The sequence below is a fragment of the Melanerpes formicivorus genome, unplaced genomic scaffold (genome assembly GCF_026170545.1).
Source record: "Melanerpes formicivorus ecotype bairdi unplaced genomic scaffold, bMelFor1.0.p_v2 SCAF_41, whole genome shotgun sequence".
Classification (NCBI taxonomy): domain Eukaryota; kingdom Metazoa; phylum Chordata; class Aves; order Piciformes; family Picidae; genus Melanerpes; species Melanerpes formicivorus.
Genome location: NW_027142393.1, coordinates 1,321,824 through 1,393,912, shown reverse-complemented (window position 1 = coordinate 1,393,912; position 72,089 = coordinate 1,321,824).

The following is a 72,089-nucleotide window of genomic DNA, read 5'->3' as shown; positions in this document are numbered from 1 at the left end:
CCTCATACAGAGGCAAAACAGCAGCAGAGGTGAGCAAGCCAAGGACTAACCCAAGAGTAGTGAAAGATTTCATGGAAATTCAGAGGGTTTATTATTACAGGTGTACTGGGACATCTTCACTGCAATGTCACCATCTGGCATGGCCCAATTCAAGTGTGAGTAGCTGCCTCCATAGACCCAGCTGCTCAGATCCCAGGGGTGCAGAGCAGGCAGGGTGCCCCAGGATCACAGAATGGTTTTGGTTGGAAGGGACCTTTAAAAGTCATTTAATCCACCTGCCCTGCAAAGAGCAGGCACATGTTTAGAACCTAGAGCACTGTGGCTCCTCACCTTCTAGGAGCCTCCCTTTATGCTTCCCCAGGGATAAAAACATCTATGAAACTCATCTAGATGAGTTTGCTCCTGCTGGTCAGAGTAAATTTATATATGATTAAAAACATCAAGAATCACAACTCCTCAGCTGCTACAATAAACCAGCACAGCTACAAATGCTTTAGCACCACCAGATCAGCTTACAGCATGGCTTTGTCTAGTGCCTGTAAGGCTCCTGACACTGGGAAAGTCACAGCTCAGCAATTAGCTGAAGGTTTATTTGGACACAGTTGTTGTTGGAATGGGTTCATGCTTACTGAAGCTGTTGTTAGCACTGCTTCCTACACATACAAAATGAGGGCTATCAGATAAACACAGAGTTGAGATAAAATCCAATTATAAGGTTATTTACTGTCTCCAGTGGTTACAGTGGTTTTACCACTGAGAGAAGTCTGTTGACATCTGTGGACCAGGGTTGGTGTGATGTCAGAAACACATGCCCTCGTGGAGCATGAATTCAAGAGTCACAGAACATTTTGGTTTGGAAGGCACCTTTAAAGCTCATCCAGCCCAAAATCCCTGCAGTGAGCAGGGACATCTCCAACTAAAGCAGGTTGCTCAAGCCTCAAATAACCTGACCTGCAATGGTTTCAGGGATGGGACATCTACCACCTCTCTGGGAAACTTGGGCCAAGGTCTCACCACCCTCAGTGTCAAAAATTTCTTCCTTCTTAGTTTAAATCTCCCTCTTTTTGTTAAATCCATCACCCCTTGTCCTGTCACAACAGGCCCTGCTCAAAAGTCTGTGTCCAGTTTTCCAGCAGCTCAACATCTTTCCTGAACTGAGGAGCCCAGAACTGGACTCAGCACTCAAGGTGTGGCCTAACCAGTGCTGAGCACAGGGCAGAATGACCTCCCTGCTCCTGCTGGCCACACTGTTCCTGATGCAGGCCAGGATGCCATTGGCCTTCTTGGCCACCAGGGAAACTCTTCAGACCATTGCTTTGGAAAAGAAACTTATCCATATGGATTCAGCAGCAGAACCGGACACCCAGCCATAGCAGCTTAATTTCCAAAAGAAAGACTTTAAAGAGTAATCAAAGAGTAATCAAATCAAGAGTAATAGTCTGTAGTAAAACTGTGCTTATAGCAGCAAGCTGCATTGCAACCAGCATAAGCTGGTGCTTTTAACAATAGCAATTGCAGATCAAATTAATCAATGTTATTGCTCCAGAGAAGGGACAAGTTGAAGAAAGGGACTGAACTGGGCAGCTCCTGGAGCATCATGGATAAGATCACCTCTATCTTCCTCAAAAGAGAAAGATTCCTTCTCTTTCCTTCTCTTACAAGGCATTAGTGAGCAGTGCAAGGTCCACATATGATGGTGTGTCCTGTGGCAGCACCAGAGAGGAAAGGTCAGAGAATCACAGAATAATGGAGGTTGGAAGGGAACTTTGAGGAACATCTAGTGCAACCCCCCCTGCTAAAGCAGGGCCATACACAGCATCTTGCCCACAATTGACTGTTCAGGTGGGTTTGGAGTCTCTCTAGACAAGGAGACTCCACAACCTTTCTGGGCATCCTGCTCCAGAGCTCCAGCACCCTCACACCAAGGAAAATTCTCCTCATCTTCAGGTGGAACCTCCTGGGTTCTAGCTTGTGCTTGCTGCCCCTTGTCCATAGAATAGAATAGAGTAGAGTAGAGTAGAGTAGAGTAGAGCAGAATAGAATAGAATAGAATAGAATAGAATAGAATAGAATAGAATAGAATAGAATAGAATAGACCAGACCAGACCAGACCAGACCAGACCAGGTTGGAAGAGACCTTCAAGATCATTGCATCCAACCCATCAACACCACCTAATCAACTAAACCATACAACCAAGCATCCTATCCAGTCTCCTCCTAAACACCTCCAGTGATGGTGACTCCACCACCTCCCTGGGCAGCACATTCCAATGGGCAATCACTCTCTCTATGAAGAATTTCTTCCTAACATCCACTCTGAACCTCCCCTGGTGCAGCATGAGACTGTGTTCTCTTGTTCTGGTCCTGTCTCTGGACACCACTGAAATGAGCCTGGTGTCAGATAGGTTGGACTTGATGATCTCTGAGGTCTTTTCCAACCTGGTTAATTCTATTCTATTCTATTCTATTCTATTCTATTCTATTCTATTCTATTCTATTCTATTCTATTCTATTCTATTCTATTCTATTCTATTCTATTCCATTCCATTCCATTCCATTCCATTCCATTCCATCCTATCCTATCCTATCCTATCCTATCCTATCCTATCCTCTTGCCCCTGCCTGCTTTAGCTCTTGCTGAGCATTGCTCAGATCCCCTCTGGGGCTGCTCTTCTCCAGGCTCAACAGCCCCAGGGCTCTCAGCCTTTCCTCCTCACAGAGATGTTCCAGCCCCCTCAGCATCACTGTTGCCTCTGCTGCTTTCTCTCTGACAGTTTATTTTCCTTCACCTCTCTCTCCTATCTGCCCTTCACCTACTGCTCTTTTTACCTTCCACCTAACTGATACCTTCTTTAATGAGTTAGGAGCTTTTCTCCCCCAAGCACACAAAAACCATCTCACTGTTGCCACCTCATTCTCCACTCCACCTTTCTGCTGCCTCATCCCCACAAACCACACGTTTTTGCGTGATGGGGAGCATTTAATACTCTGTGTTTGCACAGCCCCCTGCTCACAGGGACCTCCTCTGAGTAACCTGCAAGTTACTCTAATAAAATGGGCACTAAGAAATGATGAGAGCATTAGGACTCAGCTGAGTGCTCACTGACTTCATTTTGTTTAGGGTTAGGTCATCCCATTATCTGCAGAGAGCAATCACGTAAGATCCTTGCAACAAAACTGTGCCAGCAGAAAAATTGAGGAAAACATATCAAATAGGGAGAGGAGGAGGGAGTCCATCCTATCCAGTCTCCCTGTACTCTGCACTGGTTAGGCCACACCTTGAGTACTGTGTCCAGTTCTGGGCCCCTCAGTTTAAGAAGGACATCGAGAGACTTGAATGTGTCCAGAGAAGGGCAACAAGGCTGGGGAGAGGCCTTGAGCACAGCCCTGTGAGGAGAGGCTGAGGGAGCTGGGGTTGCTTAGCCTGGAGAAGAGGAGGCTCAGGGGTGACCTCATTGCCCTCTACAACTACCTGAAAGGAGGTTGTAGCCAGGAAGGGGTTGGTCTCTTCTCCCAGGCAACCAGCACCAGAACAAGAGGACACAGTCTCAAGCTGTGCCAGGGGAAGTTTAGGCTGGAGGTGAGGAGAAAGTTCTTCCCAGAGAGAGTTGTTAGCCATTGGAATGTGCTGCCCAGGGAGGTGGTGGAGTCACCATCCCTGGAGGTGTTCAAGAGGGGACTGGACGTGGTACTTGGTGCCATGGTCTAGTCATGAGGTTTGTGGTGACAGGTTGGACTTGATGATCTTTGAGGTCTCTTCCAGCCTTAGTGATGCTGTGTGATACTGTGTGTGATACTATTTGGTTTACTTACAAACAATAATCATGTTTTTTGTGTTTCCCTCACCATCTCACCTCATGAAGGATTTCCCAAAGCATTTGGTGAGCCTTCTGGAGATCCCTCAGCCACAAAACCCCTTATGGAATGGAAAATGGAATTCCTTCAATGCATCACAAATGAGGATTTGGGTGTTGGTTTTTTCTTGTCCTGGGCTATTTAGACTTTCTCTTTCCTTCCTTTCCCTTTTTCTATTCCCCAGAAATGCTGACTGCCATGAACATTATATCACATTCTCCAAACCCAGCTATTTATTGTGTCTGTTTGCCCCTTCTTACAAGGGGGGGAAAAGAAAAAAGAGCAGAAAGCTTGTATTTTCCTTTTTGCTGGCTAAAGACACTTCCTCAGTAATCTAAGAAGCTACTTTCATGTTTGTTCAATAAGTATTTCAAGATGCTGCTATTTTGATGATGTGCTGACTGATCCATAATTCACAGCAACGTGAAGTTTAATAATATCCTCAACCTCAGACAGATGAGCTCTCAATTCTGATGGGCTAAATCGAGCTCTGAAGCCCTACTGCTCCTCACTTGTTTTGTAAATTGATACTGGATGGTTGTTCCTCAACCTAGCTCGGGGGTTTCTAACACCAAAGCCTTCAAACAATAAATCACCTGGTCCCTGCACTCATGTACAAACATACTGCCTAGGAAGTGGAGCACATAGAATACAGAATAAACCAGGTTGGAAGAGACCACTGAGATCATCGAGTCCAACCTATCACCCAGCACCATCTCATCAACTCAACCATGGCACCAAGTGCCTCAGCCAGGCTCTTCCTAAACACCTCCAGGGATGGTGACTCCACCACCTCCCTGGGCAGCACATTCCAATGGCCAATCTCTCTTGCTGGGAAGAATTTCTTCCTAACATCCAGCCTAAACCTCCCCTGGCACAGCTTGAGACTGTGTCCTCTCCTTCTGTCACAAATTGCCTGGGAGAAGTGACCAACCTCCCTTCAGGTAGTTGCAGATGGCAATAAGGTCTCCCCTGAGCCTCCTCTTCTCCAGGCTTAACAACCCCAGCTCCCTCAGCCCCTCCTTATAGAAAGGAGCAGAACACAGAAGCACTGAGGGCCAGCACACAGGAGAACAGAAGGAGCAGAACACAGGAGCACTGGGGACCAGCACACAGGAGCACTGAGGATCAGCACACAGGAGCACTGAGGATCAGCACACAGGAGCACTGGGGACCAGCACACAGGAGCACTGAGGATCAGCACACAGGAGCACTGAGGACCAGCACACAGGAGAACAGAAGGAGCAGAACACAGGAGCACTGAGGACCAGCACACAGGAGCACTGAGGACCAGCACACAGGAGCACTGAGGACCAGCACACAGGAGCACTGAGGATCAGCACACAGGAGCACTGAGGATCAGCACACAGGAGCACTGAGGGCCAGCACACAGGAGCACAGAAGGAACAGCACACAGGAGCACTGGGGACCAGCACACAGAAGCACAGAAGGAACAGCACACAGGAGCACAGAAGGAACAGCACACAGGAGCACTGAGGACCAGCACACAGGAGCACTGAGGACCAGCACACAGGAGCACTGGGGACCAGCACACAGGAGCACTGAGGATCAGCACACAGGAGCACTGAGGACCAGCACACAGGAGCACTGAGGACCAGCACACAGGAGCACTGGGGACCAGCACACAGGAGCACTGGGGACCAGCACACAGGAGCACTGAGGACCAGCACACAGGAGCACTGGGGACCAGCACACAGGAGAACAGAAGGAACAGCACACAGGAGCACTGAGAACCAGCACACAGGAGCACTGAGGACCAGCACACAGGAGCACTGGGGACCAGCACACAGGAGCACTGAGGACCAGCACACAGGAGCACAGAAGGACCAGCACACAGGAGCACTGAGGACCAGCACACAGGAGCACTGGGGACAAGCACACAGGAGCACTGAGGACCAGCACACAGGAGCACTGGGGACAAGCACACAGGAGCACTGAGGACCAGCACACAGGAGCACTGAGGACCAGCACACAGGAGCACAGAAGGACCAGCACACAGGAGCACTGAGGACCAGCACACAGGAGCACAGAAGGAACAGCACACAGGAGCACAGAAGGACCAGCACACAGGAGCACAGAAGGAACAGCACACAGGAGCACTGGGGACCAGCACACAGGAGCACTGAGGACCAGCACACAGGAGCACTGAGGACCAGCACACAGGAGCACTGAGGACCAGCACACAGGAGCACAGAAGGACCAGCACACAGGAGCACTGAGGACCAGCACACAGGAGCACTGGGGACCAGCACACAGGAGCACTGAGGACCAGCACACAGGAGCACTGGGGACCAGCACACAGGAGCACTGAGGACCAGCACACAGGAGAACAGAAGGAGCAGAACACAGGAGCACTGAGGATCAGCACACAGGAGCACTGAGGATCAGCACACAGGAGCACTGGGGACCAGCACACAGGAGCACTGGGGACCAGCAGCAGGCATTACTTCCTGGTTTTCCTGACTTGGCTTTGCCCTGACACAGGTTAATTGAGCTGGGAGGGATCTGGGAGAGATGAGATGTTCTAGGTTTGGCAATGTCCCCGCTTGTGGCTTTTGCCTCCCTGCTCAAGTCATAAAACCCATCTGTGCCTCAGATTCCCCATCTGCCAGGTGGAGATGATTCCTCCCTGCCTCATGCAGCTCTGGGTGATGATTACTTCAGAAGCACTCTCAGAGCCATGGGAGAGACACTGCAAAAGGCATTGCTAAAGCACTGAAAAGGGGCTGGGGGATTTCCTCTTGGGAGACTTATTCTACAACATGCATTTGTAAAGAACATATTCACTTAGAAGGTGAAGGTGGGGCAGAAATAGCACAGCAAAACCAGGTTCTTGCTGCTTTTCCTTGCTTTTGTCCAAAATTCATCTTGTACTGCTTTCAAGGGTCTTGGCTGTCCTGCCATCCACCCTCAGATTAAGTGTTTTCATTTGTGGGCAGATGAATAAATGAGAATTGGGTTTACCTAACTGCTCCTCCTTACCCTGCTTACCTCCTCTCCAATCCTCTTACTGGTGGTTGCCCAGGGATGTGTTTGAGGCCCTATCCCTGGAAACATTCAAGATTAGATTTGATATGGCCCCAGCCTTGATCTAGTTGGGTATGCCCTGCTGACTGCAGGGGGGGTGGAGTTGATGACCCTTGAGGGCCTCTCCTAACCCAATGCAATTTGTGACTCTATGAAATGCTTTTTGCCAATCTCGCTGTCAAAAATCTTATGTAAAACCAGAACCTGATAGCAGAGATCACTTCCTCCACCTGACTTGGACTAACCTGGCTGTTATGGGACTACAAAGCTCAGTGCAAGGCACTGGCTTTCCAGCCAGCACAAAATGGAAGTGCAGCAATTTCCCCCAGCAAAAAGGCTGCTCCATCAACTACAAAATGTTTCACATCCTCAGGTCAGGGCATGCAAAGCACCTTCTTGACCACTCCTCATTGCTCTGTCCTATCCCAAACACTGCAGCCTCTGGTAGCCTACAAGCACCCAGGAGCCTTCAGAAGCTGTTTGTATGGTGTCAGTCCCTGCCTGGCTTTGCATTCTGAATGAGCAGGATGGAACAAATTATAGAGTGTTTTAAGGAAATTCAAATGCCAAACATATTTTACCTCTAAATAACACTAAACAAAACTCTGAGTCTTCTGCCTCTCTGCATGCATCACTGCCAGCAATTACAACCTGATCTGTAACACCCAAAAGTTACAAACAGGAGAAAGAAGAGGAAAAACACCAACCCTGCCTTGAATGAGACCCACTCCCAGGCTGCTTCGACATGAATGAGAGCATTACAAATGTAAATAGGACTAGCAGAAGGACAGGGTGGTGTGGAAAGCAAATGGTGATACAGGCTTCCATCATCTGTATGAGGAATACTTCAGAGTGTCAGAAGTAAATGACCATCTACATTTCCACCCATCCCAGGAACCACAGGATTCATTGGGTGGGAAGGGACATTTAAAGGTCATCTAATCCAACCCTGCTGCAGTGAGCAGAGACATCCCCACCGAGATCAGGTTGCTCAGGGCCCCGTCAAGCCTGACCTTAGGTGACCTAATTGCGGAGGTGACCTAATTGTGGCCTTCCAGGATCTGAAGGGGGCCTACAGGAAGGCTGGGGAAGGACTGCTCAGGATCTCAGGGAGTGATAGGACTAGGGGGAATGGAATGAAGCTGGAGGTGGGGAGATTCAGGCTGGAGGTGAGGAGGAAGTTCTTCCCCATGAGAGTGGTGAAGCCCTGGAATGGGTTGTCCAGGGAGGTGGTTGGGGCCCCAGCCCTGGAGGTGTTTAAGCCCAGGCTGGATGAGGCTCTGGGCAGCCTGATCTAGTGTGGGGTGTCCCTGCCCATGGCAGGGGGGTTGGAACTAGATGATCCTTGTGGTCCCTTCCAACCCTGACTGATACTATGATACTATGATACTTTGAATGTCCACAGGGATGGGGCCTCCAACACCTCCCTGGGCAACTTGTTCCAGTGTTCCACCACCATCATAGCAAAAAACTTCATCCTCACAACCAATCTGAACCTACCCTTCTCTAGTTTAAAACCATTGCCCCTTGTCCTAGCCCTACAAGCCCTTGTCTCCCCAGCTCTCCTGTGCCTTCAGGTACTGGAAGGCTGCTCTAAGGTCTCCTCATAGCCTCCTCTGCTCCAGGATGAACAGCCCCAACTCTCAGCCTTTCTTTGTAGGAGACGTGCTGCAGCACATCATCTACACTAAACAAACCTCCATACTTTATACCTAAAGCAACAGAGAATGGCCTAATTCTCCCATTATAGAGAGGAGAACCTATCTATAGCACGGAAGGAACAGGCAAGCCCTCTGTGCCCTTACCAGACTGTGCTTCCTTGGCAGCCTTGTGTGGGATAAATCTCTCCTCCTCAGCTATCTCCTTACTTCCTGTGCTGATCTTATGCAATAAACACTAAATTAAGAGAAGTTGCTTGCCCTTTCCCAGCTGTCTCTTCACAATGATGCTGAACTATTGGGTAATAGCTTCAAAATCTCATGAAAAGCATTATATATATATATATATATATATATATATATATATAAATGGTTTTTTACCCCAGTGTCAGGCTCTACTCACTTAGATTGAGGCTTGTGCACCTGGAGTCACTAGACTTGCACTGGTGCAGCTCACCTGGCTGTACAGACTCCATCTGTCTGTGTAGATTGATGGTATCAGAGATGTATGTGCTTTGCTATAGCACAGGAATCAACAACCCAGTCAGGAGGATTTTCAGACACAGGAAGGACCCAAAGCTTTCATTGGACACAGGAGTTCCTACACCTTACATGGTTTAGCATCACAGAATGATAGAATGGTTTGGTTTGCAAGGGGCTTTTAAAGGTGTAACCTCCCTGCACTCAGCAGGGACATCTCCAACTAGAGCAGGTTGCTCAAAGCCTCAACCAACCTGGCCTGGAATAGTTCCAGGGATGGGACATCTCCCACCTCTCTGGGCAACCTGGGACAGGCTCTCATCAACATCAGTGTCAAAAATGTCTTCCTTGCTTCTACTCTGAATCTCCCTCCTTTAATTCAAGCCATCACTCCTTGTCCTGTCACAAGAGACCCTGCTCAGAAGTCTGTCCCCAGCTTTCTAATTAGCCCTTTAAGCACTGAAAGGCCACCAGAAGGTCTCCCTGGAGCCTTCTCTTCTCCAGGTTGAACAAGCCCAACTCTCTCAGCCTGGCCTCACAGCAGAGGGCTTCCAGCCCTGCCAGCACTGCTGTGGCCTTCTCTGGCCCTGCTCCAACAGGTCCCTGTCTGTGCTGAGGACTCCAGAGCTGGCCCCAGCACGGCAGGTGGGGTCTCAGCAGCGTGCAGCAGAGGGACAGAATCCCCTTCCTTTGCTGCCTATGCTGCTGGGGATCAGCCCAGGACAGACCTAGCTGGATCTGGGCAGAAGTCATTTTTCACATTCAACTTCTCATCCACCTGCTTGCATAAAGCTACACCTGAAATCTACAACAGCAGGAAGAGAATCAAATTGATGAGACTCCTTGGCCAGCAACCCTTTATCTTGTGCAATTTGCATGTTGATGTTCATTTATCTACTGACAGTCAGATGTGATCTGTATACACATGACCACTGTGCTTCCTTACTGTGTTCTGGGGAACAGGTAGAACCTTCCAGAGAAAGAGGAGGGCTTTGCCAGCTCTTGGCCACCACCACAGCCACGGCAGCTGAAGCCCAGTGCAGGCAGCTACATGCCCAGCAATTAGAAGAAGAGCCAGATTCAGAAAGGTGTGGACATCTTAGCTGAGCCAGCCATTCTTCATACTCCTGCACAGGTCTTCCAGACTCATCCCTGCCTCCCAGAGGAGTCACTTCTTCACTTGCCCCTTTGTCAGATACATTAAGTCAGCCTGGAACTCAATGGTAAGGAAAAGAAAGGAAACTATTTATAGAATCATAGAATTGTCAGGGTTGGAAGGGACCTCAAGGCTCAGCCAGTTCCAACCCCCCTGCCATGGGCAGGGACACCTCACACTACAGCAGGTTGCTCACAGCCACATCCAGCCTGGCCTTCAAAACCTCCAGGGAAGAGGCTTCCACCACCTCCCTAGTCAGGGTTAGTCAGCCCTTGCAATCCACCCAAATGGTGTTGTGATTCAAGATTACAAATGTTTGTTTATGTTTAGGTTTGTTTTCCCTCTCTTTAGGTCTCTCTGCAGCTTCTGCTGCCAAAATAAAGCCCAGATGCTTCTTGCCTTTGTTACTAGAGATGAATTTGCATTTCCAAATGCAAAATCCTGTAGAAGGAGCTTTGGCAGTTTCATTTCTTGAAACAAAATGAAAACTTCTTGAAGGAGGGAGAAAACCTTGGGTGACACATCTGGCAATGCTGAATTTCAGAGATGAAGTGAGCTCCTAGAAAGATTCTGACCTCTATCAGGTGTCCTGTTGCTCTGCACCACCAGCACAGCCCAGAGCTTTCATCAGCCTATTCCAGAAGATCCTTGGGAGCCCTCTGCTTGCTGCAGAACTGACTGTCCTGCTCAGACAGGTGCTTATGTCTAAATATATTCCCTGAAGACCTTTTGTTCTGGTGGAGAGAAGACTTGGTAGTGTTGGCTTCATGATTGGACTCAATGAGCCTAAAAGACTTTTTCAGCCTAAATGATTCTAAGTTCCCCAGGAGCCAGCAACAGTTTCCTGTTCCCAAGAAGGTGAGTGGTCTCCTGGGGTGCATTTCAGGAAGTGTGGCCAGCAGGTTGAAGGAGGTTCTCTTCCCCTTTTACTCCACCCTAGTGAGGCCACATCTGCAATACTGTGTCCACTTCTGGACTCCCCAGTTCAAGAGAGACAGGAAATTACTGGATAGAATCCAGCAGAGGCTATAAAGATGCTGAGGAGCCTGGAGCATCTCTGTGAGGAGTAAAGGCTGAGAGCCCTGGGGCTGCTGATCCTGGAGAAGAGCAGCCTGAAAGGGAGTATTCTCAATGCTCAGCAAGAGTTAAAGGGTGGGGGGCAGGAGCATGGGGTCAGACTTTCAGTGGTGCCCAGTGACAGAACAAGGGGCAACAGGCACAAACTTGAACCCAGGAGGTTCCACCTGAAGGATGAAGAGAAATGTCTTTGGTGTGAGGGGGCTGGAGCTGTGGAGCAGGCTGCCCAGAGAGCTTGTGGAGTCTCTTTCTCTGGAGAGCTCCCAGACCCAGCTGGACATTGTGATCCTAGGCACGCTGCTGTGGGTGACTCTGCTTTGGCAGGGAGGTTGAACTGAATGATCCTCAGAGGTCTTTTCTAACCTCTACCACCCTGTGTGCCTCTGACATTCTAAAAGCAGCCCGCTGACAAAGCCATACTCTTCCCAAACCAAGCACATGAGGAAGCACACAGCACTCCATTGGCTTCTGTTCTCTTTGCCTTTGACAAAGCAAAACGCCCTTCCAGACTCCACAGCACCACATACTTCGGATTACCCAGAGGAAGAGGCTTCAGATGCGCTCTTCACAGCATTCAATAACATCAGGGTGAATGATTCGGGGCTAACTGAGGAAGAAAGCACTTTCAGAGCCCAGCAACATAAAGCAGATCCACGGCAGATATAGCTGGGCACTTCCAGAAGGAGCAAACAGCAACTTTCAGCAGAAAGCTGAACACTGTTGGTGCAAACTAACGATGATGTATGCTCAGGAGGGCAGCTGGCACACATCTAAGTGCCTCATTCATAAAGCCTCTCTTTATTTTGAAGCTAGAACCACACACTTAGCAATCTGCCAATGATAAACAGGACTCATTATGTGTTTTGGTTGTGTGGAGCAATTGCTCTGTGTTAATGCTGCATCGTGGTGCTCAGCACTAGCCTCAACAATTAGGTTCTCTAGAGCCCCTCATAAATCCCATCCACACTGCTGAATGCTCCTAAATGGCACATTATGCACAGGTCAAAGCTGGAGCTGAAGCTTTAGGGTGCACAGTGAATCAGAATCAAAACATGCTCCCTAGAGACCCGTGAATGCTTCAAGGAAGATGAGGGGGAGGAGAAGACATTTGATTTTAAGGGGGGGGAAATAAAGGAATCACTTTGTGTAGTGAATTTTCTGTCTTGTTTCCCTTTCCCATTTTTATTACTTAGTAAGCATTCAGGAAAACTGGATCTTTGCATTGGGGATGCTCTGCACCTGCTGTCTAGCCTATAAAAATGCTGTTTTCAATTCAAAGCAATAAAACACTGCAATTAATCTAAATCACATCATTACTCTCGGAGCCTAGACTCACAGAATTGCCTCCCTCTACCTCGCTGTGTACCTCTTGTCTTACCTTCCCATATATTTTCTAGCTGGATTTTGTTCCTCTTACCTCTTTGAGCGCAATGCTACTGCCCTTTGATGCCTGCTTGAGAACTCCCAAGCTCTATTTCAGAGGAGGTGCATGCTAAGCACAACACAAAGATCCCTGCACAGATCCCTCCTTTGCATGGTCATCATAGAAAGGCTTAGGTTGGAAGGGGCCTTAGAGATCATCTAGTTCCAATCCCCAAGCCATGAGCAGAGACACCTTCCACTAGACCAGGTTGTTCAAGGCCTTGTGCAGCCTGACTTTGAACACCCCCACAGAGGGGGCATCTATCAGCCAGCAAGAACACTAACGTCTAAAAGAAATACCTTGTGCACCCCATTCATAGAATCACAGAATCCACCTCAGAGATCATCAAGTCCAGCCTATTACCTAATACCTAACACCTCATGACAACTAAACCATGGCTTCAAGTGCCACATCCAAGCCTTCTTTGAACACCTCCAGGGATGGAGACTCCACCACCTCCCTGGGAAGCACATTCTAATGGCAAATTACTCTTTCTGGGAAGAGCTTTCTCCTCACATCCAGCCTAAACCTCCCCTGGCACAGCTTGAGCCTGTGTCCTCTTGTTCTGGTGCTGGTTGCCTGGGAGAAGAGACCAACCCCCCCTGGCTACAGGTTCCCTTCAGGTAGTTGTAGATGGCAATAAGGTCTCCCCTGAGCCTCCTCTTCTCCAGGCTAAGCAACCCCAGCTCCCTCAGCCTCTCCTCACAGGGCTGTGCTCCAGAGCCCTCCCCAGCTTTGTTGCCCTTCTCTGGACACCTTCCAGCATCTCAGCATCTTTCCTGAACTGAGGGGCCCAGAACTGGACACAGGACTCAAGGTGTGGCCTAACCAGTGCTGAGCACAGGGCAGAATGACCTCCCTGCTCCTGCTGGCCACACTGTTCCTGATGCAGGCCAGGATGCCATTGGCCTTCTTTGCCACTTGGGCACACTGCTGGCTCATGTTCAGCCTACCATCGACCAGCACCCCCAGGTCCCTTTCTGCCTGGCTGCTCTCCAGCCACTCCAACCCCAGCCTGTAGCACTGCCTGGGGTTGTTGTGACCAAAGTGCAGAACCCAGCACTTGGACTTGTTAAATGACATCCTGATGGACTCTGCCCATCTGTCCAGCCTGGCAAGGTCCCTCTGAAGAGCCCTCTAACAGATCCACACCTGCCCCCAACTTGGAGTCATCTGCAAACTTACTGATGATGGACTCAGTAATTCCTACAAGGCTGGGATGGTCAAAGTAACTCATAACAGGGATTTCCAGACACACACAGGCTACCCACACTGCTGAACATCACATGTCAACTGCTCCAGAGCTGAGCACTGTACCATGCCACAGCAAACCTCTGCAGCAGTGGAAAGGCAACAGCCACCACTGGCAGGGGAGAGTGCAGGAGCAGGCTGAACATGGCTGGCTGAAAAGACAAAGAGTCTTTCCACTGCCATGCCTGAGCAGCCATGGATCCTCTCAACACATGAGTTATGTGCTGCAAACCCAAAATACAAGCAGCTGCATCCAAATAGTTGATCCCAGTGTGGTATTCAGCAAGACCATTACATGATATTCTATTAAACAGTACAGATGCCAAAGAAAATGTCCTTGTTAGCCACTCCCATTTGGCAATTCCATACACAAGTCAAAGCAGAGGTAGCTGTCACTGGGATAAGCTAACTCTGGAATTCCACAGATAATAGAATCATAGAGTGGTTTGGGTTGGAAGGGAACTCCAAAGGTCATCTAGTCCAATGCCCCTGCAGTGAGCAGGGACATCTTCCACAAGATCAGGTTGCTCTTAGTCTTGTTGAGCCTGACCTTGAATATCTCCATGTATGAGGGCTCAACTACCTCCCTGGGCAACCTGTTCCAGTGTTCCACCACCCTCATGGTAAAGAACTGCTTCTTAACATCCAATCTAGAGGACACAGTGTCAAGCTGTGCCAGGGGAGGTTTAGGCTGGATGTTAGGAAGAAGTTCTATACAGAGAGAGTGATTGCCCATTGGAATGGGCTGCCCAGGGAAGTGATGGAGTCACCATCACTGGAGGTGTTCAGGAGGAGACTTGCTGGGGTGCTTGGTGCCATGGGTTAGTTGTTTAGGTGGGTTGGATTGGTTGATGGGTTGGACACGATGATGTGGAAAGTCTCTTCCAACCTGGTCTGGTCTAGTCTAGTCTAGTCTAAATCTACTCTTCTCTAATTTAAAGTAATAATAGCTTTGCTTCTTTTTAATAAATCAATTTATTAACTTCCCTGTTCTCCATTTCTCCACTCATGCAAACTCAGGTTCCTGCTGTTAGGAAGACACAAGCATGGACCAGCATCAACATGTGGTTCCACAATCTGCAAGAAGAGAAATAAGGAAAGATTTCACAGGAATTCCCATTTTACCTCATGAACAGGACCTGTGTCCTGAGGTTTTCAGTGCCAGAGCATTGATGACATTGAGACTCTTGAATGTGTCCAGAGAAGGGTAATGAGGCTGGGGAGAGGTCTGGAGCACAGCCCTATGAGGGGAGGCTGAGGGAGCTGGGACTGCTTAGCCTGGAGAAGAGGAGGCTCAGGGGAGACCTTCTTGCTGTCTACAACTACCTGAAGGGAGGTTGTAGCCAGGTGGGGGTTGGTCTCTTCTCCCAGGCAACCAGCACCAGAATAAGAGGACGCCATCTCAAACTGTGCCAGGGGAGGTTTAGGCTGGAGGTAAGGAGAAAGTTCTTCACAGAGAGAGTTGTCAGCCATTGGAATGTGCTGCCCAGGGAGGTGGTGGAGTCTCCATCCTGGAGGTGTTCAAGAGGGGATTGGACACGGCACTTGGAGCCATAGTTTAGTAGTCATGAGATGTTGGGTGACAGGTTGGACTTGATAATATTTGAAGTCTTTTCCAACCTTACTGATTCTCTGATTGTATAATTTCACCTCTCAGATGAGATGCAGATGAACAGGTGACAGAGATGCTGCTTTGCTACTCTGCATGCAGCAGAAGATGAATCATTCATTTTCTCAGCTTTCCTATTCTTACTTGGAATAAAGTTTGCCAGATTGTCTGGACTCAAGTGGGCACAGAAAGTTTTATTCTGCACTTTCTGACATTAGCAGGAATGAAGGAGATGGAAATTTGTATTAATAAGCTTAAAAGCAGAAGCAAGAGATAGACTCTGCAGAGGAAGATCAGCTGGGTGATGTCCAAGCAAAATAATTCAATTCCTCTTCTTTTCAGTCCAGGCACAACTAGAATCATAGAACCATTTTGGTTGGAAGAGATCTTTAAGATCATCAAGTCCAACCATTAAGCCAGCACTGCCAAGCCACCACTAAGCCATATTCCTGTGGAGACAGGTTGGACTCAATGATCCTTGAGGTCTCTTCCAACCTTAGTGATACTGTGATACTCAGCACTACATCTGCACAGCTTTGAAAACCCCCCAGGGATGGGGACCTCAGCTCTGCCCAGGGTAGCCTGGGCCAGGACTTCACAACATTTCTGAGACAGAAATTGTTTCTCATATCTAACCTCAACCTTCTCTGATGTAACTGGAGGATGTTTCCTCTTGCCCTATCACTTTTTTCTAGGGAGAAGAGACCACCTCCCACCTGGCTCCAGCCTACTTTCAGGGAGGTGTAGAGAGCCAGAAGGACTCTCCTGAGTCTCCTTTTCTCCAGACTGAACAACCCCACCTTTCCCAGTTGCTCCTCATCAGCCCTGCTCTGCAGACCCTTCACCAGCTTTGCTGCCTTTCTCTGGACCTGCTCCAGCACCTCAATGTCCTTCTTGGACTGAGAAGCCCAAAACTCCACAGAGTGTTAAAATCTTTCAAGACTAGGACACTGCTGAGCCCCCAAAGAAGACTTCTTAGAATTATTTAGCAAGTTGAACATGAACTATGGTCTGTGGCAGAGCCAACAAAAGCAAGATTCTCCTTATGCCCACACACAAGGAGTGATTTTCAAGACATCAGGTTTTGAACACTGCCAAGAGCTTCTGTACTCTGTCCGTGTTTCAGGTGGTGTCTTCCCAAAGCCCTCAGGTGGGGGAACTGTCCACCAAGGTAATTTTGCTAGGTTTTGGATAGCCAAGGTAGGCTTTTACACTTCTTCCAATCACAGTGAAAACTCCAACCCTTGTTGTTGCAAGCAGCTTCTCAAGTTTCTTTTCCAGGTCTCCTACATCCTTGCAGCATTGTTTTTTGCATAATGAATAGAGATAGCAGGATGATTTCCAGCTTGGATATAAAATGCTCTAACTACTAAGGAAATTGCTCTGTGTACATTGCCAAAATGGAGGCATAAATAAAGTGCTGAAGTGTATGAGATGAGATGCCTCCCAGTGACACAGAGGAAATGAGCTTGTCTCACTTGCCCACACTTTGTCTGGTAGACTGTGCTGACACCTTGTTGTGAGACCACCACACTGTTTGGGAGTCTCTCTGGTTATGCTCTTTGATTTTTCTCTCCATTTCCTTCCTTTATGAGGCCAGGGCTCCTTTAGTTCCTCTCTTTGCTGAATTAACCCCTTTCCCCACTATCTGAACCGAGCCTCTCCTGTTCAGAGGAGAGCCCATGAAAGTCCTTATGCAGTCCAGATGCAGCTGGCCAGACCTCAGTACCAGCTCCCATGGCATTTGCAACCTCTGAGGGGAGAGCTTTGCTGCCCTAAGGGCTGCAGAAGGCATTTGGTAGAAAGAAGTGCATCATGCTCAAAAGAGCTGGAGTGCTGAGTAAGAGTCAGCTTTCCTGTGGTACACACTTTGACGTATGTTTGAACCATCACAATGAAACCAAGGCCTTCTGATGTCAAAACCTGGGACTTCAGCAAGGCTCCACGGGCTGGTAGCAAAGGGGTTCCACAAGGCAGTGAGGAAATAACAGATCATTTAAACCACCACTCTCCATGTTCAAGACATGTTCTCCACTGATCTCCTAGCTGCACTAACAAGCACTAGGGAGAATTATCTTGTTGGGGAAATATGTTAAAGAAACTAAGATTCAAAGAAAAAGAAGCTTTGAACTACATTTGTAGAGAGCTTGAAGACTTTTTTTGGAGAGAGATGCTATGGAAGTGTCATCTGGGCATCTTCTGGAAGAAATATTCCTGTCCTACTGAATTTTTCCCTGGATCTTTATACCATCAAGAACAAAGAATTCTAGAGGGAAATGTGAATTCCCACAATAATCAACTTTCTCTTTACTCTGGACTAAGAAGTTAGGAGAAGTCAGTGTGAAAAATCAATCCCTCTGGAGCACAATGTCTAATGCATTTCTTTCCCACTGCATGCTCAAGCCTAACTCCTAAGATTCCCAAACAGATTTTATGTCCATACTTGCTTCTGGTTTCTGAGATTTCTTTTGCTCTGGTTGAACTCTCCTTGGCACAAGATCAGAAACTGGGAAATTCAGATGAGGTGGCTTTAGACTTCCCATTGCTCTGCAGGCTCAGGAATGCTAAGGAACGCTCAGTGCAGTGTGTGATGGACATCTGTACAGCTGCTGCTCACTGTGAGACATCAGAAAACGTGATCCAGCCTCCAACTTCTGAGGAAATGGGGACAAAACACATTAAGCTGATAGGATGTCTGTTGTTGATGACATAACAGTCTGCAGAAGAGAAGGCTCCCAGGTGACCTCATTGTGGCCTTCCAGTATCTGAAGGGGGCCTACAGGAGGGCTGGGGAGGGACTGCTCAGGATCTCAGGTAGTGATAGGACTAGGGGGAATGGAATGAAGCTGGAGGTGGGGAGATTCAGGCTAGATGTGAGGAGGAGGTTCTTCCCCATGAGAGTGGTGAAACCCTGGAATGGGTTGTCCAGGGAGGTGGTTGGGGCCCTGTCCCTGGAGGTGTTTAAGCCCAGGCTGGATGAGGCTGTGGCCAGCCTGATCTAGTGTGGGGTGTCCCTGCCCATGGCAGGGGGGTTGGAACTAGATGATCCTTGTGGTCCCTTCCAACCCTGAATGAAACTATGAAACTACGAATTAGAGGTTCTCTCCTAAGTCTGAGCTCAAGTCAGAAGGCAGAAGACCTCCAGGAAGTCAGTGAGAGAAGGAAATTGGAGTCAAATATTTCAGTATTAATGCTAAAATGTGGATCAGGTCAGGAGCAGAAACAGGAGCTGAGAAACTGAAGTAGTTCAGAAAGTTAAACCCAAATGCAAAACAAGCCAAGGCAATATTCCCATCTCCTATCCAGTTTATAAGGACATGAATGAGACCCTAACAGAGGACAGATAGGTTGGGGGTTTTTTGGTTCTCTTCTGTTAAATCCCAGTGTTGCACAAAGGACTTTCCAGAAAGCCAAACTCTCCAAAACAGAGCTACACCAGCTTGAGTTTCCTGGCATTCAGCAGCACTAATTGTCCCTTTTTTGCCTTGCTGCTCTTTGCCATGTTTCTTGGAAAACAACAGCTGTGTTTGTTCAAATAGCAGGATCCTGATGACTTGATGATAGGCTAATCTGCAGGAATTCCAAGTGTGACTGTCCTGCAGGAATCTCTGCAGAGCACCACACAATTGCTTTTGGATGACACAAATCCCTGGAAAGTCTTTCCATGCTTTTGGCTGGTCTGGAAGGTTACTTTTAGCCCAGTGAGTTCACTGAAATGTCTTACAGCATGCACTGTGCTTTTCCGGTTTGGGGGAATAATTTCCTCATGCATCGATGTCAGAAACTAATTCCCCAACAGCAACAGTTTCCCTGTTGTGTACTCCAAGCAGAGGGAGGGAGGGAGGAGGTTGAATGAAAAGAGCTTCAGCATCCACGGGGAAATCAGGGCTACAAATCCAGCAGGACCATCAGGGTTCTTCAGGAGATAATGCAAGCTTCAGACACGGTGGTACCTTAGCAAGCAGTTCATACAACATATCAAATGACCCAGGAGAAAAGCAATCTCATGAGAGGGGCTGAATTTGTCACCTGTAGTCAAAGCAGCAGCCTTTGGCCAGACAGAAGAAAGTCAGCTCTGTAGCACAGGGGGTGCCCAGCTAATATCACCATTGGTGTGACACAGATTCATGGACTTACAGAATGGTTTGGGTTGGAATGGACCTTCAAGATCATCTAGCTCCAACCCCCCCTGCCGTGGATGGGGACACCTTCCACTAGCCCAGGTTGCTCAAGGCTCCATCCAACCTGGCCTTGAGCACCTCCAGGGAAAGGGCATCCCTGACCTCTCTGGGGAACTTGTTTCAGTGTCTCCCCACCGTGCTGTATATTTAAAATCATTATCTGACCACACAGGCATGGAGAGACACCTGGAAAACTAGATATTAACTGAAAGATTGAGTGGGCTTGGTAATTCATGACTGATTGGAAGGACCTTAGTCATTTATGGAATAGTGGAATGGTTTGGTTTGGAAGGGACCTTAAAGGTCATAGTATCATAGCATCAGTCAGGGTTGGAAGGGACCACAAGGATCATCTAGTTCCAACCCCCCTGCCATGGCCAGGGACACCCCACACTAGATCAGACTGCCCAGAGCCTCATCCAGCCTGGGCTTAAACACCACAGGCAGGATGGGGCCTCAACCACCTCCCTGGACAACCCATTCCAGGGCTTCACCACTCTCATGGGGAAGAACTTCCTCCTCACCTCCAGCCTCAATCTCCCCACCTCCAGCTTCATTCCATTCCCCCTAGTCCTATCACTGCCTGAGATCCTGAGCAGTCCCTCCCCAGCCTTCTTGTAGCCCCCTTCAGATACTGGAAGGCCACAATGAGGTCACCTGGGAGCCTTCCCTTCTGCAGACTGAACAGCCCCAACTCCCTCAGTCTGTCCTCATAGGAGAGGTGCTCCAGCCCTCTGATCATCCTTGTGGCCACCTTGTCACACCCCTCTACAGTGAGCAGAGACACCTGCAACTAGAGCAGGTTACTCAGAGTCCCCAAAAAATGACCTGGAATGGGCTTGTACCACCTCTCTGAGCAACCTGGGACAGGTTCTTACCACCTAGAGTGGAAAAAAATTTATTCCTTCTGACTAGACTGAACCTCTCCTCTTGTAATTTAAAACCATCACCTCGTGTCCTTTCACAGCAAGCCCTGCTAAGTCTGTCCCCATCTTTCTGATCAGCCCCTTCAAGTACTTAAAGGCCACAAGAAGGGCTCCACAGAGACTTCTTCAGGTGTAACAATCTCTCAGCCTGTCCTCACCACAGAGAGCTTCCCTTTGCCTTTCTCCTCCTCTTTCATACAAGTCCTGCCCTGCTCAGTTCTTCACTCAGAACTCTGAACACAGAGAGGAAATGAGGGTAAGAGAATTTTCTACCCACCTAAAGTCCTGCTAATTAAATACCAAACTGTTAATACATGTGAACCAGATGGGAATGAGGAGCAGGGAATGAAGAGGCAGAGCAGGACTGAGGGGGCAGGATGGGTCCTTGAGCCCCTCAGCCAATGCACTCACCAGTACCTGGAAGGACAGTAAGGGAATGGCACATGGCCAAGGTGGTCCTGATGGCATTATCTTTCCAGGAAAGCAGGTAATGTTTACATGCTTCAAAACCCAAACTCAGCCCTTTTAAAAGACAGAACACATGGAGACCCACTCCTGGAGAGAATACACCTTAGTTTCATTGGCTGTGTTTTAGCTAATTTGGGCAAATCTTCCTTTATTCATCATTTTCCCCCAAATCGAACACTTCTTCCCCAGTTGGACAGTTCCTCCTGTCCAGATTGTGCTTTTCCCAAGAAAGGTGAGACCAGATGATATCTGAGGTCCCTTCCAACCTGAGATTCTGTGATTTCATTTATTGTAGACTTGTCCCCTGATCTTTGCTCCTGCATGAATGGTTTCTACCCAACTGCACCTCCCCAGCTGATCTTGGCAGCGCTGAGTCAGTGGCTGGACTTCATGATCTTACAGATCTCTTCCAACCAAAACAATTCTTAGATGCTATTCTAGGATTAAAAACTCTTTCAGGAGCTCTAAAGCCTCCCTGAGCAGGCAATAAAGTGACTGCAAAAGCCTTCTGCAACACAGTGAAGAAGGGAGGTTTACAGCTATGCAATGGAGATCACTTGACTCCTTCAACTTAACTTCCAGTGTAACTTCTAGGTCTAGTTCTGTCCTGTGCTGAGGTGCACAGAGCTGGACACAGCTTTACTAGGATCTTGCTTCTCAGTTGTGATGTGTTTAGGCTTTGAAGCCAGCCAGCCAGCTCAACTTATTTGTGCCAGATAGTGATTTATATTTCTTAATCAATGTTTCAAATAAGACTCCCTCCAAATGTTTTATTTAGACTTAGCTTTATGACATCATCTTTTCCAGCTTAAACTGCAGCCTTGGAAACACCAAGAATAGAATAAAAGATTGGGTTAGCTTGACCTTCTCTCATTCCAAAACACTCTGTCCATTTATTGCTCCCATTTATTTCTTTATTCATATCCCTTTCTCTTCCCCCCTATTATTTTCCTCTGAACTGAGGAAGCAATTTCGCTTCTGCTTTTGTCTGTGAGACCATATTTAATTTCATAGCCCCAATCTGCATAGAAATAAAGTCACTTCATCATTTCCTTTTTGCCCATCTTCAAGACATGATAACTCAGATTGTTTTCACAGGTAGACTGAATCCTCAGCCAGCCAAGCATTTTAAGGCTAAGCTGATGTCCCCTCCTTGTTTTCCAGCCTTACAGACTGGTCCTTAACTTACTTCTCCTGGAGCAACAACAAAATTAATCACAAATACCCCTGAAAAGCACAAATCTCCCCCAGGGGTGATTTATGAATGGTTGGACATAAATACAGATCATCAATGCAGATGGTTCTCTACAAGTCTATTATCAGTGCTGATGGACTGAATAAAATTGCTGTCATTTTCCTTCACATGGCTGAGCCTCTCTTTGCTGGAAAATTAACCACAAGCAACGTCTTTGAGCTTCCAGATTAAAAAATAGACAAAAGATTCCTTTTGCATTTAGAGTATGAGGCAAAAAAAAAACCTTCAAAAGCTTACAGACTTGAAGTATAAAATAGCTTAGCTCTTAAAACTTCATGAATAAGATGCACTTCATCAGTCAGTAAATTGCTGTGCGTGTGACCAGGTGTTGGAATAGGTTGCCCAGGGAGGTGGTGGAGTCACCACAGAGCCACAAGAGATATCTGGTTGGAAGAGACCTCAAAGACCATCCAGTCCAACCTTTGACACAGCACTGAAGGGTCAACACTCAACCATGTCCCTAAGCACCAGGTCCACACGTTGCTTGAACACCCACATGGATGGGGACTCCCCTACTGCCCTGGGCAGAACATTCCAATGTTTGACAAGAAAGATTTCCTAACATCCAGCCTAAACCTTCCCTGGTCAGCTTGGAACCATTTCCTCTGGTCCTGTGGCTTGTCACAAAGGAGAACAGGCTGCACCCTCCTTGCTCCAGCCTCTCTTCAGATACTCAGAGAGACCAATAAGGTCTCCCCTCAGCCTCCTCTTCTCCAGACTGAACACCCCCAGCTCCCTCAGATGCTACTCACAGGCCAGGCCCTTCTCCAGCCTCATTGCCCTTCTCTGGACATGTTCCTGTCCCTCAATGTCCTTCCTGTAGTGAGTGGTCCAGAATTAACACAGTACTCAAAGTGTGGCCTCAGCAGTGCTGAGCACAGGGGGAGAATCACCTCCCTGTTCCTGTTGACCACAGTGTTTGTAATCCAAGCCAGGAGGCCACTGGCTTTCTTGGCCACCTAGGCACACCATTTTCCACAGCAGGATTAAGTTGAACTACAGTTATAGAAATCTGCCAAATAAGTAAGTATGTCTTGTCTTGAAGCAACAGGAATGTAAGCACTCCCTCATCTCCCAGACAGCCATGTAACCAGCCCTGGATGTGTTCAAGAAACCTATGGCCATGGCACTTGGGGGCGTGGTTTAATGGCCATGGCGGTGTTGGGTTGATGAATGGACTGGATGATCTTAGAGGTCTTTTCCAACTGAAATAATTCCATGATTCTATGCTCCTGCCTTCCACCATGTGTTCATCCTAAACATTTTCAAGGAAGGGATTAGTTTAATAGTTTTATCATCAAATACATCCAGTACCCAGTACTGGGATGGTCGGAATGGAAAACTAAACAAAGCATTTTTTTTTTGCTCAGGTATTGTCTGTAATGGCATGATGTAAGAAGCAGAATAAACTGCTCTTAAGGGCAGGAGAAGCAGATTATTGATGCATTGAACATAGCTGAAATTCTCAGAATCATAAGGAAGAAGTAATTGAGAAGACATTAGAAAGAAGTTCTTCACAGAGAGAGTGATTTGCCATTCCAATGTGCTGCCCAGGGAGGTGGTGGAGTTGCCATCCCTGGAGATCTTCAAGAAAAGCCTGGCTGAGGCACTCAGTGCCATGGTCTAGTTGGTTGGATAGAGCTGGGTGATAGGTTGGACTGGATGATCTTGGAGGTCTCTTCCAACCTGGTTGAATCTATGATTCTATGAAGTATTATATGTGGATTCATTCCTTTATCTGCCCTAGTCTGAGATAAACCAGAACCGATTCTGCTCAGGGCTGGGACTTTCCAGCTCAGACTCTGCTCAGCAAGGCACCTGCTGAAGTTCAGGGCAGGTTGGCACAGCCAGGGGCTGCTGCTTTGTCTCTCTTCCATGGTAATTTTCTTCTTTCCATTCCATCTGGTTGAGTTTCTTTCCCACCCCTTCAGTCTCCCTTCTTTCTCCCCTTTCTCTTCCCTTTGGGAAGACAGAGGGATTTGCAGAGGGCCTCTGTCACTTATCTGGGGGCCAGCCCAGCCCTTACCCTTGACCTTATTCTACTATTTTTCCTTACCAAACTTTCTTAGACTCAGCTCAATGCCAACTGGCACAAGCACCAGAGCTCAGCTGCAAGGTTCTGTTGCACCAGAAAAGCTCAAGAGCAGCACATTCCCTTTCCTGGAGAATCTGTCCCCACAGTTTATGGTTTTAAACCAAGCAGCTGCCTGGCTTTGAAGAAATAATTTATCTTGTGAAAATATCAACAGCAGTGCAGAAAACAAATGCTCTGGATTGTCCTTTTTGCTTTTAAGCCAGGGCTTCCATGCCAGACCCTGGACTTGGTTTATGCCTCACACCCTGGAGCCTTCTAGGCACATAAATCAAGTGGAAAGTTTAACTCTAAACCCAAAAGGGGAACAGTTACAAACACAGAGTGCAGCCAAGGCTTCCAGAACGTTCACAAAGAAATAGTGATCCCTACAGATCTTTGCAGCAGGTCCCATCCCACTCACTGGACTGGCTCTAGGAATCCATCTCCTGGGATGCTGGAAGCCTGGGACTCCAGTGCTGCTCCTACCTGGAGATCAGAGAACTGATTGTGTCTGCATCTACCTTATTTGATCATGTCTGAAATTTGGAGACTTGATAGGGTGCTTGGTTGCATGGGTTAGTTGATTAGATGGTGTTGGATGATAGGTTGGACACGATGATCTTGAAGGTCTCTTCCAACCTGGTCCTGTCCTATGCTATTCTATTCTATTCTACTCTACTCTACTCTTTACAAATCCATCACACATAGATTTCCTGGGGAGCAAGGGGACTTTAGCAGCCACTTCATCTCCCATCTCCTGGGTCAGACAATGCCAAAGCCAAGGTCAGCTGCCTCCACAGGCAGAAGGCTTTTCGCTCTCCCTCTGACAAGAGTGACTGCAAGTAATTAGCTAATTTAAAACCCACTCTATAATTAAAATATAGAAAGCCCTCAATGCTACAGGTCATGTTCACAGTTCATTATTCATCAGACATCGCTCAATCATCTATTTTTTCTCTTTCTAGTCTCTCCAGGAGCTCGCACCAGCCCCTTTGCAGGCTCTAGGGCAGTCAACTGAACCAACACTGCTTCTGAATGGCAATCGTCAGGAAATGACCTCAAGTTGCACCAGGGGAGGTTTAGGTTGGATATTAGGGAAGATTTCTTTCCTGAAAGAATGGCCAGGCATTGGAACAGGATGCCCAGGGAGGTGGGGGAGTCATCATCCCTGGAGATGTTCAAGAAATGTGTGGACATGGCACTTTGGAACATGGCTTAGTGAGCATGGTAGTGCTGGCTTCACAGTTGGACTTGATCTTAGAGGCCTTTTCCAATCTTAAGATTCTATGATTCCATTCTATGATCTTTTCCTTCTCTCCTCCAGATACCTTCCTCAGCAGGAAATTCTACAGCTAGCCCAGCTGCATTGTTTTTCCACAGGAATTGTTGCACAATTCTCAGGTGCTCACCCTCCATTTCAATAAACCAAGGCTTGGAGCTCTAGGAGCTGCCTCAGTAGTTCTGCCTGTGGTGAAGTTTGCAGCAGGTTAAGACATTAAAGTGATCATCTGAGCAGCCACTGTGACACCACAGCATCTCTCCTAACTGGGAGAGATATGAGCAAGACTCTCTGAGATGAGACCCTGTGACTCTGTCAATATTTTGGGTCAAAAAGCTAAGCTCAGGGGACACCATATCTATGTCAGAAACATCACTGGACAGAATTTAGAAGGCAAGAAGGGTATAGCCTTAAAGAACCTGTGTATCTAGTTTAGAATGGTCTGTTCTAGTGCCTGAGCAGGGCCTACAAGACAGCAAGAGAGGAATTTAGACAAGAACTTGTAGTGACAGGCTGAGGGGCAATGGCTTTGAGCTGGAAGAGGGGACATTTAGCCTGGAGATTAGGAAGAAATTCTTTGCAGTGAGGGTGGTGAGAGACTGGAACAGGTTGCCCAGGGAGGCTGTGGATGTCCCCTCCCTGGAGGTACTCAAGGCCAGGTTGGATGGAGCCTTGAGCAACCTGGGCTACTGGAAGGCATCCCTGCCCAAGGCAGCATGGTGTAGGAACTAGATGATCTTTAAGGTCCCTTCCAACCCAACCCATTCCATGAATCTATGACTCTTTCAGTTGTGTAGGACTTCTCTTTTGCTGCTGAGATATGAATTTTTTTTTCTTACAAGTTTAACATGGTGACCTGGCAGTGCTGGGATCATGGCTGGACTTGATGACTGGAAAGGTCACTTCCACCCAGAATGATCCTATGATTGCTAAAACACTTTTATTTTCCACCCTGATATTAAATAACACCACTAAATGAGAAGCAGACCAGCATGTACAGAATAGAACAGACTAGAGTAGACTAGACTAGAATAGAATTAACCAGGTTGGAAAAGACCTTCGTAATCGTCAAGTCCAACCTATCACCCAACACCATCTCATCAACTAAACCATGGCACCAAGTGCCTCAGCCAGGCTCTTCTTAAACACCTCCAGGGATGGTGACTCCACCACCTCCCTGGGCAGCACATTCTCTCTTGCTGGGAAGAACTTCTTCCTAACATCCAGCCTAAACCTCCACTGGCACAGCTTGAGACTGTGTCCTCTTGTTCTGGTGCTGGGTGCCTGGGAGAAGAGACCAACCCCCACCTGGCTACAACCTCCCTTCAAGGAGTTGTAGAGAGCAAGAAGGTCTCCCCTGAGCCTCCTCTTCTCCAGGCTAAGCAACCCCAGCTCCCTCAGCCTCTCCACACAGGGCTGTGCTCCAGACTCCTCCCCAGCTTTGTTGCCCTTCTCTGGACACCTTCCAGCATCTCAACATCTTTCCTAAACTGAGGGGCCCAGAACTGGACACAGGACTCAAGGTGCAGCCTAACCAGTGCTGAGTACAGGGGCAGAATACAATATGGTGAGATTCAAATACTACATCTAAAACCCCTTTTAGTACTAGAATCCCAAAGGTACTTTACATGATGGAGGTCTGTGGTTCTTAGCGCTCCTGCAGAACCCCCAAGTTGTTCCAGCTGAAGGCTCCACCACAGGATTGTAATACAAATGAGAATAAGGAGTAATACAATGTATATTTATGCTATAATTTGAATGATTAAATAAAATGTCACTTGTATACACACAGCTGCTTTCTGGAGAGCAACAGTAATTTCCTGCTTTTCAATGGCTTGAACAAATGTGGTGAGTTGGATTTCTAAGTCTTTTTCGCTTGTTTCTTAATTGATGAATTTGTGTGTGTGTGTGTGTGTGTCAAAGAACCCAAATCATTCACAGAATTGCAAGGAGAAAAAGAAAAAGGAAATAAAAAAGAAAGGGGAAAAAAAAACCCAACCCTGACTGAGCTTTGAAAGACTGGCAGAATGTGTCTGGAGGAGCAGGGAAACCACAAACACGTGCTGTAAACTCCCAGGTGACTTCTTGCTGCTAAGCCAAGCTGGGTTGGAATGGGTGATTGTCCTTCTGGTGTATGAGGTGACCAGAGCCCAGTTATCTGGCCAAGAATTGGAACAGGCACAAGCAGCAGTGTGGGCTTCCAGATTGAAAAACAAGACAAAAGATTCCTTTTGCATTTAGAATAGAAGAGAATTAACCAGGCTGGAAAAGACCTTCAAGGTCTTCGAGTCCAACCTATCACCCAACACCACCTGATCAACTAAACCATGGCACCCAATGCCTCATCCAGGCTCTTCCTAAACACCTCCAGTGATGGTGACTCTATCACCTCCCTGAGCAGCACATTCCAATGGCCAATCTCTCTGTCTGGGAAGAATTTCTTCCTAACATACAGCCTAAACCTCCCCTGGCACAGCCTGAGACTGTGTCCTCTTGTTCCGGTGCTGGCTGCCTGGCTGAAATTACCAACTCCCACCTGGCTACAACCTCCCTTCAGGGAGTTGGAGACAGCAAGAAGGTCTCCCCTGAGCCTCCTCTTCTCCAGGCTAAGCAACCCCAGCTCCCTCAGCCTCTCCTCACAGGGCTGTGTCCCAAACCCCTCCCCAGCTTTGTTGCCCTTCTCTGGACACCTTCCAGCAACTCAACATCTTTCCTAAACTGAGGAGCCCAGAACTGGACACAGGACTCAAGGTGTGAGTACAGGAGCAGAATGACTTCCCTGCTCCTGCTGGCCACACATTTAGAGTACAAGACAAATCAAAACCTCAAAAGCTTACAGAATTGAAGTATAAAATACCTTAGCTCTTAAAACTTCATGAATAAGATGCACTTCATCAGTCAGTAAATTATTGTGCTTGTGATCAGGCATTGGAGTAGGTTGCCAGGGAGGTGGTGGAGTCACCAACCCTGGAGGTGTTCAAGAAACCTGTGGGCACTTGGGTGCATGGTTTAATGGCCATGGCATTGCTGGGTTGATGGAATGAAGCTGGAGGTGGGGAGATTCAGGCTGGAGGTGAGGAGGAAGTTCTTCACCATGAGAGTGGTGAAGCCCTGGAATGGGTTGTCCAGGGAGGTGGTTGAGGCCCCATCCCTGGAGGTGTTTAAGCCCAGGCTGGATGAGGCTCTGGCCAGGCTGATCTAGTGTGGGGTGTCCCTGGCCATGGCAGGGGGGTTGGAACTAGATGATGCTTGTGGTCCCTTCCAACCCTGACTGACACTATGATACTATGATGGTTGGACTCAATGATCTTAGAGGGCTTTTCCAACCCAAACAATTCTAAGATTCTAGGATCTATGCATTCTCTTTAAGGTGATGTCACCAGACTGTCAATGCCAAGCCAGACTTTACTACTTTATTGTGTCATTATAATCCTAATAAAATTGATTTCTTTGCCAAGAGAAGAACAAAAAACATCCTTTATGGGAAGTGACAACCCTGAAAAGAGTAAAACTTTCTTAGTGACACTGCATTCATGAAACACACACAGGTGACAAGGACAAGAATCAGAGCTTCACATTTTCACTCTTGAAACACTGCCCAGTTTTGCTGTGAAATTACAAGAAATGAACCCCTGAACTCTATTTAAGGAGATCATTGGCTGACCACATAGACATGGACAGATACCTGGAGAGCTAGATGTTAACCCAAAGACTGAGTGGTTTTGGTACCTCATGACTAGTTTGAAGGACCTTAGTCATTTATACAATAGTGGAATGGTTTGGTTTGGAAGGGACCTTAAAGGTCCTCTAGTCCAACCCCTCTCCAGTGAGCAGGGACATCTTCAACTACAGCAGGTTGCTCAGAGCCCCACACAACCTGACCACAGAATGTAAGGGGCTGGAAGGGACTTCAAAAGATCATCCAGTCCAACCCCCCTGCTGGAGCAGGATCACCTAGAACAGGTCACAAAGGAATATGAGAGAGTGATTGCCCATTGGAATGGGCTGCCCGGGGAGGTGGTGGAGTCGCCGTCACTGGAGGTGTTCAGAAGGAGACTTGACAGGGTGCTTGGTGCCATGGGTTAGTTGATTAGGTGGTGTTGGGTGATAGGTTGGACGTGATGATCTTGAAGGTCTCTTTCAACCTGGTTTATTCTATTCTATTCTACACCCAGGCAGGTCTTGAATCTCTCCAGAGAGGGAGACTCCACAACCTCCCTGGGCAGCCTGTTCCAGTGCTCCCTCTCCCTCACAATGAAAAACTTTTTCCTCCTGTTTCCATGGAACTTCCTATGCCCCAACTTCCACCTATTGCCCCTTGTGCTGTCACTGGGCATCACCCAGCAGAGCCTGGCTCCAGCCTCTTGGCACTCACCTTTCACATCTTAGTAGACATCAATGAGATCACCTCTCAGTCTCCTCTTCTCCAAGCTAGAGACCCAGCTCCCTCAGTCTCTCACAGTTATTATCCTTAGGGGTTTTTGCCTTCTCCTTGCTTCATACTGAAAGCAGAGCTTTTGTTTTGCATCCCATAACAGGTAGCTTTCATTCTCTAAGGAAATTTACATTTGATCTCCAAAAGAGTACAAAGGATTTCACAGATACCTTCCTAATTTGCTGTGCATACATCAGTGCCACCACTCTTCAGAGCTACTATTTTGTCTGCTGCATGCAGAACTCTTTAGGTAACACTTACACACACACACACACATATATATATGTAAGTGTAAATATACATTAAATATGTGGAGTTCCTCACCAGCTTCCTAAAAATAAAGCTCCATCAAACAGAGCTGGTCCTGTGGAAAGCAGCAGACAGATACTTGGAAGAGGCAGAGAGAAGGCAAGATTTAACAACACTTTTCTACCTGCAGGCTATATCTGGAGGCTGGGGAAGTTTTGTCCACGGCAGGTCACAACTGGCAATTCATGTTTGTGGTGGAAACTGATTGATTTTGTTGGTTTTGCAAGTCCTGAAAGGCAACATTTCAAATTCTGCAGCATTTCATACCCTTTAGGACTGAAGTCACTCACAAGCCAGCCAATGAAACCTGGATTGGAGTTTAAAATATTGAATATTGACAAGAATATAATGGATTTGTCCTGGCAAGGAGTCCATGGACTTGGAAAGAAAATGTAGGTATGAGAAGCCCTGCTCCACTTATTTCCTGCAGTATTCTGTTAGTGAGATCATTGGCAACAAAAAGCTGCAAATTAATTGCAGCCTGGTGCAGGTGTAGAAGCTGTAGGTTGAGGTGACCACCAAATACATCTGAGCAGGAGAAGGAGCAGTCAATAAAGAAAGAATCTGTGCCCTTTCCCCAGTGACAGACCAGATTTTTGTTGGCATTGCCTGTGATCATTTTTCTTCCTTATTCTGATTCCTTATTCATCCAGTAAGACTCTGAATAAAATAAATGAACCCCACTATGAACAGACAGTATCTGTGGTTTCATTATCATGCATTAAACTGCATCTCCACATAAAAGCAGAATGAAAGAATCAGAGAATTGTTAGGGTTGGAAGGGACCTCAAGGATCAGCCAGTTCCAAGCCCCCTGCCATGGCCAGGGACACCTCACACTACAGCAGGTTGCTCAGTGCCACATCCAGCCTGGCTGCAAACACCTCCAGGCAGGAGGCTTCCACCACCTCCCTGGGCAACCTGTGCCAGTGTCTCACCACCCTCATGGGGAAGAACTTCTTCCTAAAGAAAGAGGAATTATTAGAAGGACTTGGGAATTTTGGTAGACAAAAAGAGTTTTCTTTGGCAGGGGCTTGGACTCAATGATCTCTGGAGGTCCCTTCCAACCTCTAATGTTCTGTGATTCCGTGTGAGCCAGCAATGTGCCCTCATGGCCAAGAAGACCAATGGTCTCCTGGGGGAGCAGTAAGAAAAATGTGACCAGTACAAGGGAGGTTCTCCTCCCCCTCTACCCTGCTCTGGTAAGGCCACACCTGGAGTCCTGTCCTGGGCTCCCAAGCTCAAGAGAGAAAAGGAACTACAGTAAAGAGTCCAGCAGAGGCTACAAAAATACTAAAGTGCCTGGAGCATCTCTGTGAGAAGGAAAGGCTGAGAGCCCTGGGGCTGCTGAGCCTGGAGAAGAGCAACCTGAGAGGGGTTCTTCCCAATGGGGATCAATAGGTAAAGGGCAGGAGGCAAGAGGATAGAACCAAACTCTTTATAGAGGTGCCCAGTGAAAGAAGGTGAAACAGGCACAAAGAATGGTATGGGTTGAAAGGGACCTTAAAAGCTCATTTAGTTCCACTCCCTGCAGTCAGCAGGGGCATCTTCAAATAAATCACCTTGCTCAGAATCTTGTTATGATGCTTGCAAGGATGCAAGGACCCTGCTCAGCTGTGCACAATCTACTTACTTCTTGGTGAAAAGATGCATCACACTCCTAGAGCTTCAGATGCTCGAGCCCTGGGCAGTTTGGTTAGCTGACAGGAATTCATCTGTGAATATTCGCTAGCAAATTCAGCATGGAACAAAACAGGTAGCAACATGTGGTGAATTTCTTCTGTCTCAGGCATTTATTTATTTTTCAGAGGAGAGCAGAGAAGAGGCAACTGTGGGCAGGAAATAGAGCAGGTTCCCCACTGCACTTAGAATCACAGAATCAACCAGGTTGGAAAAGACCTCAGAGATCATCAAGTCCAACCTATTACCTGATACCCAATACCTCATGACAACTAAACCATGGCTTCAAGTGCCACATCCAAGCCTATTTTGATCACCTCCAGGGACAGGGACTCCACCACCTTCCTGGGCAGCACATTGCAATAGCAAGCTACTCTTTCTGGGAAGAACTTTCTCTTCACCTCCAGCTTAAACTTCCCCTGGCACAGCTTGAGATTGTGTCCTCTTGTTCTGGTGCTGCTTACCAGGGAGAAGAGATCAACTCTCACCTATCTACAACCTCCCTTCAGTTAGTTGTAGAGAGCAAGAAGGTCTCCTCTGAGCCTCCTCTTCTCCAGGCTAAACAACCCCAATTCCCTCAGCCTCTCCTCACAGGACTTGTCCATGCTGAGGGCAAGTGCTCGTTGGTACCACAAGGTGTTACTCCCACAGACTTACTCACAGCAGTCATGTTTCCAGCTGCTAATCTGGCAGAGTATTTGCTCCTTTTTATCCCTGTGGTCTGAGAGGAAAGCTAAGGGGAAAGCCACCCCTTCTGAATTTCTCTTCTATTTATTGACTCGAGACAGCTATAATTTATTAAGCAAACTACCCGGCACCAGCAGGCCAGCTCCAAGTCTACGCTTTCCATTACCACTCAGAGGAGAAAGTCTCTGAGAGAGATGCCAAATGCACATGGGTGAAGTAATCAATATGGGGAGGAGGAGAGCAGATTAATCACCAGTTATGTAATGCTGGACCCCAAAAGCCACTCGCTTTAATCTCCACCGCTTGGAGCTGTGTCTAATCTGGTGCTGCACGCAGGTGTTCACAGCCCTTTTTTGCCCTAGCCTTGTGTGACCCAAGCCTGGTTTTAATTGCTTAACAAAGGTAATTTTATTAGAGAGATAAAGATATAGCTAAGGCTAATAAGCTGACTTCGAAATATAAAGAGCCTTTCAAGATTGGATTTTTAGTTAGCTTGCTGCTCTTTCTTTAGTATCTAATTGATTTTCTTGACATCTCTTTAGCCTGGCATAGTGCCTGCCTAAGTACTTTATCTGACCTTCAGGCACTTTGCCAGGTATTGATCCCAGCCCTACAATGGCTGTGTTGTAGCTGCTCTTCCAACTTTGATAAGGGCTAATGTACCAGCACCAGCCAGACAGGAAGTCAATGGCCACCAAATTTCCATCATCCTGCTCTCCCTATCTACTTAGGTGAGTCTTCTGAGCCATGCTGAAATAAGATCCTAAGCAGGCCATATGTGCTTGTGTTCCACATTTCTCATCCAGGAGATATTTTACAAAGAGAAACCTGAAATAAAAGTGTCGAGAGAGAATTTTCATCGTGGAGCTAAAAGGAAGCTCTACTGATTTGCTGAGCAGAAATAGAAGCCAGCTTAAGCTCTTAAATAAAACAGCAAAAGAATACAAAAAGGAAAAAAAAGAGAGAGAGAGAGAGGAGAGGGGGAAAAAAGTACAAAATAAAAGAAGAAAAAATACCAGGAAAAAATAAGAAGAGTTCAAAAAGAATTGAGATTTTCCAGTAGCTTCTCCTGCACCTAAGTCAATGAAAAGATTTTGGACCTTTAAGGGAAAGCTGTGTCTTTAAATGGAATCTTTAACAAGAATCCCAAGACAGCAATTAATTGGGAGTTACTAATAGCCAAATACAGCACAGATTTAAAAGGAGAAAGGGGAAGGGAAAAAAAAAGGGACATAAAACTTGCTAATATTCTTGTAATAGCAACAGTCAAGGTTAAGTTTTCCCAAATCCCACTTCACTCGTGCAAGGCCTTGTAGTTATTAAAGCCATTAAGCAATCCAAAGATAAGACTAATATAAGCTGTCTCCACCAGATGTTCCAGTGTATAAGGGGCTCCAGCATAAGGCAGAGGAAGCTAATGGATCATCTCCTCCATGCAGACTCCTTAAACCACTGCATCTGATTAAAATGACAGCTATATAAGATTCTGGGCTGTTCCAAAAGCTTTGCAGGGTAAATAAATACTTACAGCATGAGCAAATGAGCAGTGCTTCACAAGACCAGTAGTCAGAGCCTTGAGATCATAGAATCATAGAATTCCTTTGGTTGGAAAAGACCTCTAAGACCACTGAGTCCAACTGTCAACCTAAGGCCTCCATGGCCATCAAACTGTGTCCCCAAGTGCTGTGGCCACAGGTTTCTTGAATGCCTCCAGGAGTGATGACTCCACCACCTCCCTGGGCAGCCTGTTCCAGTGCCTGGCCACTCTTGCAGCAAAGAAATTGTTCCCAATCTCCAACCTAACCCACCCCTGGCAAAATTCCAGGCCATTTCCTCTTGTTCTGTCGCCTGACACTAGGGAGAAGAGATCAATCCCCACCTCACTGCATCCTCCTCTGAGGGAGTTGTGGAGAGCAATGAGGTCTCCCCTCAGCCGCCTCTTCTGCAGACTACAGACAATCCCCGTTCCCTCAGACTTTTCTCAGACAAGTGAGTCTGCAGACACACTCTAAATAATTGTCCAAGGCTTCCAATGGAGTCTTTCAAATGGGTTTGTTTTTTTTTTGATGTTTGGTTGGCTCTGTATGCCCACAAAGAATCAGTAAGGAGCCATGGTTTCATGAGGAGCCTCCAGACTTGGAAATATTGGTTGAATCCTAACACTCCATCGCAACTGAAATGCTCTTCACAACTACTGAGTCTTTCAGTGTCTCCAAAACGTTGACAATGGATGCACAAGGAACGCTGCCAGATAAATACTTTAAACATTGAACTCAAGGACAACTGTTACAGAGCAAGACAAATACCACAGACAGACAAGAGCATGCTTAGAAGACACGGCTGCCCTGAGGCTCCTGCTGCTCCAGAGCGAAGCCCAGCTTAGCCATAATTGCCAGTTAATTCAAATGCAAGACAACAACAAGAAAAGTACTAAGCATTCTGCATTTGTGCATTTATATTTGCTTGAAAGAGTTAAAACAGACCACGTTTCAAAAGCTAAGCTTCTCAGCCCCCGCCATGAGAAAGTTGAGATTAGGGAGAGCAAACAGAAATACTGCAAACAGAAATACTTCAATCCCAAACTCTTGTAAAGGGAAAAACAATCAAGTTAGCCAAGGGGAAAGCTTCAAGCAGGGAAAATGATGGATTTTTCAAGTGACAAAGAAAATATTACACACAGAACACCACATTAAGAGGCTATTTCTATACACAGGAAAATCCCTCTTGTACTAGTTTGCCTTTAGCTGTTCAGGAAACTTCACATCCTTCACTCGCTCTGCAAAACATTGCCTCCCTACCTTGTGGGTTCCAAGCTGAAAAGAGGCTTGAAAAGTCCTCTCATTTCAACAAGGACTCTGCTGTTTTCCTCCAGAGAAATCACTCAAGGTACAAATTAACATTTTGGAGATTGATCCACTATTTAAATTTATTTGGCCTCCCATAAGTGCTATGATGCTTCATATAGGAGTAGAACAGGAAGACGTCTCCCAGACGGCTTGGCACGGCACCAGCAGACCATCAGCAAAGAGGCAGCCGAAAGATCTGCTCTTGCAAAGTGTATGTGGAAGGGCAGAAGAGTTCTGCTTTGACTAAGACTGGCTGGAGTCCTGGCTCATAAAATAAATGCATCTGACAGTGAAGTCAGCAATGAAGTTAACAGAATCAGCATAACTGAAACACTGATGCATGGGGCTCTTCTGGTGCTAAACCAAAATGACTGATCTAAAGGCAACACCTCTCCCCTTCTTCTCTTTCTCAGTTTGCTTCTGCTGCAGAAATTTCCTACTTTGCTCTCTCCATTTCTGCTCAGATGAATGAGTTGATAAAGAAGGTGGTGAGGAAGGACCCTGATACAACTACCCAGAGCTGCTGAGCTGCACGCTGCTCCACCTGGAATAATCATAGAATGGAATGGGTTGGAAGGGACATTTAAAGGTGATCTAATGCAACCCCCTGCAGTCAACAGGGACATCTCCAACCTGACCTACAATGTTTCCAGGGATAGGGCTTTGACCACCCCTATGGGCAACTAGGGCCAATGTCTCACCACCCTCATGGGAAAAAATTCCTTCCTGCTCTCTAGTCTAAATCTCCCTCTTTTAGCTCAAACCGTCATCCCTTCTCCTGTCACAACAGGCCCTGCTCAGAAGTCTGTCCCCAGCTTTCTGATCATCCATTTTAAGCACTGAAAGGCCACCAGAATGTCTCCCTGGGGCCTTATCCTCTCCAGATTGACCAATCCCCAAATCTCTCAACCTGGCCTCCTCACAGCAGAGGGCTTCCAGCCCTCCCCCATCATTGTTGTGGCCTCCTGCAGCCCCAATTCCTGTCCTTCTTGTGCTGAAGACTCCAGAGCTGAACACACTAGAGATGGGGAATATTCTGTAGGATCTCCCTTGGGAAAACTCCCCAAGCAGAAAACTCTGCTGGCTATGGCACTCCCAGCCCAGGCATGAGGAGGGTGGATGAAAATTTAGAACAATGTCTGCAAAGAGAACAAATTGGGAATGTAAGTAGAAGAAATATGGATTAGGGAAGAGGATTGAGTGGGTCCCCCAGGGTGTTCCCAGTTCAAAAGAGACAGCGACCTGCTGGAGAGAATCATCAATGTGTATAAATATCTGAGGGGTGGGTGTCAAGTGGAGGGGGCCAAGCTCCTTTTGGTGGTGTGCACTAATAAGACAAGAAACAACAGATTCAAGCTTGAACATAGACAATTTCACCTCAACGTGAGGAGAAACTTCTTTCCAGTGAGGGTCACAAAGCCCTGGAGCAGGCTGCCCAGAGAGGTTGTAGAGTCTCCTTCTCTGGAGACTTTCATTCCTGCGTGGACTACCCTAGGTGATCCTGCTCTGGCAGGGGGTTTGGACCTGATGATCTCTGGAGGTCACTTCCAACCTCTAATGTACTGTGATACTGTGACATGGGGCAGGGCTGAGGGAGATATGCAGGATCTGGTTTTCTTATCATTAGGGCAAGGCTAATTTGCTTTAGTTGCAATTAGCCTTTTTACCTTCTAAGTGCTGACATTTAGTGCAGATTGATTGGGTTTTGGGGGGATATCTGGGAACAGTCTGTGGATGTGGAGCCACTGATTTTTCTTTATTATTATTGCTAATAACACAAGCTGACCAAACATGGCCTGGGAACCACTGCATTCTGCAGAAACTTTGCTAGGTCTGGAAAATTTCCTTCTCAGTGACAACAATACTTAGTGGCAAACCTTCAGCTGCAGAGATGTGGGCGGAAATAAAGCCCCTGTGCTTTATTTCATAGAATCAACAAGGTTGGAAAAGATCTTTGAGATCATCAAGTCCACCCCGTCACCCAACACCTTCTAATCAACTAAACCATGACACCAAGTACCTCATCCAGGCTCTTTTTAAACACCTCCAGGGATGGTGACTCCACCACCTCCCTGGGCAGCACATTCCAATGGCCAATTACTCTTTCTATTTAGAACTTCTTCCTCAGAAGTTGGAAAAGACCTCAGAGAACATCAAGTCCAACCTATTACCTAGTACCCACCACCTCATGACGAACTAAACCATGGCTTCAAGTGCCACATCCAAGCCTTTTTTGAACACCTCCAGGGACAGGGACTCCACCACCTTCCTGGGCAACACATTTCAATGGCCAATCTCTCTTGCTGGGAAGAACTTTCTCCTCACCTCCAGCCTAAACTTCCCCTGGCACAGCATGAGACTGTGTCTTCTTGTTCTGGTGCTGGTTGCCTGGGAGAAGAGACCAACCCCCACCTATCTACAACCTCCCTTCAAGGAGTTGTAGATGGCAATAAGGTCTCCCCTGAGCCTCCTCTTCTCCAGGCTAAGCAACCCCAGCTCCCTCAGCCTCTCCTCACAGGGCTGTGCTCCAGACCTCTCCCCAGCTTCGTTGCCCTTCTCTGGACACCTTTCCCAACCTGAGGGGCCCAGAACTGGACACAGGACTGTATTGCAATGTCCTCAAAATGTCTGTCTGTATCTCTTTCACAGTGACTGAATTTCTCCCACAAGAGAGTTTGATCCGTAGAAGTGCTGGTTTAATCATCATTGACTTAATGATTCTTTTACAATGTCAATTAACTGGGATGAAAAATTAAACCATTTGCAGAGCACGAGGACCCCTTTTAAATTACACATTTCAAAAATATTATTTAAAATTCCTGGTTACATAACCCCTTTCAGAACTGTCAGAGAATAATGCTGCTCTAACATTTGACTCATTACTCATGCCAATGCTTGTTGGAATTCAGCGCTGGCAGCTATTGAAATACCAAACTCACTGGAAATGAAGAAATTAGCAAGGTGGAACAGCAGAATTAGCCAGTGCCACGCAGAAAAGGCAGGAGGGATGGGGGGTGGGGTGGGGTGGAACACACAGATTCCCATTCAGGTGCTAAAACCTGCTGAACACGAGGTTTGACACTGCTAATGGCATGGTAAAGCTCCAATTATATAACAATTGCAAAATTCTATAAAACAAGTCAGATATCCAAGGTGGGTTTTGACTTTTGTTCTTTTGAAAACACATCGAAGCCATTTGCTGGGAACATTTCCTTTCAGCTGGTTTTTACCCTTTCCATCCGGCCCTCCCCACACCCACGTCGCAGTGCGCCCCTGAATGGGTGTTTTACTCTTGACTCCTTCAGTTAATTCTCTTAGAGAGTTGCCTTGCTGCTGCAAACTACCTCAAGCAGCTCTCTAACGCTGCCTTCTCATTGTGCTGTGGAGCATTTCTTTAGCACTCAGCAGTAGCACTGACAGTCGTCAAGCAGCAAGCTGCTCCAGCTCACCCCTCAGCAACTAACTGTTGTTGCCTCTGCTGCTTCTCCGATGGGAAACCAAGTGAGAGGCTCGATCTGGGACCTGCATGAATGTGGGATTTCCCCTCAAGGGAAACATATTCAAATAAGCCTAAACATGTACAAGAAAGAGTCCTTTTGCTTCTCCCTAGCCCAATAGATATGCACTGGAGGTCACAGTGTTTGTCATGTGAATATCAGGGGTAAGTATCATAGTTTAAAAGAAAGGAAGCAAAATCTAACAGTTACATTTGGAACAAAAGAAGCCATTCATGGAGCTGCCTGTTTTCTGAACAGCCATCATGCAATACCCAACATAAATTAGCAAGAGGACAGTAAAAGGATGGCAAGTAGCCAAATTGCCATGATAATTTCTGGCTTCAGTGTTCATCGTGGTCTCCAGTGGGCTTTATCAGTGTGTAAAGGCTCATGGTTGTTGTGGAGTGTGCACTAGCAAAACTCACTTCTCTTTCAGTCCCACTCAATCATAAACATATGCTGGAAATGAGTCCACCCCCTCTCCCACTCCACCTTTTACATATAGATATGGGGGAAAAAATAATACTACTAATAACCAGGAAAGTTCAAGAAACATAGAGAAAGCCAAACCAGTCTAAAGGCACCTTCAAGGAACAGAAACCCCTTTTAACTTAGAGGTTCCTTCAAAGACCCTCTCTAACAGGATTCTTGTGGTCAATCTGTCACCATGGGATCACTAGATGTCATGACTTCAGGAAGGGTCAGTATTTAACAGCAGTAAGGACAGACATACAGAGGATAGAACACAGGAGGCTCCACCTCAACACAACCAGATGCTTCTTTAGTGTGAGGCTGCTAGAGCCCTGGAGCAGGCTGCCCAGAGAAGTTGTAGAGTCTCCTTCTCTGGACACTTTCAAAACCCACCTGGATGTGTTCCTGTGTGACCTGCCCAATGATCTCTGGAGGTCCCTTGCAACTTCTACCACTCTCTGATTCTGTGATATTCAGGCCCATCAGGATAAAAGCCTTTGTACATGTTGCAAGCACCAAATCACTGTCCTTACAACGCACCAGGTTGGAAGGGACCTCAAGGATCATCTGTTCCAAGCTTTCTCATGAAAAGCACAGTCTACTTGTACACTTAATCGTGACTGACACATGAAAATAGACTCCTGGTTTTCCTCCAGATGGATTCCCACAGTGTGCAAACACGGTTAACCTTGCCCACACCTACGGCGCAGTATTGACTATTCTCCATGCATAAAGAGTTTGCATCATTGCTGTCTCCTCCACAGAGGAGAAACAAGACTTGTGTGACCAGTCATACAGCACGGGGAGTCAAAGATCACAATCCTCAAGCTGAAATGTTATTGTCTAACATAAAAATCAGCCAACCTCACACTCCAAACCACAACAACTCCCTTTCCCTGATGAATAATTCCCCACCAGCCTTCTGCACCAGTCTTTGTCTCACAGTTGGAAGCCTGAATGCTATCACTGATAATGTTGAGTATATTCTGGAAGGAACCTTTTAAAGGTCTGTCACTAACACTGATGAACTTCACATGAAATTCTGAAGGTATGGACCTATTGGATTCCATGGGGTAATGAGTTCTTTTGTAGCTGCCTGTGTTTCCCATACTCCTGATAACCTGAAGGCTGTTGTAAACAGAGCGTTTCTGTCCTGCCTAGACCTCAGCAGTCATTAACATTTCACATTCCAAAGGTTATGCTCCAAATAACCCTACATTGATTTTGGAAAGGGAACCTAAGGGAAACTTGTGTCATGTTAGGAATGTCTGTTATGCCTTCTCTCAGCAATGTCAATTGGAGGAAGAAAGTAGAAGCTGGGCCTGTTGGAGTTCCACACCAATTGTAATGTCATTGTGTGATCCCTCACCTCAGTTTCCACACTTTCCACCTGGCTGTACCTTTCTGATCCATTAAATAAACATCACTGAAATGATGCAAAGCACAGAAGGACATAGAGACAATTCCTCTTCTGTTCTTATAGCCTAATGCTCTGTGGATGCTACTGATAAAAACAAAAGGAAGGTTCCCCTCTGTGAGCAGCAATTATCATTGCTTCACTCGCTGCTCAAGATCACAATGAGAAGCCACAGTTGCTTATGTCTTCATGATATGGAAAATACTGCCTAACTGGTTGCTTGTGGAGTGTCCATCAAGTTTGTCTTCAGGCTTCTAAATTTAGGATCTGATTACCTGAGATATTATGTCCTAAGGGCACTGGCAGGAGCAACAGAATTTGTTAGATTTGTTTCCAGCTTTATTTTCATAGAATCTTAGAGTTGCTTCAGTTGGAAAATACCTCATCAAGTGCAACCATCAACCCAACACCACCACAACCATTAAACTCTGTCCCAAAGTGCCATGTCTGCATGGTTTTTGAACACCTCCAGGGATGGAGACTCTACAACCTCCCTGGGCAGCCTGTTCCAACGCCTGACCAATAGTAGATTTTTCCCCCAATGACATTTTCTTCCCTTCTGAACAGACTGCAAAATGTCAGCAAAGACAACCACTGACTTTGAAGTTGTCAAGCTGGAGAAACATTTTTGTTGCTGCTGGCTGTACACTCAGTATTTGGGGTTCTTGGGACCAGAGGAAGTGTACCTCCTAGGTGGGACTTCTTTTGACAAGCAACTCCACTGAAGTAGACTGTATGTTGTTCACTCAGGCACAGGGAAGTTAAATCAACCATTTTTGTTGATCAGTTCAACATACTGCAGTTTGCTAATCCAACAGCAATGACTCTGATCATGACAGAGGAAAAGAGATGAGCTGTGATAGCCACAGATTATTTTTTATTAGACATTAACATTGCCTTTTGGTCAGGCATTGGAACAGGCTGCCTAGGGAAGAAACATGGCACTCAGGGCATGGTTTAGTGGGCATGGTGGTGGGGTTGATGGTTGGACTTGATGATCTTCCAACCTTAGCAATTCCATGATTGCCTGCACTTACACTTACAAGGCAAGGCACTGGATCTTTATAAGGCACTAAGAAGAGGTGGGGGAAAAAAACCCTTCCCTTATGAAGTGAGACTGGGATCTCTGGGGCTCTTTAGTCTTGAGAAGGCTGAGAGGGGATCTGATTAATGCTTATAAATATCTGAGGGGTGGGTGTCAAGTAGAGGGAGCCAAATTCTTTTCAGTGGTGCACACTAGTGGGACAAGAAACAGCAGGTACAAGCTTGAACATAGAAGATTTCACCACAACTTGAGGAGAAACTTCTTTACAGTGAGGATGACAGAGCCCTGGAGCAGGCTGCCCAGAGAGGTTGTGGAGTCTCCTTCTCAGGAGACTTTCAAAACCCACCTGGATGCATTCCTGTGCAGACTACCCTAAGTGATCCTGAACTGGCAGGAGGGTTTGACCTGATGATCTCTTGAGGTCTCTTCCAGTCTCTAATGAACTGTGGTACTGTGAACTATCCCATGCCTGCAAAACACTGGGAAGATGTACAAGAAGCACTCTAGCCCAGGTAAGATCTAACTGAAGATTTCCCACACAAGGTGGGGTTTGGGGTTTTTTGCAGTAGAATCTGGAAGATTAAATAAGGGGAAGCCTCCAGATAGCTTTGTAAATAATTTGAGAACTATCACAGGCATATTTAAACAAGAGGATGGTAGCAAGCAATTCCTCAGCAAAGAGTGATAGCAATTTCTGATGTTATCACAGTTCTTGTCCCATTATTATAAGATAAATGACCTAATATATTACACTCTCTTGCAGCTGAGCTCTGCATCTCATTCTGCTACTTAGAGATTCCAGACAGAACATGGGAATTTAGCAGCTCAGGTTTCAGGTGTTCTCAAGCCCTCTTGGGTGCTGAGGTTCCACCTGAGCAGCAGCAGCCAAGGAGCACTTCCTCAGGAAAACTTAGGACTTTAGGACAATATTCTCAGATCAAATTTTGAAGGAGAGGAAGGATAGAAAGAAAGAAAGAACTATCACACAAAATATTTACTATTAGTTATTAACTACAGATTTTTCTGGTGGTGGCCACTTGAAACATTATTTGGGACACCTGAGAAGCACAGGATGGTTTTGAGTTGGAAAAGACCTTTAAGATCATCAAGTCCAACCACTCTCCAATTCTGAGTCTGGTGTTAAACCATGTCCCTCAGCACCAATTCACTTCCAGGGATAGAGATTCAACCACCTCCCTCAACAGCCTATTCCAGTGGCTGAGAACCCTTTCAGTAAAGAATCTTCTAATGTTCATCCTAAACCTCCCCCTATGCAACTTGAGGCCATTTCCTCTTGTCCTGTCACTAGGAAGAAGAGACCAACCCCCACCTAACTCCTATCTCATTTTAGTCAGTTGTGAAGAGCAAGGAGGTCACCTCTGAGTCTCCTTTTCTCCAGGCTAAACAGCCCCAGTTCCCTCAGCCACTCCTCATAGTGATGTGGATCCATCCACATCAGAAGTCATGTGCTCCACAGACAAACCAGCAAATAGCATCTCACTCCTCTTCATTTTAAAGCATGTTCTTGAGAAAAATGAAGTGCTTCAGACATGGCATCAGCTCCATGAAGTGAAACATTCACATTCCAAAAGGAGAGATGCCTCTGAACAGGCAAATGTGAGATGGAGGGGGATTTTAGCTACTGTCAGAGCACACAGAGAGGACAACCTTCAAATTCTGAGATCACAAGCAGTGGAGAGAATCCAGATGATTCCCAAGAGTCAAGAGCAACCTTACACTAGTGGTTTATGGTTATGGTTTCTAACCATCCATGCTGCTGTCCTCTGGGAGGTACAACATCTCCAAGAAGGGCAAAAAAAACCCCAGAAGGTATGTGGTGTCTCAGCCAATCCTTTTCACAGAGGGGCATCTTGGTTTAAATTGCTGATGAGAGCGGGTTGGAGCCAAGACTCCAGTTATGATAGAAGCACATTTTCCTTCCTGCCAGTCCTGGCATGGGCTGGTGAGCTCTGGCAGGAAAACAGAGCAGGCATCTGGGGCCAGGTGATCTAACCACCTCAAAGCAAGATTAGCTGGAACTGGTTTGTCAAAGCTCTTCTGCATCACCAACTTGAAAGCTTTTATTCTAATGCCCTGCTGTATGAAACAAAGCCAGTTTAGAGGAGCACCACCAAAACTGAACTCTTATCAGTGTGGTATTAAAAATACATCACAAGGCTCACGCCATGGGAGGTCCATCCTCCATTGAGGTAGATTTCTGGACAGCTTTCCATGGCAGTTTGGAGGATTATCATCCTTCTCCAATGGCTGACAAAACCTGCTGGTGTACACTTGTTCTAAGGGATTTCTACAGGGTGTTTCATGGTTGGGAGGAGGCAGGGGAAAGAAAAGTGTGTTATGAGCAATAATTCCTTTTAGCCATAAAGTTGAAGACCTTATTGAGGCCTTTCAACACTTAAAGGAGCCAATAAAAGAGCTGGGGACAGACTTTTCAGAGGTTCTTTTGTGACCAGACAAGGGGTGATAGATTTAAACTGAAAGAGGAAAATGTAGAATAGAGAAGAAGGAAGAAGATTTTTATGCTGAGGGTGGTGAGACACCAGCCCAGGTTGCCTGGAGAGATGGTAGAATCCCCATTCCAGGTCAGATTTGTTTGGGGCTCTGAACAACCTGATATAGTTGCAGTTGTCCCTGCTGACTGCAGGACTGACTGTGTCTAGTCATGAGGTCTGTGTTGATAGGTTAGACTCGATGATCCTCAAGGTCTCTTCCAACCTTAGTTATACTGTGATATTGTGAAACTGTGAGAGCTGGTCTAGATGAGATCTAATGGTTCCTTCAACTCAAACCATTCTGTGACTCCATAATAATCCAACACACACTAACAGGCTTCATAATATTACAGATGCCTTATATCAGCTCTCAGATAAGTAACCCAAAGATGGTCAGACCAAAGATGCCTCAGCAGCGATGCCTGCTGAGAGAAGGGTCGAAAAGGAGCTGGATACCCACAGAGACATGCAGGTGAGGGCACCAGAATGGCCATAGCACAGGAGGTAGCAGAGGAAGCTTTGGAGAGGCCAGGCAGCAGAGCATGCTAAGCAGCATCTGTGAGTTACCAAGGAAGATCAACTTTGCACTGCTAATCTCTTCCCCCGTGTGCAGTTTATGCTGTGTAACACTAACCCAGATAGCCTGGATAACGAGACCGGAGAACTGCTTTCCAGGTCATTGCTGATTAAAAGGGTAGAGTTAGCACTGATAACAAACTGTTGCTCTAGTTCAGGAGTGGTTATCAGCACTGGGGTATGACTGGACAGAACTTGTCATTTTCCCTCTGGATGATTCAGTGGAATCTTTTCTTTTTTCCCCCATCTCTTTTAATCTCATTTTCTATGAATTAAGAGCTTATTGCTTAAGGAAATGATATCTTCTTTTGCCAAATGGATGGTCTAGTTGCATTAAAACCTTCCTTTTGTCCAGCACAACTGGTGTGCTCAATGTTTCCAAACTAAATATTTGGCAGGTCAAAGTAGAGAATCGAGCTGTCAGTGCACACCCTGCTCTTGACCACAGTTAATGGAATTAATGTCACTTACTTCACTCAACTGGTGTTGCAAAGCCCATGCCTAATCTATGACGTGTATAGATAAACAGATTTACACAGCAAGGGCTTACACAGCACCTTGGCTTTCAAGGTCACAGGTTAGACTGCAAAGAAAGCAACTGCAAGAGACCTTTACATGTGTACTTACCCCAAGTGCAACAGATATATTGATCTATATATTCATACAGCTCAAACACAGAATCATACAACAAAGTGGCTGGAAAAGACTTGAAGATCATAGCTAGGGACAGCTATTTATTAAACTGCATTTACTACACATCTTCTCTATTTATCATAGTATCATCATAGTACCAGTCAGGGTTGGAAGGGACCACGAGGATCATCTAGTTCCAACCTCCCTGCCATGGGCAGGAACACCCCACACTAGATCAGGCTGCCCAGAGCCTCGTCCATCCTGGTCTTAAACACCTCCAGGACCTCCTTTCCCTGCTGGGGAGCACAACAAACAATCCCAAGGGACACAAATTTCATTTTTTGCCTAAAGTTGTCACTCCTTTGTCAATAATTCAAACTAAAAAACAAACAAACAAACAAAACATATCTAATACTCAAACATGATATCTAATACTCATCCTGATAGATAAATGAGGCTGCATCTAAAACACAGTTTGTATGAAAACACTACAGTTTAGGAAAGATGTTGAGTTGCTGGAACGAGTTCAGAGAAGGGCAACAAAGCTGAGGAGGGGTCTGGAGCACAGCTCTGTGAGGAGAAGCTGAGGGAGCTGGGGTTGCTTAGCCTGGAGAAGAGGAGGCTTGGGGGACACCTTCTTGCTCTCTACAACTACCTGAAGGGAGGTTGTAGCCAGGTGGATGTTGGTCTCTTCTGCCAGGCAACCAACACCAGAACAAGAGGACACAGTCTCAAGCTGTGCCAGGAAAGGTTCAGGATGGATGTTAGGAAGTTCTTCCCAGCAAGAGAGATTGGCCAGTGGAATGTGCTGCCCAAGCAGGTGGTGGAGTCACCATCACTGGAAGTGTTTAAGAGGAGACTGGATGAGGCCCTTGGTGCCATAGTTTAGTTGATGAGATGGTGTTGGGTGATAGTTTGGACTTGATGATCTCAGAGGTCTCTTCCAACCTGGTTAATTCTATTCTATTCTACTTCATAGATCAAATTTCTTCCTGAATTGAACAGGAAAAAAAAGGTTATTTCTTTGAGGTAAGGTGATCCTAGACCCTGATGTTCTACTCCCTTAATCATTTTTGTGCCTCTGTGCTGGACTCTTTCAAGCAGCTCCCTAACGTCCTTCTTGAAATGAGGGGCTCAGAACTGGCCACAATATTCCAGGTGCACCATCACTGGAGGTGTTTAGGAAAAGACTGGCTGAGGCACTTGGTGCCATGGTTGAGTTGATTAGATAGTGTCGGGTGATGGGTTGGACTTGATGATCTTGAGGGTCTTTTCCAACCTGGTTAATTCTGTTCTGTTCTACATGGACACAGCATAACTGCTGTTACTGTACTCTGCTTGGCAATGTATCGGCCTTCGATCAGGGAGCTGCTTACAAGACATAAAAAATGAGATTAGCAACGGTGAGATAATGCCAGCACTGCATCTTGGAAGACTTTTCCATCATTTGTATGTTAATGAACACCTGCCTGTAGAGCTCTGTTGTTCCTGGACATTTGCAGCAACTTAAATTAACAGAAGGAAAAAGCAGCTCATATTGTGGTGATCATCTTCATATCTAGACCAAGGAGCTAGAAGTCTTTTCCTTGTTTTTGTTCCTAAACCAGCTTAAAAACTTCATTACAACAAATTTCCTTGTTAAAAACAAACAAAAACCTAAAATAAATAAATAAATGAGCCAGGATCTATAAGCTGAAGCCCTTTTACAAGCTCTTAAAAACTGTGCTATGGGCTAGATCTTAGATTAATGTTTGCGATGCACGCTAGAAACCTGCAAAGCATTTATGTAATTGCTAAGCATTATTATTTTTATTACTGTAACAGATGGAACCAATCCATCTTCGTAGATAATATCTCATAAATGATTCATTACTAGTCCTTTAACCTAAAGTCTTTTGTATTTTGCAGATCCATGAGAAATAACTATTAGGAGGCTCCACGCATAAAAGAGCAACGCAGGCTACCTAACGTCTTCCAAAGGTAGAAGGCTTCCCAACATTTGAGGCTTGGAGCTTCCACCTTGTTCCTGTTTCTCTCAGGATCTCTTATTTGTGCCTGATAGTTCTCCTTATTTTCCATCACTGGTTTTCAGGTGGTGGAAAATATCCCTGACGACTACTCACACAGCTGCCCTTAATTGCGAATATGGACTCGACTCCCGCTTGAAGAGAGAAATACCCCCCACAAACACAGGATATAGCTCTGTAATGCAGCATTCTTGGCTCCAACTGCTAATGTAAAAGAGCTCTGTGATCACACTGCCCATCTTTCCTTTCTCCCAGAACTTTTTGGACTGGTTTTAATCAAATTGAAAAGCCAGGTAGACATCTCACAGATAAGAGTTTCTATCAGCTTAATGAGAAGTGATGGCTGGAAGAGAAAAGAAGCACACCAATTAGTCCTGCCACGGGTAAAAAGGCTTAAATGGGACCTCATCAGTCATCCCCCGTGCCTGGGCTGCCTCTGGCTATTCAGACACTGTTAGGCCAGAGTCAGACACAGCAGATGCCATTTCCTGTCCACCTCACAGCTATACACCTTACAGACCACTGATGACACTTTGAAAGGAGAGTGTCTAAAACTGTATTAAAGACTGACCCAAGCAAAGTAGTGATAGGACAAGGGGCAATTGCTTTAAACTGGAAGAGGGTAGATTTAGGCTAGATATTAGGAAGAGATTATTCGCAGTGAGGGGAGTGGGACACTGGAACAAGTTGCCTAGGGAAGCTGTGGATGCCCACTACCTGGGGGTGTTCAAGGCCAGGTTGGATGGGGCCTTGAGCAACCTGGTCCAGTGGAAGGTGTCCCTGCCTATGGAAAGGGCATTGGAACTAGCTGATCTTCAAGGTTCCTTCCAACCCAAACAATTGTGTGATTCATAAGTGATTAATATCCCAACTCTTAAAATACAAAGATATGTTAATTTACACACACACACACACAAATCTCATTTTCTCAACTGTTGAAGCAAATGCAGAGAGAGGATCACAATCCATCACATCTGTCATATTATTTTCATACTGGCTTTGAGACCATCAGTTCTGAGGGCCTCTATCTGTTACCCACTGAGCTTGTCGGCCTGTGGAACAGTGGAACAGGTGAAGGTTTCCATTATCTTTTTGGGATCATTTGGGTTACTCAATCAGCTCTTTACACAGAGAACAATGAGCCATCTTCAGAAGACTTCAATGGAATGGTAAAAGCTAATTGAAAGTGATGAGCTCCCATATGCTATCTGAAACCTCTATGGGTTCATGAACTACAAATACCAAAGGACAACAAGTAAAAATCACCATTGAAGTTTGTCACTTTAAATTAAGCACAGCAAACTATAACATTAAAAGTCAATAAGATCCACCAAGATAAACAAAAACCAATAGGCAAGATCATGGTCTGTGCCACAAAGAGCCCAGCACACAGTGTCAGTGTGTGCAGAGAACAAGACGCCACTAACTGCTTATTATCTACCTCTGTAGTTTCAAACCCTAGAGGCCTGGTGAAGCTGGAGAAGTATTTGAGCAGCTGGTGAGGCCAGTAGCTCCATGAAGAGTCATGAGTTCCAGCTCTAGAGCCCTGAGCTAGACCAGAGGCTGAGGGGGCTGGGGTTATTAAGCCTGGAGAAAAGCAGGCTGAAGGGAGACCTTCTCACTCTCTACAACTATAGGAGCCCCTATTACAAGAGGGATGTGGAGGTGCTGGAACGTGTCCAGAGAAGGGCCACGAGGATGAGCAGAGGGCTGGAGCACCTCTCCTATGAGGACAGACTGAAGGAGTTGGGGCTGTACAGTCTGCAGAAGAGAAGGCTCCGAGGTGACCTAATTGTCGCCTTCCAGTATCTGAAGGGGGCCTACAGGAAGGCAGGGGAAGGACTTCTCAGGATATCAGGTAGTGATAGGACTAGGGGGAATGGAATGAAGCTGGAGGTGGGGAGATTCAGGCTGGATGTGAGGAGGAGGTTCTTCACCATGAGAGTGGTGAAACCCTGGAATGGGTTGTCCAGGGAGGTGGTCGAGGCCCCGTCCCTGGGGGTGTTTAAGAGCAGGCTGGATGAGGCTCTGTCCAGCCTGATCTAGTGTGGGGTGTCCCTGCCCATGGCAGGGGGGTTGGAACTAGATGATCCTTGTGGTCCCTTCCAACCCTGAATGAAACTATGAAACTATGAAACTCTCTGGAAAGAACTTGGAGTGAGGTGGGGTTTGGTGTCTTCTCCCAAGGAACAAGCAACAGAGTAAAAGAAACTGCTCTCAAGTTACAACCTGATTTATGTTGGATAATAGGAGAAACCTCATCCCTGAATGGGTTATTAAACTGTCCAGGGCAGTGGTAGAGGGATTGAAAAGCCATTTAGATGCGATGTTGAGGGACATGGTTTAGTGGTGACCTGGCACTACTGGGTTAAGGGTTGGACTTGGTCTTAAAGCTGTCTTCCAACCAAAATGACTCTATGCCTCAGCTCACAACTATATACTACAGCATAAGACAGTTTTACAACCTGTTGCTAATACTTCTCACCTCACTAAGCTGCAGCAGAGGAGGTTCTGCTGGGCAAATAGCTTGCAGATCATATTAAACTGCAAAGCTTTAAAGCCTCCTGCTCCACCTACTTCTTACAAAGTTGTTTTATTCATCACCAGCGCTTACTTACTTCAGCTGAAAAATGTGTTTGGAGACTGAAAGGATGGAACTTTGCCACCAGCCACTTTGACACTGGGTCTCTTCTGAAGAGCTGAGAAGTTACTATTCCCCCTGAGAAACCACATGAAAGCTTTCCTTGAACAAGCTAAGCTATCTTTGACTTGAAAAGCATCATGTGATCCCAGCCATTCCACTTGCAGCCAGATATTGACTCACAAAAGAGTAAGTTGCCTTGAAAGCTTCCCCTTAAAATTCTAAATTCATCTACAATTTTCATGAAAATTCATGCAAAAACAGTTTGAAATACCCAAAAAAAGCCTCCCAAAAGCCAAATCCAGAAGAACATGTTTTCTAAGCAGCTTCAAATTCCACGTGTAAAAGAGAGGATGTGGAGCCAGACTGTCCTTTGGTTGAGGAGGACAAGCAGAATGGGCAGGCAGATTGAAGATGCCCTCCTAAAATTCCTTCTCAAAGGGGAATTCTATAAAGAGCAGGATTGAGATATCAGTTAAGAGACATGAATCCCTCATCCCTGACTGAGCTTTTCCATGTTTCACTAGAAGGACTACCATTTCTACAGCACCCCTTTGAAAGCCATTCCTTTTCCATTCCTCTTTGCACATAAAAGACATGTTCCTTGTAAAGCCAGCCACAAATGTATTCTTTTTGGTAACACCTCAGTTAAATACAATGAACAACATTTTGCTCCACTGTGGAGTACACTCACTTCAGTGAAAGAACATGGCTGTAAAGCTGAAGAACAACATTTGCTCTCATTCAAGGAAATCCCTCTAATGCTCATGATTTTTATAGTCTCTTACAAGCTGGACCACCTCACTTTTAACAGCATCTGCCTGGCATGTCCAGCTTTCCATGCCCCAAAACTCCCAAGTCCTTCTCCAAAGGGCTGCATTCTCTCACCTCATCCCCCAGCCTGTATTGATAATGAGGATTGTTCTGACCCAGCTACAAGGCAGAATACAGAATAAAACAGGTTGGAAAAGACCTTTGAGATCATCAAGTCCAATCTATCACCCAACTCATCGACTAAACCGCAGCACCAAGTGCTTCATCCAGTCTCTGTTTAAACACTTCCAGTGACAGTGACTCCACCACCTCCCCGGGCAGCCAATTCCAGTAACCAATTTCTCTTTCTGTGAAGAATTTCTTCCTAACATGCAGCCTAAACCTCCCCTGGCACGAGTTGAGACTGTGTTCTCTCAGCCACAAGGCTCTGCACTTGGTCTTGCTGAGCCTCATGCGGTTCACCTGGGCCCAGCTTATTCTGCATGACCTCTCTCATCTATCTCTCTAACATTTTGGCAGTGCCACTCACCTGCATTGCCCAGGAAAGCAACATGCAAGCAAAACTTCATTTTTTTTTATTCCTGGACACATTTTTGCTCATTCTGAGCTGTTCTTGGGAGGACACAAGCAGCTCTGTTACCACTTTGGCCTCTCAGTGCCCGCGTTTGAACTGTGTCACTTAGTTAATTCATTTGCTTTACCGTGAGATTTTTAAACACAACCACCAGCTGCTCAGCGTAACGACTTTTCATTTACAGTTTTCTAATGACCACAAGGGTAGGGAGAAAAGAAAAATCTCAGCTCTAAAACACACATTATTTTACACCAAGGCAGAGAACAGCAAGCAGCCATCTCAATGGATGACAGCTCCGCAGCGAAATGTATTTTCATTTCAAGATCCCCACAGCTACACTGAATTTAATTGCGTGAACGACCACCAGGATCTCTTTCTCAAACACAAACCAAATGCAGATCACCAAAGAAACAACCATTACGTGCAGGAAACCAATCTTTAGTTTCTAATATGATGAAATGCTTTAAAAGGAACCAAAAGGCACAAAATTAAAGGAAGCGTGACTTTCAAGTGGCCACCAGCCGGGGTTAGGAGCTTTGAGAAAAGGAAAAGTTTGCAAATGAAGCTCTTAGCAGAGCACAAAAGCTGTAGGTGAGTAATGTGCTCTAACCCAAATGGGAAGGGACAAGCAGGCAGAAAAGGAAAACAGGTCTCAGCACCTCTTTTTTCTATCAGTGGGGAGGAGAACTGAGACCTCAAAGCCTACAGAATACAGAATTAACCAGGTTGGAACTTAGTGCCACAGTCTAGTCATTGAGGTTTGTGGTGACAGGTTGGACTTGATGATCTTTGAGGTCTCTTCCAACCTTGGTGATACTGTGGAAGAGACCTTTGAGATCATGGAGTCCAACCTATCACCCAACACCATCTCATCAACTAAACCATGGCACCAAGTGCCTCATCTAGGCTCTCTTTAATCACTTCCAGTGATGGTGACTCCACCACCTCCCTGGGCAGCACATTCCAATGGCCAATCTCTCTTTCTGGGAAGAATTTCTTCCTAACTCCAGCCTAAACCTCCCATGGCACAGCCTGAGACTATGTCCTCTTGTTCTGGTACTGGCTGCTTGGGAGAAGAGACCAACCCCCACCTGGCTACAACCTCCCTTCAGGGAGTTGTAGAGAGCAAGAAGGTCTCCTCTAAGCCTCCTCTTCTCCAGGCTAAGCAACCCCAGCTCCCTCAGCCTCCCCTCACAGGGCTGTGCTCCAGACCCCTCCTCAGCTTTGTTGCCCTTCTCTGGACACCTTCCAGCAATTCAACACCGTTCATAAACTAAGGGGCCCAGAACTGGACACAGGACTCAAGGTGCAGCCTAACCAGTGCAGTGTACAGGGGCAGAATGACCTCCCTGCTTCTGCTGGCCACACTGTTCCTGATCCAGGCCAGGATGCCATTGGCCTTCTTTTGGCCACCTGGGCACACTTCTGGCTCTTGTTCAGCCTACTATCAACCAATACCCCCAGATCCCTTTCTGCCTGGCTGCTCTCCAGCCACTCTGTCCCCAGCCTGTAGCCTGCATGAGGTTGTTATGGCTAACATGTAGAACCGGGCACTTAGACACAATACACAAATCAGTGTCTCAGATTCTCTTACCTTCAGGGAGCTGGTCATGCAGAGATGGGGGTGACCAGGTGTAAAAGAACATTGCAGTGGTGGGGAGTCTCTTTCTTTGGAGAGATTCCAAATCCCCCTGGCAATTGTTATCCTGGGAAAGCTGCTGTGGGTGACTCCGCTTTAGTAGAGGGACTGGACCGGATGGTCTCCAGAGGTCTCTTCCAACCCCCATGGGCTGGACTGGATGGTCCTGATCCATTGGTGGAGTCACCATCACTGGAAGTGTTTAAATAAGACTGGATGAGGCACTTGGGCCTTGAGGCACTGCCATGGTTTAGCTGATTAGATGGTGTTGGGTGATAGGTTGGACTCGATGATCTCAAAGGTCTTTTCCAACCTGCTTAATTCTGTACTCTGCCTCCAGAGGTCTTTTCCAAGCCACACAGGCTGGAGTGGATGGTCTCCAGAGGTCTCTTCCAACCCCCATGGGCTGGACTGGATGGTCCTGATCCATTGGTGGAGTCACCATCACTGGAAGTGTTTAAATAAGACTGGATGAGGCACTTGGGCCTTGAGGCACTGCCATGGTTTAGCTGATTAGATGGTGTTGGGTGATAGGTTGGACTCGATGATCTCAAAGGTCTTTTCCAACCTGCTTAATTCTGTACTCTGCCTCCAGAGGTCTTTTCCAAGCCACACAGGCTGGAGTGGATGGTCTCCAGAGGTCTCTTCCAACCCCCACCATGCTGTGATTCTGTTACCTGTCAAGAGAGAGCGAACGATGCTGATTCCATTTTGCAGGTTATGTGAGGTGTCTGTTCTAACAGGAACATATTCTGTAGGTTACAAAAAGCTGAGATGGTAAATGAATTCTGCAGCATCTAACACAGCAAATGTTTCCCCTACCTGGTCCCATTACAAGAAGGTGAATATTTTATAACTAGGCAGCAGCCAAGGTTTGAACAAAGGGCCGAGTGTCAGATATAGACAGGTAATGATGGGTTTGTTCTGCAGTTAACCTACCCCAGAGAAAACGTGTTCAATCAGAAATGCTGAACTAGGGGGAAGTAAACAAAAGTTCCTAAATTGTGCTACTCCAAGACTTCCCATTCTGCAAGAACACATGAATCATAGATAAGGCTGAATATTTGTCACAGCTGTGATTTCAGCATCAAAAAGAAGCAATTTTTAGCCCAGATTTGAGGGGAGTTTCCAGAAAATTTGTCACTTCAGCCAACTGGATCCTAGACTTCTCCACGACTGCCTGCAAGTTCAGCTTTCTCGGGGGTTGAACCCACAAAATACCAGCACTTGCTTCAGAAACCACTGTGATGACTAACACAGTTGAGGGTCCTGGTGTCCCCTGGGGTGAGGCCAAAGCTCCCAGCACAACGAGAGACCAAGCTGCATTTTGCTGGCTTTCTATACTTCCAAACCGATTTCTGCACTGAATGTTTTTCATTTGAAAGATGAAGGAGCGTCAGCAATACAAAACCAGGGAAATGCTGAACCACTGCTTTTTGCTTTGCATGATACAAAAAAACAAAATGGATGCCCTGAAGTTTTCTGCTCTAGTAAAGCAACGTGTGTCTGCATGTGTGTGTGTGTTTTTATTCTTGGCAATGACAAAAGTCAAGTTCCACCCTCAGCCCTGACTCACCATGAACGTATGGCAGGGGAAGTGGCCTAGCTTCATAAGCCTGCATTAGAAGCTATAGCTGGCAGCAAAAATTACATAGTTTATATTAAAAAAAAAAGGGGAAAAAAAAACCCCACACAGCCCACCCAGTTCTGGAGTAAACAAAGTATTTGCAAGTTCAGATTGAATTGTAGAGCAGAGGAGCGCTGAAACTTGGAAAGTATCGAAAAGCACCGACCAAAATATTTGCTGTGAAACAAAATACCGCATTCAAGCCCCAGTTAATTGTTTCTACTTTCCCAGTTTAGGAGCTGAGCTGAAAGCAGCAGTGAGGATTCTGATTTGGGGTTTAAAATAGCACTCCTGTATGTTGATGTTCTTACAGGCCCTGCCAAAGCACAGGCGTGCGCAGAGCTACAGCCAAACTTTAACCCCCACGAGTGCAGCTGCACTTCCCATGCTCCTTCCTCCATCGTGCAACTCTCCAAATTCCTGCTTGCACAGATTTGTGATACCCTCAAAAAAGAAAAGAAAAACAAAAATAAGAGACTTAAACTCACTCTGGATTTTTAAGAGGATGATTTCAGCACTGGTTAGGCCACACCTTGAGTACCATGCCCAGTTCTGGGCTCCTCAGTTTAAGAAAGATGTTGAGTTGCTGGAAGGTGTCCAGAGGAGGGCAACAAAGCTGGGGAGGGGTCTGGAGCACAAACCCTATGAGGAGAGGCTGAGGGAGCTGGGGTTGTTTAGCCTGGAGAAGAGGAAGCTCAGGGGAGACCTTCTTGCTCTCTACAAATCCCTGAAGGGAGGTTGTAGCTACGTGGGGGTTGGTCTCTTCTCCCAGGCAACCAGCACCAGAACAAGAGGACACAGTCCAAAGCTCTGCCAGGGGAGGTTTAGGCTGGATTTAGGAAGAAATTCTTCCCAGCAAGAGAGATTGGCCATTGGAATGTGCTGCCCAGGGAGGTGGAAGAGTCACCATCACTGGAAGTGTTTAAAGAGAAGCTGGATGAGACACTAGAAAGATTTTTTTTCCCAAGTTTGAGCACTTGAAAGAGAGTTCTGCTCAATTTTTCTTAACAATTTCATTCAGTACTACAATATGGCATATAAGGAACAGCTGAGGGAACTGGGGTTGTTCAGTCTGGAGGAGGGAAGGCTGACAGGAGACCTCATTTCTCCCTATAACTCCCTGAAAGTGGGATGAAGTGGGGGTTGGTCTCTTCTCCCTAGGTTCAGGTGATAGAATGACAGGAAATAGCCTGGAACTGTGCCAGAGGAGGTTTAGGTTGGAAGTTAGGAACTATTTCTTTCCTGTATGAGTGGTCAGGCATTGGAAGAGGCTACCCAGAGAGGTGGTGGAGTCACCATCCCTGGAGGTGCTCAAAAACCACATAGACGTAGCACTTCAGGAGGTGGTTGACTGGGCAGGGTGGTGTTGGGTTGACAGCTGAGCTTGATCAGATCATAGAGGACTCTTCAACCTTAGTGATCTGTGAGTGACACTAATCTCAACACAAGCTGCAGCTGAAAGGCGCTGTCCTGCTGGCTCCTCTTCCTTTGCTTTTCTGCCCACGCTCTGCTTCTCCTCTCCTGGCTTTGTAGCTTGTCTCACTTTGTGGTGAATCAGTGCACAAAATGAGACAGCAAAGAACTAACTAAACAAAAAAACAACCAAAAAAAAAAAAGCCAGTAAGTATTTTTCTGCCAATTTAGTTCCCTGAATCAGCTCACCACAGGGCAAATGAGCCACAGAGCCTGCACCAAGATCACATGCTCAGGGGAACAGGAGAGAAAAAATAGATGACTTTGTGTCCATGGGTCTTAGGGGTTTTTTACATCAGCTAATTTTTTTCATTGTCTTAGCTCTAAAGACAAGACCTTAGGGCAAGTTCTCGCAGCCCACTGCTCCATACCTTCTTGGCTGAGTTCTCTTCTTTCAGGTACAAACAATCAGTTTTTATGCCCACTGACAGAAAAAGGGAGGGGGGGAAAACCCTACACACCAGTTTAAAATCTCTCAAAAGAATGAGAAAAAGTCAATTACAAGGCAGTTTCTGCAGTTGTTGCCTCTGAAATATTAAGGAGGTTAATATTATGCTCAAATGTGTTTCTCTTTTAAACAGCTCAGAGTTCTTTCCCTGTCAGCCTCTTATTATTGCACCTTCCTTTGTCAGGTCCTGTACATTCAGAGAAAAAGAAAAGCAGTGTTTCAGTGCTGAAGACATCAGATCCATGCTGCAGGCTTCCCCAGGGCTTCAGCAGCTCGGTGGAGGCAGGGACAAGCCCGGGTTGTGCTTCAGTCACACCAGAATCAAACTGGGAATGCAGAGAGACATCTCCAGTTTTTAGCCTCAGGGCAAATGTCTGAGGGAACAGGAGATGCTTTAAACATCCAATATCCCACAGGATGATTTGGAGGCATGTCATTGGGGATTGATCCATCAGCTGCTTCACAGCTTGTGTTTAGCAAATATTTAATTTTTTTCCCCTGTGGAACTCCTGCCTAAGATGTTAAAATGCTCCATTTCTCATAACACAATCCCCAGCAAAACCCAAAGTTCAGTGAGCTAAAGCTCACCTTTGACCCTTCCCCATCGCCTCCAACCCTCCAGCTGCACATCCTCACCCCCTTCACTGCAGCAGAGAAGACTCTGGATCTGGTCCAAGAGCTGCAGTCTGAAAAGCTCAGCCTGAGGGCCAGGAAGAAAATTGTCACCCAGCTACAACCCCGAGCTGTCCTCCTGTACAGCTGCAGGAGCCCCAGACCAGGGGAGGTGTGGGAGAGCAGTGAAGTGCAGGTGGGAGGAGAGGACTGGCCCCTTTCAACAGTTTCAGGCTGCAGCTCGAGGGTAGAGCTGGTCCGAGACAAGTACGTTCACAGGAAATCTTCCGCCTAAAACAGGCGTTGTTCTTCTACACCTCCTACTGAACAGTGGGTACAATTCATGAATATAGACTTTGGAAACTGATTCAGAAGAGATCTGAGGAATGTATCAAAAAGTCCATATGGTTTTGCCAAATCAAGTATGCAGAGCTGGGTAAATTTAGCCACGCACTTGAGATCTAAAATTTGTCTCGTTTGACCCAAGTGGAAGGAACGCAGGCAGGAGGCACAGCAACCTGACCGATTCCTCCTCTTGCCCAGGTCAACAGTTGGGGAGTAACACATTATTTCATGTGTGGAAACAAAAGGACACCTCAGTTGCCAAAGCAGTTCAGTGGAACACAAAAACATTTCCCAGACAGGTCTAAATAATGCTACTTTCTCTAACGTGCTGAGGTGGTGAAATCACGAGTGACAAGCGGTTGGCACTTTGACAGCTGGGCCTACGTTTCCAAGTTTCTCCTGGAACTCAGAAGAGTGAAAGCTTATTTTTCCAATGAAGGCTGAAATTCTTACAATAAGACAGAAGGTGGAGGCTCTAAGAAAGATCATGTGTTGTTCATTGTGAAAACCACAGGTGTTTCTAGGAGTGAGCTGCTGAGAACATAAGGAAAGGCTTCCCAAACCTCCCTACACTCTGGTACTGTCCTTTGTGTTGGGATAGCTCAGCCTAACGCTGTTCAACACCATGGAGCTGCCTCTCAAATTTCCCTTCCAGCAATAAAAGCCACCACTCTGGAGCCTTCAGAACCGCTGTCCAACTGTTAATCCAGCACAGCTTTAGGAGTAGGGGTTGGACTGGAAATCCCTTCCAACCTGCACCATGTTGGGATCTTGTGCAAGCCCAGAATCCAGGATGGTGGTAGTGAAGGAAAAGTTGGATTTATCTTCCAAAGATACAGTTCATGAGTCACAGCATTGTTTGGGTTGGAAAGGACCTCTAAAGGTCATCTAGTTCAATCTTCCTGCAGTGAGCAGGGACATCCTCCACTAGATCAGGTTGCTCAGAGACTTGTTAAGCCTGACCTTGAATATCTCCAGGGATAGGACTTCAGCTGCCCCCCTGGGCAACTTGTTGCAGTGTTTCACCAGTCTCATGGTGCAGAACTTGTTTCTAACATCTAAGGTAAATCTGCTCTAATTTCAAAACCCTACCCCTCACCCTGTAGTTATGCCTGCCATCCCCAGCTACTCCATTGGGTTCCTACACACTGTTGCCAGAACATGTCCAGAGAAGGGCAACAAAGCTGGGGAGGGGTTTGGAGCACAGCCCTATGAGGAAAGGCTGCGGGAACTGTGGTTGCTTCACCTGGAGAAGACAAGGCTCAGAGGAGACCTTACTGCTACCCGGGGAGATGGTGGAGTCACCATCACTGGAAGTGTTTAAGAGGAAACTGGATGAGGCACTTGGTGCCATGGTTTAGATGATTAGATGGTGTTGGGTGATAGGTTGGACTTGATGATCTCAAAGGTCTCTTCCAACCTGGTTAATTCTATTCCATGACTCCAGGCCTTTGTCAAACAGTCTTTCTGCAGCCTTCTTGTAGGCTCCAGTCGGGTACTTCAAGACCTCTATTAGGTCTTCTGGAGCCTTCTCTTCTCCAGGCTGAACAACCCCAGCTCCCTGAGCCTGTCCTTGTAGCACAGGCATTCCAGCCCCCTGATCAATTCCATGGTCCTCTGGAACCACTCCAAGTATTCGTGTCCTTCCTGTGCTGAGGGCTCCAGGGCTGGATGCAGTACTCCAGGTGAGGTCCTCTACATATTAACCATCTTGATAAAACTTCTCAAAATTATCACCCTATGGTTATCAAACTCTCCCTTATCCTCTTTTCTCTTGAACTGCTAATTAAGTCCCCGCACTGCTTCGAAGCAGCAGCAGCCTAATGAGTTTAGAATATTTCCTCACAAATAAACCCTTCAAAATGCACAGCCTTGCTGTGAGTTATAGTCTTTGAACCCAGGCTTCTTGAATAATCCTTTTTATTTTTGTTTATTTTGGAAAATATTAGATTCTAATCCTCTTTAATCAGCATGCTACCAGTAAGGGGGGCAACAAAAAGAGAGAGAGAAAAGCAGAGCTCTTTGGACTGCTTTCTCTTTTTAGCTGGTTTTGTGATGAATACATGTACAACCAGGCAGGATTTCCCACATGAAAAAACATTTCAGAGCCGTGAAAGAAAGCAAGAAAAACAGTTTTCATCAGCAGATCTTTAAAGCACTTGTACAAAGCACTATTCTTTAACAGATGGGGAACTTGAGACTCAGGCAGATAATTCGCCTAAAGTCACCCAACAAGGTATTACAAGTTGGGTTTCTGCTGTGCTAGTAGTTTGCTCATGACTCTTTAGGATTCTCTGGAATAAATCCACTACATATTAGACCTTCAGGAATGATTGTATGGCATGGGATTACAAGTTCTCTTTCACAGGAGCAATCCACACCCACACAAATGACACCTTGGGAAGCTAAGAGGCAAGGAGAGAGGCCAACGTTGTGCTAAGGGGGAAGGGATAAGAGTGTGATGACTACAAAAGCCTGGATCCAAGTCTCCTGGTGTTAGAATAGGACAGAATTAACCAGGTTGGAAAAGACCTCTGAGATCACAAAGTCCAACCTATCACCAACACAACTACACATGGCACCACCCAGCCTAAACCTTCCTGTGGATGCAGACCTCTTCTTACCAACATGGTTAAAAACAAAGTGCTACTGAAAGAAGTGGACTTTGTCAGTTTTCACACCATAAGAGTGGTGGTGAATGGTGCCACATCCAGCTGGCAGCCAGTCACCAGTGGTGTGCCCCAAGGATCAGTGCTGGGCCCTGTGCTCTTTAACATCTTCATTGATGATCTGGATGAGGGCATTGAGTCCATCATCAGTAAATTTGCTGACGACACCAAGCTGGGGGCAAGAGTTGATCTGCTGGAGGGTAGAGAGGCTCTGCAGAGAGACCTCGACAGGCTGGACAGATGGGCAGAGTCCAACGGCATGAGATTGAACACATCCAAGTGCCGGGTTCTGCACATTGGCCACAACAACCCCATGCAGTGCTACAGGCTGGGGTCAGAGTGGCTGAGAGCAGCCAGGCAGAGAGGGACCTGGGGGTGCTGGTTGATGGTAGGTTGAACATGAGCCTGCAGTGTGCCCAGGCAGCCAGGAGGGCCAGTGGCATCCTGGTCTGCATCAAGAACAGTGTGGCCAGCAGGAGCAGGGTGGTCATTCTGCCCCTGTACACTGCACTGGTTAGGCCACACCTTGAGTCCTGTGTCCAGTTCTGGGCCCCTCAGTTTAGGAAGGAGGTTGACTTGCTGGAACATGTCCAGAGAAGAGCAACAAAGTTGGTGAGGGGCTTGGAACACAGCCCTGTGAGGAGAGGCTGAGGGAGCTGGGGCTGCTTAGCCTGGAGAAGAGGAGACTCAGGGGTGACCTTATCACTCTCTACAACTACCTGAAGGGAGGTTGTAGACAGGCTGACGATGGTCTCTTCTCCCAGGCACCCAGTACCAGAACAAGAGGACACAGTCTCAGGCTGTGCCAGGGGAGGTTCAGGTTGGATGTTAGGAAGAAGTTCTATACAGAGAGAGTGATTGCGCTATGGAATGGGTTGCCCGGGGATCGCCGTCATTGAGGGTGTTCAGAAGGAGACTTGCTGGGGTGCTTGGTGCCATGGGTTAGCTGTTTGGGTGGGTTGGATTGGTTGATGGGTTGGACACAATGATCTTGAAGGTCTCTTCCAACCTGGTTTATTCTAATAAAGATCAGCTTAGAGGAGCAAACTGACACTGTGAGTTATAAGCTGTGTTTTGCACAACAAAACATCACCTCTTCTGTTGATGCTTTGAGATCTCTGAGTTATGGCCTGGAAGACCTCTATTAGATCTCTGAGCAAAGCAGATCTTTAATTTAAAGCCAACATGACAGCATGGTCATATCAGCAGACGTTCATTCTGAGCAAAGAGGTCTCTGCAGAAGAGTTCAGAGCAATGAGGCAGATTTGTATAACTCAAGTGCCTTGAATTTGGGCTAACAATAAAGTACCTGGATTGTGTATCTGGACAGGCACACAGAACCATAGAATGGTCTGAGTTGGAAGGAATCTTTGAAGCTCATTGAATCCAAACCTCCTACACGCATCAGGGACTTCTTCAACTAGAGCAGGCTGCTCAGAGCCCCAGACAAGCTGCCCTGGAATGTTTCATGAGTGCTATTATATCCTATGCAAATCTTATTTATTTATTCACTTGTATTCTTTCACCTCAAGAAGGACAAGGACCTGCTGGAGATGGTACAGAAAAAAAGTACAAAGCCTGAAGAAAAGGAGGCTCAGGGGAGACCTTATTGCTGACTACAACTACCTGAAGGAAGGGTATAGCCAGGTGGGGGTTGGCATCTTCTCCCAGGCAACCAGCAGCAGAACAAGAGGACACAGTCTCAAGCTGTGCCAGGGGAGGTTCAGGCTAGATGTTAGGAAGAAGTTCTTCATAGAAAGAGCCATTGGAATGGGCTGCCCAGAGAGGTGGCGGAGTCACCATCACTGGAAGTATTTAGGAAGAGATCTGATTGGGTGCTTGGTGCCATGGTTTAATTGATGAGATGGTGTTGTATGATAAGTTGGGCTTGATCTCAAAGGTCTCTTCCAACCTGGTTAATTCTGTTCTAAACTTCTGCCTTATGAGGAAAGACTGAGAGAATTACTGCTTTTCAGTTGGGAAAATACAGAAGAGAGATCTCATCCATGCTGAGCAGCACTTAAAGGGTGGGTGTCAGGAGAGTGGGACCAGGCTTGTTTGAGAGGTGCCAAATGACAGCATGAGGGTTAATGGGCACAGGCTTGAACACAATAAGTTCCATCTAAATATGAGAAGAAAATTCTTTCAGAGTGCTGGAGCAGGCTGCCCAGAGAGGTGGTGGAGTCTCCTTCTCTGGAGACATTAAAACCCTGCCTGGACATGATCCTGTGTGAAATTTTCTATTTAAACCTGCGTTGGCAGGGGGCTTGGGCTCCTGCTCCAGGGGTCACTTGCAGCCCCTACCCTTCAGTGATTCTCTCTATGAACCATCCTATATGCAGCTAACAACAACCAACACACACAAAAAAAAAACCACAAACAAAAAAAAAATCACACACAAAACCAAACCAAACCCAAACCAACCACACACCAACAAAAACCCACACACAGCAGAAAGTGTATGAGAGAGAAAACGCATTTTACACCTTCACAAGCAAACCTGATGTTCCTCTGTGGAGGTAAGCTGTGGTTTTGAGCAGCTGGAGATCAACACACAAAAGGTGGGGGTTTATTCACTGTTAGCAGAGTGATGCTGCTGGTAGATTTCAACACATCTGCACTGATGCTGCTGTCCTGCCACGCTCACTTAAGCCTCCCATGCCACACTAACAGAGCAGCATGTGCAGAGCCTGCTGTGAACACAAAACACATTCCCCCCCCCACCCCCAGAATTGTTTGAAATATAAACTCAGTGCTTCATTTGCTAAACATTTGTTTCCTTCACATTTCAATATTTGGAAAGAAAATAGATAGCTTCCTAATTAGCCAAACATTCATTGCAGAATGAAATTACCAACAGTCCCTTTAATCTGTTGTTCTGGAGTCTGCAATAACTGTAGCTCTATAAATAAATCCCTGCTTGCTCTTTTCTATTTGTACCAGTGGCAAGAAATCCTTGACTCGAAGTTGATAAGAAAGACTTCAGCTCTCTGTTCCTGAGATGGGAGCCAACAGTGAAAGCTATTATATTTTATTACTTGCCCATTCAAATTAAAACCAAAGCAACAACAACAAAAAAGACAAAGTCTAAGCCATGGAGATCTGCAACATCAAAGTAATCCTCTGCTTCTTGACAAATGTTTAATGAAGCATGGAAAGTCATACATGGAAAACAGGAAGACTGCACTGCTGCAAACATTAGCTGGCATGCCTGATATTTCTTGGTGGTCTGAGTTCAGAGGTTTGTATTTCAAAGGCTATGAATGAAGACAGCTTTACCATTGTGCACATCACCTGAAAGAGCTCTTTAACAGCTCTGAAAACTACAACTTCAACCTTCTACCCACCCTGTCTGTCTTACCACAGACCAACCATGAACATAGAATCAGAGAAGTTTTTTGGCTAGAGAAGACCTCCAAGATCTTCAAGTCCAACCTTCAACATCAGACCACCATGGCCATTAAACCATATCCCATAGTGCCATGGCCACAGGTTTCTTGAACACCTCCAAGGATGGTGACCCCTCCACCTCCCTGGGCAGCCTGTTCCAAATGCCTGATCACTCTTGCAGCAAAGAAACTGTTCCTAACTTCCAAACTCAACCTCCCCCTGGCACAATTTCAGGCCATTTTCTCTCATTCTGTCACCTGTTACTTAGGGAGAAAAGACGGTATCACAGTACCACAGTATCGCTTAGGTTGGAAAGGACCTCGAGGATCATCAAGTCCAACCTATCACCACAGACCCCATGCCTAGACCATGGCACCAAGTGTCACGTCCAATCTCCCCTTGAACGCCCCCAGGGTCGATGACTCAACCACCTCCCTGGGCAACCTGTTCCAATGCCGAATGACTCGCTGGGTGAAGAACTTCCTCCTCACCTCGAGTCTAAACCTCCCCTGGCACAGCTTGAGACTGTGTCCCCTTGTTCTGTTGCTAGTTGCCTGGGAGAAGAGGCCAACCCCTTCCTGGCTACAACCACCTTTCATGTAGTTGTAGAGGGCAATGAGGTCACCCCTGAGCCTCCTCTTCTCCAGGCTAAACAATCCCAGCTCCCTCGGCCTCTCCTCATAGGGCTTGTGCTCCAGACCCCTCCGCAGCCTTGTTGCCCTTCTCTGGACACGTTCAAGTGTTTCGATGTCTTTCTTAAACTGAGGGGCCCAGAACTGGACACAGTACTCAAGGTGCAGCCTAACCAAAGCAGAGTACAGGGACCAATCCCCACCTGGCTCCAACCTCCTTTCAGGGAGTTGTAGAGAGGAATGAGGTCTCCCCTCATCCCTTCCTTCTCCAGCCCAAACAACCCACTCCTCACCGGAGCTGGTGAAGGGTCTGGACAACAGGTTTGTTGCCCTTCAATGACATCCACATGAGAATAACTCAACATTTTGCAGCATGAACACACATCACTCAGAGCACCACGATTCTCCTTGTGTGTATCTTAGTTTGCTCAGCTCCAAGTGTGCAGAGCACATAATGGAAATTAGATGTCAGCCTGCAGCCATTGTTAATTTGCGGCGGTGTGATAGGCTGTGAAAATGAAAGGTTTGAGATAATTGTCCACTTTCCTTTGACACAACGCAATTCCCGCTATTCAGATGCTTCCAAACACAACCCTGGTGACAAGCTGGAGGGCAGCATTGAAAAACTGCTATTTCAGTAAATAGAAATCTCTTCAAACTAGACATTGGGGAACAATCATGGAAAGCACATCTCCAGCTTCGCCCCTTGAAGGGAGTAATCACTGCTCAAGACCTACTTAAACACCTCAGCAGAAGAAAATATATCAAATCTTGCTGATGCTTTATTTTTTGGAGGATGGGGAAAGCTTCACACTATTTATCTTGAAGTTGTGTGTCTGAGTCAAATTGGAGTAAAAGTCTCAAAGCCCAATGAAGTAGGGATTTTTTTTTTCCCTTTAGCCTCTATCACATTCAAATTCCAGACACCAAACCAAGGCAATACTGCTGTAATGTCACCATTGCCTCCCCTGGAGTAGCAGAATTTCAGGAGGAGAAATGCTGTGTGCACTCCTCTTGAGAAGTATGGAACATTCAGAACGTGAAGGGAACTCAACATCAGCTGTATGCACTCAGCACCTCTGAAACTAGCAGCTTTGTAGCCTTGAGGTCTGAAGTGTCAAGAGTTCAGTTAGGCAAAGTCTATAACAGTTCCATGACCAAGTTACTTTGAAAACTGTTTAAACAAAAGACTGTTTAAACTACAGACTGTTTAAAGTTTAAGTGTCTACAGACCTAGAAGCAACCACCAGGTAGCACATTTCAGAGTTAGAGGGTTCAGGAACAGTGTGGCCAGCAGGAGCAGGGAGGTCATTCTGCCCCTGTACTCAGCACTGGTCAGGCCACACCTTGAGTCCTGTGTCCAGTTCTGGGCCCCTCAGTTTAGGAAAGATGTTGAGATGCTGGAAGGTGTCCAGAGAAGGGCAACAAAGCTGGGGAGGGGTCTGGAGCACAGCCCTGTGAGGAGAGGCTGAGGGAGCTGGGGTTGCTTAGCCTGGAGAAGAGGAGGCTCAGGGCAGACCTTCTTGCTTTCTACAGCTACCTGAGAGGAGGTTGTAGCCAGGTAGGGGTTGGTCTCTCCTCCCAGGCACCCAGCACCAGAGGACACAGTCTCAATCTGTGCCATGGGAGGTTTAGGCTGGATGCTAGGAAGAAATTCTTCCCAGCAAGAGAGAGTGACTATTGGCATGTGCTGCCCAGGGAGGTGGTGGAGTCACCATCTCTGGAAGTGTTCAAGAGGAGACTGGCTGAGGCACTTGCTGCCATGGTTTAGTTGATGAGATGGTGTTGGGTGATAGGTTGGACTCGATGATCTCAAAGGTCTTTTCCAACCTGGTTAATTCTAACAGGATTCTATCAAGGATTGTGAGCTCTAGGTGGGGACTTGATCTCAAAGTTCTCTTCCAACCTCAACAGTTCCATGGGTCTGGTCTGTAATACACGTTAATCCCACATATAATTTTGCATAAAGAATCCACTGCAGTTTGTATTATTCATGTGAAACTATGACACCAAAGGTGTAAAAAGTCTTTAGACTCAAGATTTGGCTGGTAGATCACTAAGTAGTTTGCTGTTGGGATTAATGACTCACTAGTATTCCAGTCAGGCAGAGAGATGAGTGCACCTGGCCTGCAAAACAAGTTTTAGTGGCTCAAAAAACTGAAGGCAGTCTAGAGCCCAGCATCCAAACTACATTGCTCTAGAAACAAGGAATTATCCATGGTAGGAGCACAGAGATACTCATCCTAAACCTCACACCACCCAGCGGAGGATAGCATTCAGCATGCTTCTCCTGCCCAAGCACTGCAACACCAGGCAGGTGCCAGGACTTGACTACAGACAATAAGTAACTTGGGGCAGCCAGTGAACCATGCTTGAAAGGAATGACTTGGCAGATTTGACAAGTTTGGAGCTGTGGAGTAAATGCAGAGGGTTTCTTTTCTGTCATGACAAACTTCCACTACCATCTTCATTCGTTTGGGATTTTGCACAAAGTCTGATGTTGTGTTTGTCAGATCAGGCTGAGAGGAAAATCACACAACTGTTTTGCTTGGAAAACACCTTTAAGATCATCAAGGGCAACCATTAACCCACCACTGCCAGGTCACCACTAAACCATGTCCCTCAGCACCCCATCTATAAGGCTTTGAAATCCCTCCAGGGATGAGGGCTCCACCACTGCCCTGGACAGCCTAAACCAGGGCTTGACAACCCCTTTAGTGAAGAGATATCTTCTAAAATCCAACATACATCTCCCCTGGCACAACTTGAGGTCTCTCTTGCCTGATCACTTGTTCCCTGGGAGAAGGCACCTACCCCCAGGCTTCAAACCTCCTTTCAGAGAGTTACAGAGCCATTAAGAATCCCCTCAGCCCCTTCTTCAGCATAAAGAACTCAAATTTCTTCAGGGGCTCCTCAGAAGATTTGTGCTCTAGACACTTCAACAGCTTCATTGCCTTTCTCTGGACCTGCTCCAGCACCTCAACATCATTCTTGCAGCAAGGGGCCCAAACTGACCCCAGCATTCAAGATGCTGAACACGGGGGGCTATCAAGGCATTTCTGCCCTTCAAAACAGGTGCTCTTGAAACAGGACCACGAGGGCACTCTGCAAATGCTGAGCAGCATAAGCCCACTGAAGGTGCACAGCCAGTCTGAAGAGTGCCTGGGAGAACTTCCTTGCACTGATCTTCATCAGCTTTCTAGAAACATTCACACAGGACAAAGGCCTTCTGAATCCCCAGCAATTTTGTACTGTGTCAGCAGATATAAAGTATCACATCCCACAGATCTCAGAGTAATAATTTCAGAGCAGGGATTTTTTTGTGAGAGACTAGAGAGAGGATGTCTCTTTTTCTAGCATTTCAATTTGCATAATGACTGTCTGAAGCCAATGAGGGGTCTGACACATTGCAACTAACACTCTAATGTGGACTGTGTAGAGCAAGACTGAACATCAATACTCTTCACTGTATGTTCAGTACCTCCACACAAAATAGGTTTCCAAGAGCACCCTGAGAGATGATGCCATTTCCTATCACTTCAGTGCAGACAAAGTGTGAAAAGCAAGCACTGTGACACCTCCACCCCCTTTCTCATCCTGATCTCAGGTCCCAAAGAACACACTAAGACACAGGTACTCTGAGCCACATTCACCCTCTGGCTTAGGGAAAAACTCCCAGATCCCCTACCAGGAATAGAGCAGGATAAAAGAGATTTCTTCCCCAAACCTTAGCTGAACCAATATTTATAAGCCTTAAAAATATTGCCTGAAAAAGCACAGAGTCTGCCCTGTAAGAAACCTTGGGGCAGATTGGGATGCAGTAATAATGAGCAATGCAATAGCTCAATGCTACTTCACAAACTAGTGGGCTCTGGATGTTAGGAAGAAATTCTTCATAGAGAGAGTGATTGCCCATTGGAATGGGCTGCCTGGGGAGGTGGTGGGGTCACCATCATTGGAAGAGATTTGATGGGGTGCCTGGTGCCATGGTTTAGTTGATTAGATGGTGTTGGATGATAGGTTGGATGCAATGATCTCAAAGATCTCTTCCAACCTGGTTTATTCTATTCTGACTGGGGAAATGGGACTTGAAGGGACCTCTGGAGATCATGCACCTACTAAAGAAGAGTCACCCACATCAGGTTGCTCAAATCACAGCTTGCAGGTGTCTTTGGAATCTCTCTGGAGAAGAGGACTCCACAACATCTGAGCAGCCTGCTCCAGGGCTCCAGCAACCTCACACCAAAGAAGTTTCTCTTCATCTTCAGATGAAACCCCCTGGCTTCCACTTTATGCCTGTTGTCCCTTGCCCTGTAGCTGGGCACCACTGACAAGAGTCTGGCCCCATCCTCTTGTCCCACATTCTTTATCTCTTGCCGAGCTCAGGCTGCTCTTCTCCAGGCTCAACAGCCCCAGGTTGAGCTCCTCGCAGAGATGCTTTGGCCCCCTCAGCAACTTTGTAGCTTCTGGTGGACTCTCTCTAGAAGTTCCCTATCTCTTGGACTGAGAAGCCAACGTGCTGGCCACACTCTTCATGCACCCAGACCCTAAGCAACGAAGTGACAGCGATCACCACAATCTGATCAACAGCACAACAAACAGCTTCAACACAAAGCACAGCGAGGGTAGCTCAGCACCATTCAGTCTCATCTTCAGCAGGGCCATCCTCTGACACCAGAAAAAGGCAACTTAGAGTGGAAAAGCCACATCCTTTGGTACCCAAATTTGTCCAGTACTTTCAGTCAGCCTTGAGGAGAAAGCTTAAGTGGGAGGAGCAGCTGTTTCACACATACAAAAGATTATCTATTGCAAAACAAACAAACAAACAAAATATAAAAGGGGGGGGGGGGAAAGGCTAAAGAACCAGGAAGTGGAGGAGTAAATGACAGTGGTAGAGAGAAGAGATGTCTCCTTCCATTTAGACAAGCAGACATACTCTTGCAATTTAATGGATTATAAGGACTCAAAGATATTTACTGTCTCGCCATGTAAGTACATTGCAGCTCTTGATTTGCTTTTAGCATTGAGACCAGTCATATATTACATCAGTGGGATTCTTGTTTGTTGAAATAAGTGAATAATTTGGGGAGGATATTCCATTCACTCTTTTTACATTCCCTAGTTTCTTCTGTTCTCAATTTCCACAATGCTTTCTTTAGGGAAAAATAAACTACAGCTTGAAGCGTGCGGTCGAGTTGGTCAAGAGCTCCACCATCTCAGCTCGTTTGTTCAAATACACATTAAATTAAGGAGATATAGGCTAAGTTGTTGTGAACATGGCACCAATTTGGGGGGTTTGGAACACTGGGTTCAATCAATTTGAAGACATAACTCCCCCCTTGGCTGGTTTCTGCCAAGAGGTGTTACTTCATGGCAATTCAGGACAGCGTTTAATGGCCGCAGTGCTCCTAGGTTGGCAGTTGGATTCAACACCCTTAAAGAGCTTTTCCAATTGAAACAATTCTGTAATTTAACTCCCCCTGTCCCCAGCCATGTGTCATTCCTTCCTCACTCTGGTACTCATCTGCCAGTACTAGTCTGTTACAGAATATAACAGAATTAACCAAGTTGGAAAAGACCTTTGAGATCATCAAGTCCAACCTATCACCCAACAGCATCTCATCAACTAAGCCATGGCACCAAGTGCCTCAGCCAGGCTCTTCCTAAACACCTCCAGGGATGGTGACTCCACCACCTCCCTGAGCAGCACATCCCAATGGCCAATTTCTCTTGCTGGGAAGAATTTCTTCCTCACCTCCAGCCTAAACCTCCCCTTGGCACAGCTTGAGACTGTGTCCTCTTGTTCTGGTGCTGGTTGCCTGGGAGAAGAGACCAACCCCCCCACCACCTGGCTACAACCTCCCTTCAGGGAGCTGTAGACAGCAAGAAGGTCTCCCCTGAGCCTCCTCTTCTCCAGGCTAAGCAACCCCAGCTCCCTCAGCCTCTCCTCACAGGGCTGTGCTCCAGAACCCTCCTCAGCTTTGTTGCTCTTCTCTGGACACCTTCCAGCAACTCAACATCTTTCCTAAACTGAAGGGCCCAGAACTGGACACAGGACTCAAGGTGTGGCCTAACCAGTGCTGAGTACAGGGGCAGAATGACCTCCCTGCTCCTGCTGGCCACACTATTCCTGATGCAGGCCAAGATGCCATTGGCCTTCTTGGCCACCTGGGCACACTGCTGGCTCATGTTCAGCCTACTATCAACCAGTACCCCCAGGTTCCTTTCTGCCTGTCTTCAGGATGAGCCAGTTAGGGGAACTAAACCAGCACAAACCATGCACTTTCTTGGTAGTGTTGCATTTCTACTGGTTCAGGGTTCTCTGAAAGGTCAACTCAGTAGAAAAGAAAAAAAGAACGAGCATGCAGGCGAGAAAAGAGGAAGGAACAGACTGCCGTGCCACAGATCCCACCATCAGAGAGAAGCTGGGAGCAGCTTTACTCTTGTTCCTCCCATGAAATAAAATTAACACTCCTGAAATAGGTAGAAGCCCTGTTTCTCTCGCTAAAGCTGCAACTTGTGAAGTTACTGACTTCTGTGCAACAACTACTAAGGCAACTTCCTACAAAAATAATGATGGTTTTAGAGCTTATTTCCCCCCCACCCCTTCTGCTCCAGGGCTTAAAATTCAGCTAGCCAGAGATAGCCAGTGAAAACAGAAACATCAGCCAGCTAAGCTCCCAGAATATTGACTTGAAACAAAATACACCAGTGTTTACCCTGCTGCTTTGGCGTGGGCTGGTTTGTTTGCAGTCAGACCCTAATTTACACTGGCTCCTCACATATTGATATGTTGGGGAAATAAACAGTAAATACTATTTCCAATCCATCTGTTTAACTTGTTAGAAAAACAACAGTCAGAGGCTTCTCAGAATTGTATCTCTCTTTTTTGTTCTGCACAAAAAATAATCCCAAATAGGGAATTAGGTGGTTGGGTTGGTTTGGGTTTGTTGTGTTTTGGTTTACACTTGAAGTATTGTGTGTTGGAAGTGTTGTTTCAGTGTGACTTCTCAGCTCTCTACTCCAGCTCTAGTCCTGGCAGATGTTTGTGGGGTTTTCAGTGAGTGAGTAACAATCATCTGGAGGAGACCTACCACACCTGCAAGCCCTCCTAAGCTGCAGTCCACCCATCTCACTCTTTGACACAGGACTGTGACTTGTGGAGAAGGAGCTTTCTATGAACAATGCTGTGAGAAGCAGCAGCTCAGCTCCTTTGTTACTCACCTGCTGGCTCTGGGGTGCATGACACTCAGCTGCTGCATAAAAGATTTTTGCCTTGTAATCATCAGAGGCAGGAAAATGAAGCTACTTCCCTAACATCTATTTCTGAAAATCCAGTGGGTACTACATAGCTGATGTGGACAGTCCAATGTACACCCTCTAGCCAGGC